Consider the following 72,089-nt stretch of genomic DNA (forward strand, 5'->3'; position numbering starts at 1 on the left):
TTTGTGGAGAGCAACAATTCTAATTCTCAAATCCTTAGAGATTCTTTGCCATGAGCTGCCATGTTGAACATGAAGTCTATAGTATTGTCTCTTGAGAAGATATATTAAAATGTTTGCTAAAATGTGAGATGTGTACTCACTATTGTGAGATACTGTATTTCCTTAACAACTACAGTACATGCATCTGCATAGTATTTATCAAAACATCATGTGATGTCTTTATTATACAAAATGCTATATATATATCAGTTGCTTGAGAGGAGTATGTGTGTGACTTATTTGAGAGGATTTAGAGTTTTGAAGCGTGGCCTAAAAGTGAGTAATTTGCAAGGACAACACTGCATCCTAGTATTTATTTGGCGTTTCTTCTGTTTTCTTCTGTTTCTTTGCTCGGATCTGCCCCCTGGTGGTTAATCTACAACTGTGCAGATTACATGTTATTTCATGACATAAACTGGAAAACAAGATAAAAAAAAATTACAATTATAATGAATAGTAATCCAGAAAGCACGAGTTATTCAATGGTTAACAATGTCTCTGTTTTTTTTTTTTATCATCATACGTGCACACAATGTTATATGTTTTATATATATATATATATATATATATATATATATATATATATATATATATATATATATATATATATATAATTTAATAAAACAAATGCAATTTTCTTCATGCCACAAAATAATAATAATAATGAAGTAAAATGTGTGACACTCGTGTCAAATCTTATGAGATTAATTGTATATTCTGATCTGCTATTGATCATAGATATAACAAATACAGTTTCAGTCATAAATACTAGTTATGCATGGATCTTAATGCAGGGTTATAGCCAGTGTTTATTGGTTTATTTTTATTAAGTCAATGATCACAAAACACACACGTTGTGTTGTTTGGTATGAATGAAGCATGCAGTGTGTGAAGCTTTTATAAAAAATGATGAGCATGTGCGTCATTTATGACACGTGCATAATCTATCATTCAGAAATATACCCCCTGCTACTTTACCGGGGGTCATGCGGAATCCTGCTGATCACTGCACATCATACTTGTTTCTATCCGTATCGAAAGGAAATATTCTCGAAGTATAAGCTGAAGGCTGTAACAGGAAACGCGCGCCTGCGCCACACACATGCACACGCGCACACACATATCCAGGCGGTGCGGCTGTTGCCATAGCAACGCTGAGCAGGTAGTCGCGAGTGTTGCGAGGGAAGGTGTTGGAGGTTCCCGTGGAAAGTGACAGACACTGGACGCTGCTGACTGCGCCGGAGGTACAGTATCTGCCGGTTATTGGTTTTTGGAAGACCACAGGAGAAGGAGATGACGGAGAGAATAGCCTCGTGTGGAAACCTGTGCGATAAGAGCTCCCTTCTACTTCGGTATTGTAACGGTAAGTTTGCCGTGAGTGGCGTGCGCGCGCGCGCGCGCGTGTGTGTGCATGTGTGCGCGCGCATTCATAATGAAGGTGCTCAGCCAGATCGGTAGATCGCACACAGCGAGTGCTCTTTGTTGCACGGTTTTTGTTAGCGTCCTTATACAGCATGAGATTGCATTTCCCCCTGCTGATGTCTAATCCTTTGATCGGACATATAGATCACACCTGCTATAATTCAATTAGGCTATAGAGAAAATACTGAGCCATTCGGAATGTACCTACATTATACAGCAATTAAGATTATTTATTAATATAATTTGTTTAAATGACACAAATGATACATATGATATTATCACTACGAACAATACAGCTACATATCATCTCTATGCGAGATGGTTGCTTGTTTTTGGCCTGCTCACTTGCTTCAGCATGAAGGTTTCGATTACTCCTTAAAAAAAGACAAATACACTGTGAGCCACATAATCAGTTTGTAATGTTTATAGTGAGTAGTATGAGACAGAATGGTATTTGCTATAAGTCAAGAGTTTATGTGATACCTTATGAAATCTGCTCTCCAGAGTTTTGTTGTAACCCCCTGTTTGTTTCGCTTCACTCTTGGGAATAAAGGTTTTTAAATAGTTCTTTACAACAAACAGGTTCTCTGTATGGATCTTTGGAGATCTTGATGTTTCATTATAGGTTCTTCATGGCATTGTGTTGGTTCTTCAAGGTATCATCGCTTAAGTTTAATGAGAAGCAATGCTGAAAGGTTTCTCCTATGACATTAGTTTGGAAAACTCCTTCTGGTTCTAACTCTAACCTTTATTTTCACGTGATTAAACCTAATTATAGTTAATAAACAAATAGCCAGCTATTTTAATAATATGTTCAGGCTTGATATATATCAGAGATTCAATTATGATGTTATGCGCATAGAATGTAGCCCTGGAATATTTAGACCGTTGAAGCAAATACTTCATAATTTCAACAATGTTCATTTAATGCATCATTTCAATTCTTTTCCATGCACACACAAATTCCTGAATCCACTGTGTGACTCAAAGCAGTCTGGATATATAAGGGATGGGCAGCATGGTAAAATATTGTGTCATAATGTATAGAACATTTTCATATGGTTTAACTGGTCATTTTACTTCACATCTACAAGGATAAATTATTTTTTACGAAACAGCAAAAAACAATAAAACTTCAAACAATGGATTTCAACCCAGCCAACTGTTTATTGTTGTATTATTTGTAAAAAAAAGTTATAAAAATACTGACCTTACTTATTCTCTAAGAATTTACTCATAATTACAATATGATATTACCATACCTCTGAGTGCCATTAGATTAATATCTTTTATTAGGTGAATCAACTACTGGACGCATGCAAACCAAAGTCTCAAGGGCGAACCATTGCCTGCTCTCCAGATGTTATTTGGGGAGTGCTATTTTTAACACAGCAGTAACATTGAAATGGTTTCAGTGGTATAACTTTAATAGGTAAAGCAGGGCTATTTAATCACTGCATGGTTAAGAATATCTACCAGAAAAAATATAATTAATTAAACATTCATCAGAACAATCATCCTGTACTCAGAAATTAAAGAATGATTAAGACAATACTACACTGTACAAATAAACTTTTGTGCTGTAGTCTCTATTGTACTGCTAAAAGCTGCACTAAGGTATGTACGTATTTAAGAAAGTGATCACTGAGTGTGCACACATTACTGTGTCAGCTGTGCTTATAGTAATTATCACACAAATAATCGTTGTCTGGCAGTGGTCTGTGTCTAATGATTGGTAGGTTTGCTTACAAATAGTGCAGCATATTGTTTACAGCCATTAAATGCTAATGTACAAGTGCACATTTATGACAGGTTAATACGCGAATATGACCAATGAGTTGGCCTCCTTGGTCAAGGTGGGTATACCTAATTAACTGAGCACTGAATGTAGATATGTATGATGACCAGTTTTTATGTATGGTTCTTGGTCACTGTGACAGATGGTCAGGATGGATGGCAGATGGATGCTCGGATTAACACTAAGCTGATAAAGTGCAATTAATGTAATGCAAGTTAGAACAAAAGACTTTACAGTATTATCAGTCATTATACTCAGACCAAGGAAATATTACATAACAACTCCTACATTACTTATTTTTCATACATACATCACCTAATCTATAAATTCAAATAGAAACAAAGTTTTGGTAAATAGAGCCTGTATACTGGTAGCAAAATGTTTTGTACTGTATAGATGAAAGCTGCTGCTCAGTGCACTTCCTGGCTGTGCCTGGTCACTGCATCATTCAAGTCTGGACCTTTTCCAAGCCTCTTCACGTCAGAGAAGAGAAGTTATATAGTCTGCTGCATAGAGAATGGCAGCAAAGAGCTTTGCAGTGGGCAGAGAGTGGTTGAAGGAGGATGGGGGGAGGGGGGACAGGGAAGCTCCAGACACAGTATCAGCCATCTAGAAACAGGAAAGGAGGGAGAAAGGAGCTTCTGTCAAACACTCCCAGACAACCCGTAGAAGCAGCAAGCTAGAGCACCACCGGCTGTCCCACTGACCGACTGTCTGATACACTGAGCCCTGATTGGAATGGCAGGTAGGAGGGGACCAATCACCTTTTAAATGAATATTTTATCAAGCTTGCACACCGAGCCTTGAGTTTCCTCTTGTTCTGTTTTGTTCTCTTGCATTCTTGTTCTCTTGCATCTCATCTACTTTGGCCCTCCCCATCTCTCCAAACACACTGTATCCTCTTTCACTGTGTCCTTGCAGTTGATGTGGTTGCCACATGCTAAAAGTACAGTACATTTTAGCTGTGCTATCTGTGTATTAGCAGGTGCAGGCTCCAAACAAAGCTTTATAAAGCATGTATGCTGCAGATCGATACATTTTCTCTGCAATCAAGCAAGCCTAGATTTGTTTTGTTTTAGTTTCGGGAACTGCTATGATTGTGTGATGACTCGAATATTTACCATATGTTACTTTGTGCGGTAATTGGTTTAATTTAAATATTGTTTGTTTGATGTTTGCATTTTCCTTTAAATCAGTCCCTTGTATTATAGGACAAATCAGCTTGCTCGGTTGTAGTTTTCAGTGCCAGTGGTATAGACATCATCCATATTGTCTTATATTTAAATAAGTGAACACTATGTTGTTCACATTTGTAGGACAAAATATACACACATGAAAATGTATCACCAACTTCATAGTAACACCAAATATTTTATATGTACTTCCTCTGTCTCTGTCTCTCTCTCTCTCTCTCTCTCTCTCTCTCTCTCTCTCTCTCTTACATAAACTGTTTTTTAGATGATTACCTGTCTGCAGGGAGTGGGATGGAGATGGATGACCGTCTGTCTCACCTGGAGCAGAGGGTGCAGCTGCAGGAAGATGAAATCCAGCTGCTGAAGGCTGCTTTAGCTGATGCACTTCGGAGACTGGGTTACTGTGAGGAATTTACACAGGCCAACAGCAGAAAAGGAGCACCTACCAAAGGTCAGTAATCATCATGATGTGCCTTTAACTCTACCTGTCAGGGACATGATCCTGCCTATCATCCAGACACAGTGACAGCAATAATCATGTGTCTTACACCAAAAGCACCACTTTTCTGAAAACTTCAGGAGTGGAAGAATTGGACTACATTACTTAAAATATAATTTGGGGAATAATTAAACTTTACTTGTTATTATATTTACTTTTAATTACATTTGAATTGCATTAGCAAGGAAAGGCTTACTTTTTAACTTCTTACATTCAAACATATACATATAGCGCATTAAACTCGCGATAAATGCAGCGTGCATTTCTGTTTGACCGTTTTTATTTAAAATATAAATAAATAAATGTTAAAGAGGTCAAATTAAAAGGGAGAGAGAAAGAGAGAGAGAGAGAGAGAGAGAGAGAGAGAATGTTGAAAAGTTTAGAATTTAGTCAGTTTATCATTTCAATTGGCTTAACATGTTTTGACATACACATTTTACGTTGTACAAAAAACTATCAGGAGTCATGCCAGTTTGTTGCCATGCTACATACTATTATTATTCTAACAGTTCATCTGCTGTGCCGTCATACTGATGTGTTTTAAACTCATATATTGTAATAATTGACTTACACTTCAGTGCAGTTGTGGCTGCTTAATTCCACTTTAACTGAGTAAGATTCTCATAGTATCTATTTCACTCAAATATAATTTCAAAAAACTTTTCTATTTTCTACATCTGAATAGTTTGTCTGTATTTTTTTAAGCATGATTAAGAGCCATGTTTCAACCTGCAGTTATTGTTAAATTTAAAACTGTTGTATGTAAAACACACCGATATCATCTGGTTTCCTAATTTGCTTATCTTATTTGCGCTTCCCCTGTTGCTGCTTCCTGGTTTCAGTTCGCCAGATTCTACAAGCCCTTCCATCCAAGCCTTTAGCCAATGGTTATGTTGAGCAGAAAAGGATGGGGGGCTACCCATCCTCACCTTCCTCTCCTAAAAAGGAGGTCCTAATGTCTATCAAAAGGTAAAATTATTAAATATTACATGTATATATATATATATATATATATATATATATATATATATATATATATATATATATATTAGGGCTGTCAATTGATTCAAATATTTAATCGTGATTAATAACAACTTAATCGCACATTTTTATCTGTTCTAACTGTACCTTGAATTAATACATTTCAAGTTTTTAATATTTTAATCAACATGGGCATGGACAAATCTGGATGCTTTATGCAAATGTATATTTATTATTAGTGAAACCAAACTCAACCTAGAGCATGAAGATAAACTATTCTTGTAAGTAATTATGGTGTTTTAAATTACGTTAATCATCAGGACACCACTGACTTTTGCTATGTTTCCACACGGATGGTTTTAATTGCCGGATGTACACATTATGGTGGCCTTTGGTGCTTAATTTTAGACTTTGTGTGGTAGCATATTAAAAGTTACATTTGGTGTCCTAATTTGCATCATTAAAACACCATTATTACTTTAAAACATTTACAAAAAATATTATACTATATTCACATAGATACATTTAGAACAGATTAAAAAAGTAGGATTAAGTTGCGATTAATCACAAATGAACTCATGATAAAGTCATGTAATTAATCACGATTTAGTATTTTAATTGATTGACAGCTTCGTACTGTATGTGGTTACTCCTTCAAAACTGTTCAGAAGGCAAAAACTGATTATAATATGAAGATAGATTACAGTTACCAAAGACAAATAAGGCTATATATGATTTAAAATATTAAATAGAAATATCAAATTATTCATTAATCATCAGCAACTGTTCATCCTGGTTATAGTTGTGGTCTCTGGAGACTTTTCTGGAAACTCTGGGCACAAGGCAGTAATTCATGCTAGATGGGACAGCAGTCCACCACAAGGCACAATGCACACACACACACACACACACACACACACACACACACACACACACACACACACACACACACACACACACACAAACACACACACACTTCACCCATCCATTCACATACCCATTTGATATTAGGGAGTTCACCTTCTGAAACTAGCGTTTTTAAAGTATACTTACTGGTTTTTAATAGTCTTATTGCCATATTTTTGGAGGCGGGAGGAAGAGACCCCAGAATAAATACTAACAGACATGGGAGGAACATACACAGACTTGAGTTCAAAATCAAACTGAGTACCTCAGAACAGAAAGATTGCACATTGAATGTAATAAAAAAAATCGTATTTTGTGATAGTGTCCAACATCTTTAGTGCTATTGTAAAACTATGGGTTTTTTTTGTTACTGGGTCTCTAAGTATTATTTATTTGCTAGGAATTGTACATTTGTATAAATTGGCATGATGATTGTGGTAATGCTGATAATGCTGATTATTATTATTAGTGGTGGTGGTAGTCTTGGTCTTGTGTTAAATCACATGAATGCCATGATTTTCAGTATCACCTAAAGGTGGCAGTACTAAGCAATAAAAGTGGAACCCGTTAAACAGGCCTCTGTGTCTATTCCAACCTGCACGATGTTTTCTTGTTCAAATAAAGCATACAACAGCCTCTCTTTTGAGTGAAAATAATATATTTAGTACGTTTTAACTTACGTCAGGACTATTTTATATATGGCTGCCACTGTGTTTTAACTTTTCACCCAATACGTTTTTAAAATGTCAGTGTTTTCCTTTTTTAGCACACTCTATCCTGCTCATACAAGCCCATATGAATAATATATGTGCTGTGTATAATAGCATGCCTGTGCTTTTGTCTCCCTGTTCTCACTTCTCATCTGTCAGAAAGAGCATGTCCACAGAGCGTCTGTCCACAGCCAGGAAAGAGATGGCAGACACACGCAGCAGAACCACCTCGTCCTGCAGCTCTACTGGTGGCAAAAGAGACGGGTAATCAATCAAACCTTTATCCTGCTGCAAATAATTGATCTTTCTCTTTTTTTTCCATTTCCGGTAGTAAGAACTACATCTAAGCACATGCATCCTGTCATCATATGAATTGAAAAGTGGAGCTGTCTATATATAGTGGAGCTGCATACAGTGTCAAATTGTTACCTGTGACAACAAGATTGCATGCTCTTTGTACAGAAAGCTTAGAGTAATTCTTTTGTACTATTTTGTTCTGTATAAGTATTTCCTGTAAAAGATTATATTTTCTTATACTGCAATTCCCTAGCAGAAAGCTAGTATCAAAATAGGATTTTGTTACATAAATGTTAGCAAAATATATGATGTGCCGCTGTCATTTTATCAGTTTCTAACTCAGCGTAAGTATTATTATACTGACTACTGTATCTTATTACATTTGTCTGCCTTCACACAAGCTGTAACACAAGTACTTGTTTTGATTGTATATCCTGGATACACTTGGTTTAACAGGGTAAAGTGTAATAATTGTTTAGTTTCTTATTGGAATCAATTATTTTACTTAGTTCCAAAGTCGAAAAAAATGCCATGCATTTTGCATTTAGGTAACATAAATACAGGCATCACATTTCACAATGTCCATGTGATTATACTAGGACACCTGCACATTGTTTGAGCAGTAAATAATCCTGCTGGATCAAGAGGAAGCTCTGTGCAAATGCTTCTGCCTGGCCAGCGCCCTGTTTGATAGTTACACCCACCACGATAAAGTTCAGTACAACTCTGCAATAAATGAAGAGGGTGTGCTTATATGAAAAGGGCTGGCCATTCAGAAGAAGGAAGTGCAATGCTATTGGCTGGATAGAGTTTTAGCCCACCATGGCTTAAGTTGTCTCACATAAGGAACTTGTCTGTTGCCTGTTTGTGCGCTTCTGCTATTTCTCATAATAAGTCAAACGAAAAGTACGATGAAGAAATCATCCAGGTAAACGTTTCTTTGTTTTGCTTTTTACATTTTAACTTTTCTAAAAAAGTATTTGGCAGATTTTGCAGATTCACCAACCAAAATGGAGTGTTCTTTTTTTAACTCTTAACATGGCTTAAAGCTGCTGGAACGTTATTTTTAAGTGACTGAAATAGGACTTGGGAAAAAAATAATAAAACAGCTGTACAAAATCCTCTGAACATTTTAAAGAGTTATGTTTGCAGACTAGTTGCATGCTGTAGGATCTTCATTAGCACAATGAAACCAGGAATCTGTTTGTTTTTTCAGTCTGTTTCCTAATAAATATATGAGGGTCGATATCTAAAAGAAATTCACATTCAGAATGTTTTTTGTTTGTTTTCAAACTGGAGCCACATATTTGCTTTAATTGCCAGATTACCCAATTCATTCTCTTTATAAAACTACAACAGTATGGGTCAAGACATGTTTTAAGGCTTTAAGACAGCTGTTTGTGAGTATGAAAGGAGTGTTTTTTTTACCAGTGACTTGCTTCAGAAACCCATTTTTTTTGTATTTGTTTTGTTTGAAATTGACAAAATATCCAGAATATTACCTTTTTTATGTTTTAGGTAATGCTGTAAAGTTACAGTTTTCACCTTGGTTCTAAAACCCCTGCTTGTTTTTTGTAAAGAGACTTATAGTGTAAACACTCTTGATGAGTGAGTCACTGGGCAAGAACATCTACATGTTACCATCTGGTATTATTTGCTTATTTGCAATGCCAGGCGCATGCAAAAGCTTGTTTCATGCACTGCATTATGTACAGCTCCCTTAGTGAAATGTGAATATTGCATTTTGTTCAGATTGATCTCTGGCACATTGATCCACCCCCTCATATCCACATGCATTAGGCATTGACTTCCTCCAACACACCCTCACTAATAGGATTCTGCCAAAACAAACACATCTCAAACTGGTTGAATAGGATCCTGCTATGCACACACCACTATTTTATGTTTTTTTTTGTATCAGTAGTTTATTCCGTTTGTTTGATTACATACATTTTTTTCATATGTATTGTTTGTGCACTGGAGATCACTTTTGTTGAAAACATATCTCCCTTATTATTTGGAAATACTTTACGTTTACTTTACTTTACGTATATTTACAGGGATTTACTTTGATGTAAATTTGGTATCTTAGTCAGCACCATGTAAATTTGCTTCAAAAGAGTACTGGCTTCTGTGCTGCCTGATTTGATTAAAGCCTTAGCTTAATGAAAGGTTTCCATGGAGTCCTAGGCAAAATGTGCCTGCTTTTTGAATGTGCTACACTGTATCCAGGCTTTACTTTAGTTGCTGCTTTCTTAAAAAAGATCCAACATGTGTTAGTGTACCATTTTTAACTGATATATTCTGTATAGCTTCTGTAGTTATTTAGCTATGTGCTCCTGTGTTCATATGTCCTATTGGTTGTGATGTTCGCTGTCTGCTGCATTCTGGCTATCAAACTACCACTTAACTGCACTCTTACTGAAAGAGGGAACAGACAGTGGAACATTGCTTGCCACTTCCTCTCCTCATACACACGCGATCGCATAGAAACAAAGAGCGAAAAGCATTGTGGTTCAGCAAGTAGGGCCTGGGGCACTATTTATCTCCTACAAATAAGCAACAACGAAATGAAAAGAAGCTTTACAAAAACTTTTAGTAATAACAATGTGGGCTGTATGTGTAGATGTATGCACATTTAATTTCTGTGCAGTTAGCTGCCCACCACATTTCTGCATTAGTGGACAGTAGTGGTTTAACAGTAAAGGATATAAAATATTTAAGCTCCACAGTAAAAGACACTGAAGTTGTGTGTGTGTGTGTGTGAATGAAGCTGCTAATAAAAATGTATACATTGAAGTACAATTCATGATATATAGATACCTAAAGATATTTGGTTTTGTTGTCTTTCAGCAAATCCAAAGAGTGCACTCTCAATGCTGGTAAGTCTACACCCAGCAGGTGTTTAATTTCACTTTGATGCTAGAAAATAGAGGTTGTCAGACAAGTTCTATCCATCAACTCTTTTATATATATTGACGCTGCTTTTTGAAAACTGTACACAAATCATAATGAACATCATGCAGCTGTTTAACTAACAGCCATGTTGCTTTGATAAGACGTTTAGTCAAAAGTCAGAGTAATAGTCGGTGAAAAAAGGGATCATCATAGATGCTCTGCAATTAAATGTAAATATATTGAAGTGTAATTAGCCAATTACTGTAAATTCTAACTATTAATTGGGATTATAACTATTTATGCCACATAAGTGGTTTGGCATAAACATAAATAAAAGGGGAAAACTGTTTACTTGAGCACCTCTTTGTCTTCTTTTAAACAGAGGATGGGTACGTGAGGATGTTCCTTCGTGGGCGTCCAGTTACCATGCACATTCCTGACCATCTGAGAGAAAGCTACAGCCTTGACCAGAAGGTGGCACTGACGGACCATAAACTGAAACTTCAGTGGGTGTATCCTTTTATCTGAGTCTCTGTACTTGTTGCCAAGTGTGCATAATGTACTATATTCTGCCTTAATTATATATATATATTTTAATTTAATGATATTTGATTCCTTTTTAAATTCTCATTTTTTAAAATTATACTCATCAAATTGGCTCCTATGGTTTAATGCATGTAGTGTCTCCCTATGGTTTGTTATTTTTACTTCTTAACACAGTGTATCAGTTATGGCTACAGGGGCAGAGACTGTCGCTCTAACCTCTACTTGTTGCCCACGGGAGAGATTGTCTACTTTAATGCTTCCATTGTTGTGCTGTATAATGTGGGGGAGCAACAGCAGAGACATTACCTGGGCCACAATGATGATGTAAAATGGTGAATATCCACACTATATGCAGAAACTGGCCTTAGTTGTACCAAAAGATTGACACCAAACACTAGACACTAAATGTTTGCGCACAGAACTATTTAGTCAGTAAACCACAATAGCACAATAAAAGAATCCACCTTCTGTAGGCAACAGTTTAACAGTTTAACTGCAGCTGTTATCTCTGACACTGCTGATATCTTGATCAAAATTGGAGATCGTCTAAGCTCCACTTTTTAATCTACTTTTATCTATGTACATAGAGGAAGGAAGTGAAAATGGCTTCTGATACAATTTGCATCTCAATGGGCACAGGCTATTTTCCCTTTTGCTCATCACTAATGCTGTAGGCTCCTATCTGTCAGATAAGTTAAATGAAGCAATATCAATACTACATTCAAATATTTTTGCACTGAACCTGAGCCTTGTATATTAAGTACTACGCCAGTTCTTCCTAGGTGATAGCATTATTTAATGCAAATCAGATGGATATCTTGCTATTATTTTAGAATTTAATCAAATTCATAACTGTACAAAATGTAAAGTATTTTATTTTTACACTATTTTTCTATCTTTAAGCATTGTTATTGTCTTTGTCTAAAATTTGAATGTTATACGCTTGCATGCTCCTGGAGATGGAGCTGTGTGTGTGTGTGTGTGTGTGTGTGTGTGTGTGTGTGTGTGTATATATATATATATATATATATATATATATATATATATATATATATATATATATATATATATCTCATGGTCTGGCTGTGACCAATTCAATGTTCCCTGTAGTTTGGCCGTCCACCCTGACATGGTCACCATAGCAACGGGACAAGTTGCTGGAACATCCAAAGATGGCAAAGTATGCCTTGGGTTTGAATTCTTTCCCTCTTTCCTTTTTGTCCTTTCTTTCTTTTTCTTAAACCGAATTGTTAGTGGGCTCAAGTTTCCTACTATTAAACAGAAATAAAACTTTTAAATACCTTGCACATTCGTGCTTTATTCAAATTTGAATATACTTGTCAAAATGGAAATGTATTGAAGTAGGTGTATGCTACTAAATAATTGTATTTTTATTTCTTTGATAAGCTGTTGGCTCCTCATGTTTGTGTCTGGGACTCTGTTAGCCTGAACACACTACATGTGATCGGGTCTGGTGTATTTGACCGTGCTGTCACATGTGTGGCCTTCTCCAAATCGGTATGTTGAATTTAAAGCTGTAAATCTTTGTTCTAAATATGAATTGAGTCATATATGGAAAGGTGCACCAACAGAATGTGCTAAGTAATTTGTATCTAATTGCAAATGTGCATGTTTTCTATCCACACCTGCAGAATGGTGGTGCTTATTTGTGTGCAGTGGATGATGCAAATGACCACATCCTATCCGTGTGGGACTGGCAGAAAGAAAAACATATTGCTGATGTGAAGGTAAAATGAGGATGATAAATCATTATTTCAATTATTTTAAATTAATTTAATTCATGCTTATTAGAAAAATCTATATATTTTAAAATACTACTGGTTTGATATTCTGATATTTATGGGTTCACATAAATTTAAAGTGGAGGCTGATTTCATGAATGAGTTGTGGTGGTTTGTAGAGCTCATGGGGGTTCAAAACTTAATGTGATGCTTATAATAGAAACCAGTCTTTGACCAGAAATCCGTGTAAGTCACATTTGATTTCAATTATTAGACTGCATTTATAATCAGAAAGGAAATGGCATTTAAAAATTATGCCCCCTATTTGGAAACATTAAGATTTGTCACATTGTATGAGATGCTTGCTCTTCACGGTGCAGTGCTCAAATGATTCAGTGCTTGGAGCAGTCTTCCACCCCATGGAGGCCAATCTAATTGTCACCTGTGGGAAGTCCCATATCAATTTTTGGACGATAGAGGGGAGCACTCTAACTAAGCGCCAGGGACTGTTTGAGGTTTGTGAACTTCTCCATATTTAATAATATTTTTACTACTGAGTATGTTGCATTTCTTTTTAAAGGTTTTCCCCAAATTTACATTTTGATGTATATTTTCAGAAACATGAGAAACCTAAGTATGTGCTTTGTGTCACCTTTGCTGAAAATGGAGATGCAATAACAGGGGATTCCAGTGGAAACATCTATATTTGGGCTAAAGGTTAGGAAATCCTTTCTTTTTAACTGTAACCCTTACTTCAGTTAATTATAAAAAAAAAATACACCTTTTAGGAGAGCAATGTACATCCTGCAACATGCCATGTGCAATAACAGAGTATTGTCTGTATTATTGCAAGAAATTATTAGGAGAAAATTCAATACATAATAAAAATGGTTTATTGGCATTCACAATAAATAGATCCTACTGTCAAAAAAGTTATGGTGCAGGGAAGGATAGAAAAAATGTATAACTTAGTTGTTGCTATTGGGCTGCAGGTAACAAATAGAGGGCAGCAAAGTCTCGGATTAAATTTTTAGTTGATCTATTTTCTTTGCCATTTAGAAAACAAGCTCTTTTGTATGTTGGTTCATGATAATGAGGGAAAATGGGCAGTTCGGTTTATGCAAAAACAGGACAGTAGGCAAATCTTATTTGAATAACAAATGCTACTGGTGGGAACACGTCATCGTGATCTTTCATTTGATGGTGGATTTTGGTGACAGGTGGGAATAGAATCAGCCAGGTAGTAGCAGGAGCCCATGAAGGCGGGATCTTTTCCCTGTGTGTGCTGAAGGACGGCACACTGGTGTCTGGGGGAGGAAAAGATCGCAAGGTGGTGCTATGGGATCGTGAATACCGCAAACAGAATGAGATGGTGGTAAGGCAACCTGCAATTTTAGAGTTTACATCCAAAAGCCTCTTTTATATCCCAGAACTGTTTAGTTTAGCTCATTATCACTCTAGTCCTAATAGAAAGAAAGAAAGAAAGGCAAAGGCAAACACTGTAATGTATTTCAGCTGTTACTGTACATATGTGTTACTGATTTCCAATAAACTTTCCCAAATTCGGGGATAGTAGTAGCCGGAGATGTAGTGAGTTGAGTATGAGTTCATTTGCATAGTGTTTAATTGTCATTGAGGTTTTGGTTTATATTCTATGAATATTAGGTTTAATTCCCTATTTTAAGTAACAATGAAAGTCTTAAAACAGTATTCAATAAAGTTGAGTATAAATGCCTATGTTTGATTCATTCTGTTTATCCCCAAGAGTTTTTTTTTTTTATTATTTTTTCTTCTTGACAAGACAAAAGATGATATGTTTGTGCTTTTATCCAGGTTCCTGAAGCTTTTGGGCCTGTTCGCACTTTGGCTGAGGGAAAACAAGAGGAATTGTTTGTGGGAACCACCAAAAATGCCATCCTGCAAGGCTCTTTTTCTGGTGCTCTCACACCCATCGTTCAGGTTCAGTTGAAATCAGTAATGCAATGGAAAATATTCAGATAATTAAGAAACATTGCATTTATTCTTCCCCATACACTGTTTTCTGTTTATCAACATTTGCCTGACAGGGTCACACAGATGAGTTGTGGGGTCTGGATGTACACCCTAGCACTGAGCAGTTTGTGACATGTGGTCAAGACAAGCAGGTCCACCTGTGGGATGTTACCTCTCACCAGCCTCTTTGGAGCAAGACTATTGAGGTCTTTATTTGTTATGTTCTTGTACAAATATGTTTACAGTAAATAACAATGATATTTATAGTACAATCATTGTAGAGTAAATCTGTATTTGCTGGGCAAAAGAACTACCAGTATGTTTGATACTGTATATCTATCAATCAGCCATAACATCGAAACCACTAACAGGTTGAGTGAATAGCATTAATTATCTCATTAAAATGGCAACTGCTGGAATATGTTATGAAGCCAGTAAACATTCTGTTCTCAATGTTGATTTGTTGTTGGTGCAAGGTACTTTGACAACGGCAAAAATGTAATGGTTTTCATGGCTGGTCTGATCCCATAGAAGAGCTATAGTTAAAAGCTAATAATAACGAGGAAATAATATATTGTATATTAACCATTGAGCAGAAAAAAGGTGTTTTCTTTTACATGTAATAGACAGCCAGGGAGGAAGGCAAGTCAGCAGATTTAATGTTCTGGTTGGAAAGTCTGGCCACTGCCATTCATGTGGATGTTACTTTGACACTACCACCTATCCAGTGAGTGTAGCAGACCAAGTTTACGTCTTTTTCAATCTTCACTTATGGCCATGGCCTCTTTCTGCAGGATAATTTTCTGTGCCACACTGCATAGGTATGATTCAAGCACTATGGATTTAAACATGGCAAACAATTGAGAGTTCATTTGGCCTTTAAATTTCCCAGATCTCAATACGTTCAAGCATATGTGCTGGACAAAGAAGCCAGGATCAGAGCTGTTTGACAACACAAGGGGGATCTACACACAATTAAGCAGGTGGTTTTAATGTTATGGCTGAATGGTGTATATAAAAAGACATGACTTTAACTGGACCTACCACATCTGCTATCATCGTATAAAGTGTATTTTCTCTGTAGCCATTCCTTGCTATATTTATCATCACTTTGTTGATGTCCCCTGACCTCCAGGACCCTGGCCGTTCTGCTGGCTTTCACCCGAGCGGCACTGTGCTTGCTGTGGGCACCATGACTGGAAGGTATGCATGCACATGAGGGTTTTATCATGCAGTCAAAACAAGTACAATCAGTACTTGAGTGTTTCTTAAAAAAATTAATATATCTATATATTTTTTTTAAATAAAAGATGTTGAGCATGAACTTTGTGTTCTTTGTGTTTATGCTGTAGGTGGTTGGTTTTGGACACTGAAACCAGGGATCTTATTTCTATGCATACAGATGGGAATGAAATTATTTCCAATATCAAGTACTCTCCAGGTCTGCATAGTTTAAATTACTACAGTTATTAGTTAGTCCACACAACAATGAGCATTTAATAATGTATATGCATTGAATAAAAACAAAGTACATTTTGCATACACCCTGAAATTAAAAAAAAAATGTCTTCTGGACAAGGTATATTCTGTTTTTTTCTCTCTCACAGATGGTGCTTACCTAGCTGTGGGATCTCATGATAACTTTGTTTACATCTATGCCGTGACTGAGAATGGAAAAAAATATAGTCGAGTTAGCAAATGCACAGTGAGTCATTTTCTTGAGCAAATCAGAATGATCCCTCCAGTTTGTAATGCTGTCGTCCACCCTGTACTCACATCTTTATGTCTCTTTACTTAGGGGCATTCCAGCTTTGTTACTCATATTGACTGGTCCACTAACAGCCAATATATTGTCACAAACTCAGGAGATTATGAGATCTTGTTTTGTGAGTTGCTATGTCATCTTGTTTTTTTTTCGTTTTTTTTTTTTATAAAATAATAATACTTAATGGAGATTACATCTGATTTTTTTTTTTTTAATCCTTACAATCTCTTTTTAAAAGGGGAGGCCTCCAGTGGGAAACATATTACAAGTGCAGATGCAGTACGCAACCTGGAATGGGCCACATCAACTTGTGTGCTTGGTTTCAGTGTGTTTGGTGAGTCATATCACTACATAATAAGGAGTCAGCGGTTTTTCACATTTCAAAACAATAATTTGGGATTATAGTAACTAGTTGGTAAAAAAATGTTTCCATTGCTGTGAGGTTGACAGAGCAATTAATCAACAGCTTGTCATAAATGTTTAGGATTCAGGTTTATATGAGGCCCTTTTTTTATTTAAAGTAAAACTCATTCATGGAAGAAACTTCCTGTGTTGTGAAAATATTTTTCTCTGTCTCATGTTGCTAGGCATCTGGCCAGATGGTGCTGATGGCACAGACATCAATGCTGTTTGCAGGTCAAATAACCGTGGTGTCCTAGCCTCAGGCGATGATTTCGGCAAAGTGCGTTTGTTCTCTAACCCTTGTTCTCAGCCAAGGGTAAGCTTTCTGCACTCATCTGTGCAAACACATTAACATGTGTTGTAGAAATATAATTCAGTTTATAAAATTTGCTTTCTTGCCTTGCTTTCAGTCACCTAGTCATGAATATGGTGGGCACAGCAGCCATGTGACCAACGTTGCCTTTCTCCATGATGACAGCCAGCTCATCTCTACTGGAGGGAAAGACACCAGTATTCTTCAGTGGGCTTTTGTCTAATTATGCCTGTGCAGCCCTACTGCTTTTTTACATTAGCCTCCTGCCCACCAGAGGGCAGCACTGCTGTGCCTACTCTGCATCCCTACTGTCCTGTCAGTCTATAGTCCACTGAACTTATATGTATGTAATGTGAGTCACCTTAAGTGCTGGTTCTTTCGTTTAAAAAACTATTTAAACAGGTAAAACAGGGAAAAATAATCCAGGATAAGTAATTGCTACCAGCCCTTGGCCTAAGATGTATTGTGCACCATGCTAATGCATGAGCTGTAGTGAATCAGAAAAGGCATGTCCTAAATGCTCAGCCATATATAAAACTAATAAGAAAGGTTTGACCTCTTGTATGAATATTGTACATTATGCAGTCAATGGGTGGACATATGATTTGGAAACTACATGGTGATTTGTGTCAGTTAGTGCTTTATATTTATCTAGGAATTAACCTATGATGTGCTTTGCCTTCATTTTGTTAATAAAATTTTTACAGTACTCACATTAACCCACATCTCTTTAAAAGTGACTGGTACATTCTTTTGTAATTGACTTTTAATGATGCAAGTTTGTAGTGCTGTTGGTAGAAACCTGAAAGAGGATGTGTAGGTGTAATTTCCTCCATTAAATTAGATGTATTGAAAACCTATTTCCAATGCCAAAAAAAAGTTTCAATAAAACAGTTTATGGCACAGCATGCAAGCCAAACTCCTTACATTCATAAACTAAAACTCATACGCATACATCTGTGTAACTTGGGCTTGCTCCACCTCTCCAGGACTATTGAGCAACATCTCTTCTATTGACAGAAAACACATAAAGGCAGCAAGAATCCATCATAAGGTAAGTCTGAACAACAAATATCCACCACCAAATTTTCCAGTCAAATTTCCTTGCCTCCTGTTTTCATGTGGGTGTTCAAATTATTGTCTAAACAGGTGTGTATTATGCTGGGGTTAACAATAACATGCAATTATTTACACATTTTTGCATTTGCAATTTTTTCAGTTGTAAATCAGAGAGCCTTAAATTGGTTCATAAATTTCTGCAAACGATTCAGAACCTCCAGTTTAACAAAGCAATAAATAAACATCCTTTTTTTTTTTGGTTCTTTTTCTACATTACAAATGAAGTGACATGCAGGAAATGTCTTCAAAATATGCCAAGGCCATCCAAAAGTTCACAATGTGTATGCTGCAATCACATGCATACTAGTTTAAAAATAAATAATAAATAAATAAATGTGACTAAGATGTTACTGCATCAGAGGACAGTGGCAAGATTTAATCAAATTACTTGACTGATTTCATTAAGGTTTCAACAAATTACTACATAATGGTTAGTTATTTACAATACAATATGTAAATCTAATTTGTAAAACTCATAATCATAAACTCTCTTTCTGACTGCAGGGGTAAACGATTTGCACTATTTGGAGAAATAAAAAAACCATTTTATATATATTTTTTATAATAAGCATTTTAGAAATAAGATTGTGTAGATAGTGCTTTCTACACAGCTATGTGGAACAGCCACTTGGAAAAGTGTTTAGGGCAAGATAAGAGGAAAATACACCCTAAAATAGCTCTGCTTTTAATCCACACAAACGGAAAACTTTCCTGCCCAGGTTCCTTTCCTCGTCTGTTTACTTCACTTTGAATTTAAAATAGAATGAAGCTACAGAAAGGCATTCAAATGGATATTAATTTTGGGCAATACATTGTTTTCATTTGTCCCTTGTGTATGTCTTTGTCTCATATGAGATGGTGAACAGTGCAAAGAAATTACATACAATTCTCTTCAATTATGCTTAATGAAAACATGCTACTATTCCTCAGATAACATTCCTGGCACACACAATCTTAAAATATTCTCAAATTTATTATTTTATTGCCCTGTGATTCGGTGAATGTGATTCAAGCAAAATAAAAATAAAACAATAATTCTGGAAATGAACACTCTGCAAAGTCCCCAGCCATGTTATTCTTGTCCATTGTTGTAAGGTCTATGCTTCTGTAAAAATGGACCAAGATGTGCAAATGGGATATGAGACTTTATATTAATTGCTACTTAAATTAAGTGTCTACCCCTTAAATAAATGTAAGTACGTCCATCTTGGCATTTAGCTTTCAACAATACCTGGATGAGATGTTTGCTGCCCTCAAGCTTAAAAAGTTTGAAATGTGCATGGTGATTCCAAAAATGCTTCATGATATGCTAGATGATAATATTAAAAAAACATCTTACATATTTCTGATCTTTTATGCATTTTTGAGGCATTTAAGTGCCTAGGGTCATTAATTGTTTTGATAAAAGTGTTTAGATCAAAATGTGTCTGTTGTATGTTTAGGGAGGGACAGATTGTGGAAAGGGAGGGTTTGTTTGTTTGTTTGTTTCTTTTTTTTTCTTCCGTCCGTCCGTCTGCTACGTTTATATAAAAACTGCTATAAAAAATGATTAAAAAATAATAAATGCGAATACATTTCCAAATTTTTGAATTTCAAAACAATATCATATATATTTACATATTTTTTATTTGCCTTGCATGTTATATGATGTCAGAGGATTGATCCAGAGGTCAAAAATGCAAACACACCCTTCACTAGCAGGTGTATAAATTGTAGACAGATTCCCTTTATAGAAACATCTCAAGTACTTTATGGGACCGACACTGTTGCAGATAATGGCATAATTGGATTTTGTCACTGATGCTCTTGGGGGCAGAACATTGGTACTGATGGATATCACATTACCTGGGTTTTATCAGGGCTGAAATTCAGTCTTAGAGGTGAGTGAGTGCAGCGGATTTGTTCACAAATCAAGAACAAATTAACACATAAAAAAGGAGAGTGCAATAGTAGCTGTCTACTGCGAAGCTGGTATGCCGTCCCTTTGTTGACCACATCTCTGGGTAAAACAGCAAATGACAAGTATTAATTTTGGAGAAAAAAAAAATTACATTGATTTGGTTCTAAAGAAAAGGAAATAATTGGGAGTCTAACTCAGCTGATTTCTGATCAGCAAGTCTTGCTAAAATGTCATTTAATGATCTCCCAAACCATATTTACATTACTTGCAATATGAATTTGAGTAAGCATTCGCTGTAATATTCATATAAAAGATGAAATTTAAAAGGATAAAACAGTTGATTGTGCTAAAGGTGAATATTGTGCATGTGATGGCACTAGTGATAGTGATGAGTTAGTGATTTATTGTGTAAACAGTAACTGCTTTTTTTTTTATTTGAGTTTCTGCACTCAAAGCAATGGGAAAAAAATATATATGTGTCAAAAATGTTACTCAAAAGTTTCTTACAAATCCTAAAACCTAACAAGGATATAATCCTTTTATTACTTGTGTTAATTTTCATTCAAATATACTTCTAATGATGTTTACTAAATAAGATGAAGCTGTGCAGAGAGGCGGGCATGGTTTTTATCTGACACTAATTGCTGTGGTATCCCGTGGGAAGAATCATTTCACGAGAGTTTTGTAAAGCAGAATGGGGTCATTTTGGTTCATATGGTCACATTATAAGTGTATCTAAATGTGAAAGTTAACTGGTAGGAAGGGCAATAATTACAGTTTATGTTTTTATTGGAAATACTGAAAACAGTTGTCTTGTTTAAGACCAAAATTGAAGTTTCGTCCTTGAAAAAACTACATTTGTCAACAACCTAGCAGTGCTCATTACTCTGAAAACACTTTTTCTTACCTTGAAACATAGTGGTGTTTCCATCATGTTATGTGGACGCTTTTCATTTGTAAGAACTAGGAAAATTCTAATATTTACAGCAAGATTTCCTATTTACAACAGGGTAACTTCCCTTTTACTAATAACTTAAAAGCAGAGCCAATTGAAAATTTATGGTAAGACTTGAAAATTGACATTCACTAAAAGTTTCCATAAAATGTGACAGAGCACGAGGGTTTTTTTTTTAGAAGAATACACAGAAATCCTATTATACCAAGTGTGCAGAACTGATCGAGACAATAAACTGCCTGCTCATGTTATTGCAGTCAAAAGTGGCACTACTAAATTTTGACATAGGAATTGAATACTTATGTAGCCAGCATGTATTTTAGTTTAATTAAATCTTGTCACAATATTTTCTTGTACATCGCAATGTTTTGTATTGTACAAATAAAATAAGGGGAGATCACAATTTAATAATAAGTGCCTGTCAGTTCCAGTCCATTTAACTACAAATGTGGAATGGTTCAAGAAGGGACTAAATACTGGTAGCTGTATGGCCACAGTAAAAGTTGTTTCCAGATCTGTAGCTCCAAATCATACTCTGTTAAGGGTTGGTCTTGTCTCCAAAACTGTTTTTGGTTTTCATGGATAGGATAGCAAGAAACAGCCAAGGCTGGATAGGTATAAGTGGAATTCCAATATGAACTTGAATGCTTTCAGATTATATGGGATTATATCAGGATGTTATTATAAGTGAATAGACTAAAGGTAAAGGCTAGGAGTGACAATGTATGGTCACTGTACCAGTTTGTGAAAGCAAAATATAAGCTAGGGTTTGGATAGTGATCAATTAAAATAAGGAGTACAAGAATCCAATGACCTGAGAATTTCACACAAAACATTTTTTAGTAAATACACAGAATAATGTGACAAAAAAAAAAAAACACTGAAGGCTCTGTGGATGGAAATGCATTGTTGATAACAGAGGTCAGTTCAAATTAAGCCTCACTTCTATCAGGCAAGAACAGAAATCTAAGGACAGAGGATAGTAGAAAACAACAACAAAAGAGAGCTGAACAATAGAAATGAAACCTAGTCTTATTCCTGTCTTCAACTGTCTAGGTTTGGTGAGTCTGTGTCTATGATAGCCTGAGATTCTTGCTCTTGGCTTATTTATTGATAGTTTGACTGAAGCCTCCATGGGAATCTGTCTTGCATGACCTTAGCTTAAAAACATAATAAACAACACATTTAGATAAATACTTTCACATTAAACATAAGGCTGAACATGCTGGCCATCTGCTTGTCCACCTGTAGTCCAAAGAAGATGTATTTTTATTATTATTTTGTTTTGGTTGTGTGCATTTTGAATGTAGTTATGTGTAATGCATAGGTAGATATGGAGTTAAAATCAGCATTGATCTTTTACCAAGTGCACAAATCTTCATGTTACATAAATGAATACCGCATTTGTATTACCTTTACCAATGAGTGTCCATCTCTCTTTATATGCACACCTCTGTCTAAATGTTCTAAATTATATATCTAATCAATATAAATAATACATTATATTTGCAATTGTAAATACATACATAATAATGTAATGTATTAATGTAAATACGTACATAATTATAATTATGGCATTTGGCAAATGTGCTTATCAAGTCTGAAATACAATTATCTAATTTTGTACAACTGAGCAGTTGCTTGTTTAATGGCCTTGCTTGGGACCCAGTAGTGACAGCTTCCTGTTGGTGGGATTTGAACTCATGACCTTCCCAATCCAAGACCCACTTAATTAAGAGCAAGTAGCTGAATGCTTGTAGGAAATTTCATAGAAATATAATTTTATCCAGCTGATTAATTTATTAGAGGTCATAGCAAGTACAAATGCCAGAATTATTTTTCCTTTGTTCATGTTTAAAGTATATTTATGTGTAGGTATTAAATTATTAACAAAAACAACTAAATATGTTGAAGCTGGATGCATTTCCATCAAGGCTGTTGGCCTCAGGTTGTGTTTTAGTATACTTAGCATTAGCATAGACGATAATAATAGCAAGTAAAATGCTTTTCAAATAATCCTTTAACAAACATTCTACAGTTTTCATCATAGTGGGATTAAACTGCCATTCAATATGCACCACAAATTGTAAAGAAATGCTCAAGAGGAATTTGATATTCAGTCTTTCCATTGTTTGAATTATTTGACCATTTTCAATCAAGTGCTCTTAATTTTAATCAAATGAAAACCAGGCTTGTGTGTTTGCATTTCTCTGTTGAATGCACTAAGATCAGTGCACCATCATTAGATAAGGGAACAGTTGAACAGCTGCTGGCTGAAAGTTTTTTTTTTTTTTTTTGAGCCTATAAAAGCTGGAAAGCGTTTTCTCCGGTAAAGACAGGTGTAATTTCATCCCAGATATACAAAAAAATATATATATATAATTTACTATCGTGCTTAAATCCTTTCTTTTGCCTTGGCCATGGCTGTATGGTAAGAGATACTGTACGAGATGAGTAGCCAGAGTTCACTGTTTGGCGCCATCATGTGAAGGCTATGAGGCGCGCGCGTGAGGGAGGGACCACGTCCTCGCTGTAGAGTAGCGTAGACCGCGTGCACCATGGGCACCACGGGCTTTCTCTGTCGCGCGCGCTCACTTTATCTTGCTGCCATTTATTCTTCTTCTTTTTTTTTTTTTTTTTTTTGAGAAGCACAGCGGCACGCGCTGAGTGACAGGAAGACCAAAGACTCTCACACACTTCCGGCCCAACTATCAGTCACAACATGACAAAAAAGTAAGTACTCCGGCTTATTGACGAATCTCTTTTTATCCTCTTCTTACACTTTGTTGCCAAGTGTGTAAGTTTAGAGCACGTTCTGGAGATGCTTTCGCAGAAACATCTTAACTCTCATGCGGTGCTGTGTAAAATAATAAACCTCTTTTTAAAACAAGTTAAAATGAAAATGGTAATAAAGCGTCATTTATTTGCGTTCACTTATTAAAAAGAATTGGGAACCGTTTTATACTGTCATCTCATGTAAAAGGCTGTAATATAGTGTAGACTATAATGTGCTCCACACTCAGAAATGGACTGATGTTGAAACATGACAAACATTTTGTAATACTTTTAAAACATTTAATAATAGTCAAAGTCTTGAAAAATATCTTCTCCAATGCGTTGGTTATGTTCTGCTATCTCTTCAAGCAGAACTTCTGAATGGGCTTTACGTCCAAGAAGAAGGCTGTTTACAATTATATCACATTTTTTATTCCAATATAATAAAGATAAATAAGTATATTTCTGTCATTATTTCATTATAATTTTGTATTATTTCTTTCTTAAGACAAATGCACACCTTTTAAGGTCTGTGATCCAGGATGAGAACAGGCAGATGGTCAATGGACCAGATATCAAACAAGAAATGTTAATGAAAGTGTAGAGGGATTTCATCTATAAACAGAGGGTAATACTTAAATCCCCAGTTCAGATGTTCTGTTATGTATCAGATCATTGACTTTTATTTTTTATGATCATTTTAGGAAATTGTGTCTCTGCAGTGCTGTGTGCTGGCTTGAATTTTTTGAGAATGGCAATTTGAGCCAAGAATGATTTAATTCCACATACCTGTCCTAGGCTCTCACTTGGCTTTGTGAGAAAAAAACCTTCAGACATTTAATCAATCCCTTGGAGGGAGCTGTAATTGCCCACTTGAGGATGGGAGATAAGAGTGAACATTAAAAGAGTGACGAGGAAAAGAGAGTAATGGCCTGGCGGACCAATGACATGTTTCCACCACTGCCACCCGCCTGCTTAATGACGGTGTTATGGGAAGCTAATGTCTGTTTTGTACACCAGACTGTGTGAGGGAAACTCTTTACCGCAGCAGTATTGAGGCATCGTAAGGGATTTTTATCAAACGTAACAGTAAACTCACATCAGCTGATAATTTGTATTTTGATACATGAACGCCGAGCCTGTTTTGCTGCTCAGGGTACTTACAAATAGAACAACAATCATGAAACTTTGGTTTGCACTGAATTGTTATTGCCCAAATTAGGCCTCACTGATCTGAAAGCTTAGTATAAACCCTAGTGCATCTTTTGGCACCGATAATTGTTACCGCTCGTTTCTCAAAGCTCTCAGTTTACTAATCTCTCACAAAACATTAATATTGATGACATGGAATGACATTTGTGGAATGACATATCTATTTCACTCAACGGTAACATGTAAACACCACAGAGTCAGTATAGCATTTGTTGATTAGACAAATACAGCTGACATTCCGAATAGCTGAACAGGCAGCACTCAATATAAATATCCCTTTTATTTCTGCATGCTGACTAGCTTAATAGAATCACTCAGTATTAATGATGTTAGAAGATAATGCAGACTATTGTATTTCTCTCGATTTGCCTGTGTAACTCAACACCTTCTTTGCAAGAGCATAATCTCCAGACTCCTCTGGGCCCCAGAAAAAGCAAAACCTTTTAGCATTGGAATGATCACATCTTTTTTCGGGAAAATGTCTAAAGAGCAGGTTTATTTTATTGTAGATCACCTTCAGCTGATCAGAAGGTGTGAGAAACCTTTTGGCAAACTCTACCATTATAAACTGTTTCTTGATTGGCCACCACAAGGTGTATCACCCTACTAAGTTTAGCTGCACAACATTTGCAGTGGCATAGTACATGTGGCACAGGAAGTGGTGCATTTGAGAACAGGATTTTTTTGTACATCAAGCAATTAATAGGACATCTGCCTTTCCCCAAGTGGCAGAAATACTGTCATATTGTGTGCATTTCAAATGGCTTATATAGACAGTTCAGTGTTAAGCTGTCCTGCACGCTTAATAAACTAAGACCTTTTTAAAATGTTTTTAGCTTTCTAAAAAAAGTTTATGCTTACGGAGCATTTGGTATATCTGCTCTTTTCAAACTTGCACCTTTCCTAGTATGGTATGTTTATTTAGCAAAACTCTTTATCTCGCACACTGACCCCCTCCCTCTCTCTCTCTCTTTCTCTTTCTTTCTCTCTCTCTCTCTCTCTCTCTCTCTCTCTCTCTCGCACACTCATGCATGCACACACACACACACACACACACACACACACGCACACGCACACACACACACAGAGGTAATGTAAATGTCAACCATACAATGCCAAAACTTGAGCACTGTTTAATCTGTATAATCAGATAGCTTTTAAACGGATACACACAGTTTAAAAATTATTTTAAGAAATTGTATCTGTTATAGATTTGTATTTCTCCTGAAAATTGGCTGCAAACGTATTAAAAGTTCACATAATTTGTGGAAAATGTATAAAAACTATTTGATGTTATATTTAAAGATCTCGTAGTTGCTCGGTTAGTAAAGAGCACTAGTTAAAGTATTAACAAATTATTTATCATACTTTGAAAAATGTCTGCATTTCACCAAATGCGTTAAACCCGCAATGTTACTCATACAATATGTAAACGTTCTCATTGACGTTAAGTTTGTGCAATCATGTACGCACAAATCATTTCCCAAACTTGTATTGCGCATAACTTCATTATGTAAAAGCCTGGGGAAAATTCCAGAACTATGAATGTGCCCGAATCAGTGATTCATAGAGGGAAAACTAAAATAATTCCTTTGCGTCTTAACTACAACTACAATCAATCTTTTTCCCAGAATATTTAGGTTAGGCATTTTTATTGATGCCTCCCTACTTTCATGTAACTCCACCCCCAGGATACAGAGTGGCCTGTAAAGTGTCTATAAAGTGACTGACATGCGGTGCATCCAAATACAAACCATTCTGGACCGTTTTATTATTTTTTTTAGCAATTTAATGTTTTTTTGTTAAGTCAATGGTCTTAATGCATTGCTTTACATATCTTTCATGAATATTTGTACAAGACAGTTGCACCTTTAAGCAATTATGGGTTTGCTTATTCCTCTATTAGATTATAAACAGTGTGCTATGGTTGCTTAGATCATACACTTCAGAGAACTTCTCTTATTTTGATGGAGAAATACTGAACCTTCATACAATTACAACAGCAGAAATGTGGGCAATTTTTTAGTTCACTTCTTAATTTTCTGTGATCTGTTGACACTTGGATAGAATTCATGGGCCGATATTATTGTTCTTTTATTGAATATTATAAGGTTACCTTTTAACAAAAAGCTTTCATAAGTTTCATGTGTTTCATAATGGCAAAGCCTGACTCTGTGATATTGATCAGTGATATTGTGATCTTCTGCTTCACATTGGGAATGACATTAGTGGACTATTTTTATTTCTCCTGTACATATGATGTCACCCCCTTTGCTTGAAATTCATTTTGGAGAATGTGTCAGGATCCTGCTCTCTTTGTGATAGAAGACAGAGTGTCATGAGTTGCAGTTCTTCCACATTTGTATTCATAAACAAATTAAAGCTTAATAAAGAAAACAGGAAAACCAAACGTTTGACACTAGTTTGTCTGAGTCAGCTTTTTAAACTGGTAGCAAACGCATCTGGTGTCTTTTCATCATTCTACCACACTGTTGCACAAGTCTTCAGCATCCGTTATAATGTGAAGACATGTTCTTATCACAGCATAGAGCTAAAGAGCTGAGGGATCATCTGCATTAAGCCTCGCCACTATTGCTAGTGATTTGCATTGAAAAAGCTGCCCTGTTATTGATATCATTAATTCTCCTAGCAAGACGCCAGCCTTGGGCTTTGTAGACATTCTGCCGCCTCACCAGCGTAGCATGAAACAAGCAGCCACATAAGTCAGAATTAACTATCTGACTTGTGTTAATGCCAAGAGGCTGCAACAGTCCCTGGTTCTTTAACAATGAGTCTCATTTGACCAGAGACAAACATTTTTTTTTTTTTTGTGGCAGCCTTGACTTAAGTAAGCCTGTAATATCTGAACCAGTTTTATTTTGTTACATGCACAAGGAATTTGTTTTGGTGTGTTAAAAGGTAAAACAATATACAAGTGATGGTTGGTCAGGGCCAGCAAAGCCTTCTCTGCTGGCCTAAACACTATCAGAAGCACTGACCTACATTTACAACCTAAATTCTAATATTTGGCTGCACTGCTTCCAGTACGTGTATGTGGATGTTAGATTTTTTGTCCAATCAGATTTCAGCCTCTATGTGCTGCCATATCAATCTAATCTGCCCAGGGCCTTTAAAGTCAGTACTGCTGGCCTTTTTATCTTAGTCTCTATTATCAACGGGTCTGTTTCTTTAACCAATCAGATTCCAAATTCGCCTCACAGGGCAGCAAGGTGGCCCAGAATAGCGTCAGCATTTATGCATCCTCTGATTGGCTGGTCAGAGGGAAACTGTTACAGCCAAGTTTGACTGGCAAAACACGTCTGTAGCACGCTGCACACATGAATACATCTGAGTTAGACTTTTTTCTACCTATTGAGAAAGAGAAATTGATTTGGTTTCGGACATACTTAAAAATACATTTTGAAGAAAAGCTAGACATCCTTAGAAAATTTCGGCCAACCCCAAAGCTAGCTAACTTGTCTCAGCCTGGAAAAGGGTTTGATCTCCACTTCCAGACCAGTGAATATGCGCGGTACCACTGGATTACAGCCTCTGGGGAGCGGAGCAATTTAGAAGTCTGCATCTCTGGTGAGTAGGGTGTATTTAATTAAAATCTTTTATGTTTTTGTCATGTTATTAGACAAATATTGATTCTGAACTGCTCCTGATGATGTAGGTGCACAGTTGCGGTTGTAGTGTAGAGGTTTAGAGCTTGCTTTAGTAAAAATGGTATTCACCCTCCATATGTGAAACGCCTCTCTCTCTGTAATGTTACGCGTTGTTATATTGTGTTTTTGTATTGTATTGATGGTTTCAATAATCGCGACGTGATAGTGGTGGTATTAAGAGGTGGATTTAGTCCTCACCCGGATGCTTTGGTACAAAATGCACAGCCCGCCACTGCAATATACAGATGACAATTTATAATTTACATCTTTATACAGAGGAATAAAGAATTACTTATAATCATTGTTGTGCTAGTTACTAAGAAATAATAACTAGTTACAGTTACTAGTTACTTCATTCAAAAAGTAACTCAATTACTTTGTTGATTACTTACAGTAAAAAGTAATGCGTTACTGTTAAAAGTAACGTTTTAGTTACTTTTTTAAAGAAAGTTTTTTAATGTTATCATTAATGCCCTTTTATGCGTTATCGTGTATACAAACACAAAACTGACTTAAACACAAAGTAATTTTTAAACACTATTTTATTTAAGTCAGACCAGCACAAACTAAATATATCACAAGGATTTTTGAAATAAATAACAAAACAAGCTGAATAATATATTCAGAATCAAAAACTAAAGTGGCTTCTGCATCATAAAAGCTGTTGTGTTGAGCTCTTAAAAATGTTCCTTTCACAGCTTAAGTATGAAAACTATCAACAATGTAGAACAGAAGGGCTAGCTTTTAGCTTCTAGCATGGAATTCCTGGAGGAGCTTCGACAGATTGGAGTTGCTGTTTATCACAGTAGATACGACCTTCGAACCAGAAAGACACAGCTTACATTTGACTTAAAAGTTTTTGTCTTTATACTCAACTAAAGTGAAATAATGAGCATATTTCCACTTTGAGAAACTCGTCTTGCTCTCGCCTCGACTCACCATTACTGCCGCATATACAGTGGAACCCGGTTATCTCGCCCTCGGTTACCTAGACAACCCTATTAAGTCGACGTTTTTGAAGTGGAACCGCCAAATTCTTGCTTTTTCTAAGCATTTTTTATCGGTTATGTCGACTTTTTATATGTCGCCGAACCATGATATCTCGAGCACAAGGGGGGAAAAATTTGGCATTTAACGTCGGTTATCTCGGTGCAGCCGCAGAAGAACTCGCGGAAGTGGCGGAAAAATCAAGGCTTACAGCTGCTACAGGTGTTGTATTGTATACTGGTGAATCTCTGCTGTTAGTTAGTGCACATATGCCTTTTGTTGTTAAATGTTATGCGATGAACGGGAGGTGAAAGCCGCGCTTGGCGGCGCGGAACGTGTGATGACCATCCAAAATCATAGAATGAACACCGGCAGGATCAGAGGGAATCCGTTGAGAGAGTGCCGGTGGAAAGGCACGTACCGGGATACGCATGCGCGATAAGAACGACCGCCGTGAACCAACATATACCAACAATAACGGACAGTGAGAGTGTGGAAGTTCAAATAGGAGCTGGTGATGATGATAAACGAGCACCATATGTGCGCGATTGAAGCGGAGCTTCAGAGAAAGCGGCCGAGAAAGCACCTGACACGCTGAAGGGGGCTGAAGGGGGTGTGGCAGGTGAATTCCTGACAGATAAACATGTGCTGTATGTATTTTTATAGCATGCCTTCATCAAACAAATCGCGGCAACGCTGTTGTGTAAAAAAAAAACCTTCAAAAACACGTGCATGTACATTCTCATTTATTAACGCACATCATGCACATAAAGAAATTTCAAGCACGTTAATATATTGCCGCCATTTTGATTTTCGTTTATCTCGATCATCGGTTACCTCGATGCTTTTTGGCAACCCCCTAGGACATCGACATAACCGGGTTCCACTGTACTTAAATAAACGGAAACACGCCCACAGTGCGTCTTCTTCGTGTTTACAGTGGTTCAGCCACCAATCCTACAATGCGTCGCTGCTGTAAACAGGTTAGACTGTAGGCTACACTTCAGCCAAAATCAATGATTTTGATGCTTTACAGTATTAATTACTGTCAAACGTAACTGCGTTACAGTAACGCAATACTAGTAACATGTTATTGCCCAACACTGCTTATAATTATATTACTGTTAACAACAATGTAAAAGAGTTGAAAATGAATACTGACCATGTTTATATCTGTGAATTCCTTTGGATCCTATACAGTAAGTCAGTTCCGGTCCACCTGTGTTTAAAATGTTTGAGTTTATATTAGATTGTCTTTGACCATTTCTTCTTTTTATGCTATACATTTCTAGATTTCTTGCTAAAATCTAGATGTCACATGAATGTCTGTAAGGTGTTTAGTAAACAAGTTAGTGTGCTGATGAATAATAAACTGTAATGAACTGGAAAAAAAAATTCCTTTCTGCATCATGAACTGTATGATGTTTAAAACTCCAGGCCTGCACTGTACAGTGCAGAAGATAAGAGTTAAAGGCGTCAAGCGGCACTAGGTTAAACGTTTCTTATTGAGCAACTTTATAGAACAATTCTAACACAGCTCAGCCAAAGAGTTTGTATAGCCCAGTATAAAAAAAAAGGCTTGCATCGTATTTGCTAAATTAAAATCTTTCAGCTTTAGTTTTTACATTTGCAATTTGGTTCTCTGGGAGATTATACCTCATGCTCTAAGAATAAAGTGTTTATTGGTGAAATTGGAGCCTTATTGTTATGCAGTGTATGTTGATACAGAAGGGACTTTCACTATATGAGTACAGCTCAGTTCCCTGTGTCCCAGTTTCAGCATATTTGTGCCACAAGGCCAATAAATAATTCAAGGTGATACAAGGTGAAATCATTGTTAGGGTCCTCTTTAGCTACCTGCACATGCATCATATTGAGTAGCTTGCAGCCCAATTAAATTAGTTCCCTTCCAGTTGCATAACTTTAAATTTCAATAACTGTATGTCTCAGAATGATGTGACTTTTGTGTGTGTGTGTGTGTGTGTGTGTGTGTGTGTGTATATATATATATATATATATATATATATATATATTTATACAGTGAGGAAAATAAGTATTTGAACATTCTGCTATTTTGCAAGTTCTCCCACTTAGAAATCATGGAGGGGTCTGAAATTGTCATCGTAGTTGCATGTCCACTGTGAGAGACATAATCTAAAAAAAAAAATCCAGAAATCACAATATATGATTTTTTTAACTATTTATTTGTATGATACAGCTGCAAATAAGTATTTGAACACCTGTCTATCAGCTAGAATTCTGACCCTTAAAGACCTGTTAGTCTGCCTTTAAAATGTCCACCTCCACTACATTTATTATCCTAAATTAGATGCACCTGTTTGAGGTCGTTAGCTGCATAAAGACACCTGTCCACCCCATACAATCAGTAAGAATCCAACTACTAACATGGCCAAGACCAAAGAGCTGTCCAAAGACACTAGAGACAAAATTGTACACCTCCACAAGGCTGGAAAGGGCTACTGGGAAATTGCCAAGCAGCTTGGTGAAAAAAGGTCCACTGTTGGAGCAATCATTAGAAAATGGAAGAAGCTAAACATGACTGTCAATCTCCCTCGGACTGGGGCTCCATGCAAGATCTCACCTCGTGGGGTCTCAATGATCCCAAGGAAGGTGAGAAATCAGCCCAGAAGAGGAGGAGCTGCTAAATTACCTGAAAAGAGCTGGGACCACCGTTTCCAAGGTTACTGTTGGTAATACACTAAGACGTCATGGTTTGAAATCATGCATGGCACGGAAGGTTCCCCTGCTTAAACCAGCTCATGTCCAGGTACGTCTTAAGTTTGCCAATGACCATTTGGATGATCCATAGGAGTCATGGGAGAAAGTCATGTGGTCAGATGAGACCAAAATAGAACTTTTGGGTCATAATTCCACTAAACATGTTTGGAGGAAGAAGAATGATGAGTACCATCCCAAGAACACCATCCCTACTGTGACGCATGGGGTGGTAGCATCATGCTTTGGGGTGTTTTTCTGCACGTGGGACAGGGCGACTGCACTGTATTAAGGAGAGGATGACCGGGGCCATGTATTGCGAGATTTTGGGGAACAACCTCCTTCCCTCATTTAGAGCATTGAAGATGGGTCGATAATAAAGAAAACCATTGTCCAGTAGTGTGTGTGTTTGCATATAAATCCTTATATATATATATATATTTCCCTTTGTGGCTTACTAAACAGGAATATGCTAAAGTAACCCTAGATAGTGTGGTACAGCCTGAAGTTAACCTAAAAAATATACTTTTCCTATCACAGTAAGGGTCTAAAGTATGTAACTCTCATGCCACAGTCTATTGGCAACCATTTAAATGTTTTATAAAATAGTGATTGACACCATGTTTTTAGACATGTATGGTTATATTTAAATGTTGTGGAATGTCTGCAAGGGCACTTAGTTCCTGCTGTCTTTGACATTTTAACAGCTATAAACAGTTGTTTCCACACCAGCCCCACTTTTTTTTCTGCCTTCTTGAAGTTACTGAGGGCAAAAAAACTTAGTATGTCATAAAAGTGAGAAAGTGGAAAGCTTAAAACCCCTCTGTCCTGAAGACTGTTTCGTGTCATTACTAATTATACACCAATAATTTTGTAATCCATTTATTATTAGCCTTAGGAATGTATAAGCTGTTAAAGTATAATTAATAACGTATAAGAACTAGTGCTTTACTATATCATTCATTTTACGGAAATGGTGACAACAGCATTATGGAAACAGCACTGTGGTATAATATAAAATAAATCCATAAAGATTTAGACTTCCATGACCGTCATGCTGTGGAATGCATTTGATGTTGCACAGGTGAATTTTTTATTACTGTTATTTCTACCTAATTCTGCAATTTGCCAAAATATGACTTCTATTTGTTCCTCAGAAATTTACTGGCAAAATCAGAGCAGAAATAGTTATTTAAGACTTACATGAGATAAGAATGGGCTCTTACCTAAAGCTTTTAATGGAAAGAAAATTAGAAGTACCTGATGAGATTATTAAAGAGACCATTCTAAATTAACTGTGTCATTGAAATTGATTATGAAAATGAGATGAGACACATAGAATCTTTAAAGCCATGTGTGATATGACCGTTACTATAGTTTTATTCTGGTGATGATAGACTAAAGGCAGAGTGAGCCGCATACCTTAAATTATTATTATCCGGTCATGACCTGCTCTCAACACGGGGCAATAACAAGTATATGCAGTCGGGCAGTCTTAAAATAGTAAAGCAGACAATCAGAAAATCATAGTCACTAACAGTCAATTGACAGAAAGTGTACATTTTGTGGGTGACTGAAAATATATGGTCAATAAAACAAAGTCAGACTGATAATGATTATGATTTGGTTGTTCTTTCATTAATGTGTTAATTTATTATTCTTCAGTTAAACTTCCTTCTGGTCAGGGTTTTGGTAGTGATAGATTATGTTGGAATTATTTTAAGCTTCACTCTAATGGGCCGTTCTTACATGCTCAGATACTGTATATTATTTTAATTAATAATTTGCGGAGACCTTAAAGTAAAGTGCATCTACAAATAAATGAGTGTTTAATGACTTTTTTGAAATTATGTCACTGTTACAAAGTATTAATGCAAAATGTTTACATATTTTTCTAAGAGTAAAGTGTTTTAGGATAAATATTACTTTTAAAGGGCTTGTTTACCATGCAGAGTGTTTATTATTTTCCTTACTACTGCCTGTCACTGCCATGCATACTTTATTAAAGGTTTATGCTTTACACCTTAAAACAATTCAGTATTGCTAATATTGTACATGTCAACAGATTTCCTTAAGCTATATTTGGCACATATGACTAGTATTGTATTTAATAAAGCTCAAAATTGCTCAGTTATTAGAAATAATTGTTCATTTTTATTACTAAAGTTACTTAATGATTATTATCAATTATTATTTTTAAAATGTTTAGTAAGGCAATATTATGTTGGACTTTTAGAATAAAGTTTTCTTGCAAGATTTTATTTATGAAGAAACAGAAGTAGCCACTAAAAAAATACAAATGTGGAAGTGGTTCAGGAAATGTAATTAGTCTTTCCATTTTACATAACAATGAGGACATGTTTATTCATTGACAGAGTGTTTCTGTTGTTTTCAAACTCAAATTGATTGTGAAGCCGAAGATTACATAGCCTCTCAACAAAAAATGTGGTCACTGAGCAACAGCACCACACTGCTGAGAAACAAAAAGTTAAGTATCAGCTTTATCTGATGCTGCAATTGCAAGCATTTTATAGGAAATTGGAAACAGCGGCTGTATTAGGCTTATATTCATATCTGACCGAGACACAGATTTAAATTTTGTCATGATTGCGGGGAGATTCATATTTTACACTTTTTTTTTATATTTCACTAGATAGTGCTTTTCAGTATTACAGTACAAACAGCAGCACAGTACTGACATACTTTAAACCACTTTATAAGGAATTAAGAAGTTTTATAACTACAATGCAAAACCCGAATATATTATGTAGACTACAAGACCTGTTTCCTGAATTTCTAGGTGATAGTAACTGTCTTTCTAGGTAATAGAATCTAGAGCAGAAGTGTCAGCCAATTTAAAAAAAAATAAACATGCTGAAAACTGTCCAATATTGCATGTTAATGCAAATGTTATTAAAACACTCTCTCCAGAGCAAATATTATGATAATTTCTAGGCCTGCAATGCTTGAATTTCTGGTCATTCAGAGAAAAACAATGTAATGTATATTATGATGGTACATAAATACAAAACAGAGTACTCTTTGTCTCTTACACGCAGAATGCATACATGTTTAAATCACTGTTTGCTAAATATTCTGCATGGTGATATTTGAATAAACTGATTCTGACTGAAATGTAATTCAGACAAGATTGTGCTTCAGTTAATCATGCATATATATACCCAACTTAAATACAAAAAAATGATTGCTGATATTAGATCAACAAAGTTTTTGCCATTTTTTTGTTAAAGCAAATAATTTAGTAGTAGTAGTATTTTACTATAGTATAGATAAAGTATATTTATCTTATTAGCACTTATAGCTTTTCATCTATAGCTCTTAATGCTCTTTTCAAACATCTCAGAATCTTTGCAGTTTGTCCTTTTGCCTTTCATCTGTATTCTATTCCATTGGCTTTATTGCTGAGGACTTGTCTGGCTGAGCGAAAGTATTCCTGCACTAATGTATAAGGTTTTGAGTAGTCCTAATGAACAAATAAATAATTGAGAGCTTTATTTAGACTGATCTTCCTGCTGATCTCTTTTCCCCCCCATATCTCTCTCACTCACTCCCTCTCTATGTCTCTCTGTCTATCTTTCTCTCCCCCACTTGTTCTTTCTCTCTAAGTCTCTCACTCTACCCCACGCCTTCTCTCTCTCTTTGTATCTTCTCCACACCCACTCCCTCCTCAGATGGAAGGGGAGAAGTCCATCTTTCAGCTCTCGCTTATTAAAAAGCTGCTAGCTTCATTTTGCTCTTGCCGGCTGTGTGTTTACTGTTGTGAGGATGATGAACGAACATGGGGTCTTTCCCACCAGGCTGAGGAACACAGGCTCAGAGGGCAGTGAACATGCTGTGTTGTCAGGAAGTGCTGTGTTTATGTTCATCATTTAGCATGATTAAATGGAATGATCTACAGGAATGCTTGTCACAAACACAACGTTGCTAATGGTTCAACACAGTCCATCTGCTTGAATCTAAGGAAAAGTGTGTAAAGGTTTAGTTGAAGAAGCTATGTGACTGACAAATTAATTAATTTAAACAGAAATTAATTCAAACCCTTTCAAATGTGTCAAAAGTGTTTACATGCATTATTTTCTAAATAAAATAATAATAATATAAATATAGGTGTTACATGGTTTGTAAACATATTTCTTTGAGCCTCTAGCTGTGCTTGATCAGAGATTCTCAAACTATTTGTAGCCTCCTTTAGATGTTAAAAACAAAATAGATATATACACACAAACAAACAAACAAACAAACAAACAAACAAACCCTGACCTCTTTGGTAAATATTAGGATCATTATTTGAAGGCATAAAATATTTAGGCTATTTATTATTTCCTATAGCTTTTTTTATTCCTTTTCACTGACAAGACATTAGGTCCAAGTTAGATCCAAACTTGATTGAAGTGACCAGTAAAACAGTTGAATAACTATAATAGCTTGATTCGAGTCATATCCAGTATGTAACCATGGGACATGATTAAGAATGCTCAGATCGAAATTCCTGTGGCTTTTTTCAATCACGTATGCACATATCACTGTTGTCATTATCCAGTGTCAGCAATAGAGGTGTCTCTGCAGGTGTATTGAGGCAGATATTTGTCACATAAAAAAGCTTTGTCACACTGTGAAAATCTACATTTTTTAACAAATTCCTTAGTACTTTTTTTTAGTAAAGATAGTCTAAAGCTGTCTGTGTCAAACATCATTTTATCTATAAACATTGCACACTAACAGTAGAGTGCACATGCATGGAGAGATGGATCTGTGTCAGTGTTGGACCGTGCATTTGGTACCTAAGCCTTCAGTGAGGACTTAACCAACTTAATCCACCTCTTAATACCACCACTATCTTGTTGCATTTATAGCAACCATCAATACTATGCAAAAATGCAATATAACAACGCGTGGCATTACAAAGAGAGAGGCATTTCACATATGGATGGTGAATACCATTTTACTAAACAACCTCCAAACTCTACACTACAACCACAACTGTGCCACCTACATCATTTGGAGGCAAAGTCCTGACCTGAATTCTATTGAGATGCTGTGGTATGACCTTAAACAAGTCGGTACATGTTTGAAAACTCTCCAATGTGGCTGAATTACTACAATTCTGCATAAATGAGTGACCAAAATTCCTCCACAGCACTGTAACAGACTCATTGCAAGTTATCGCAAATGCTTGATTGCAGTTGTTGCTGCTAAGGGTGGCCCAACCAGTTATTAGGTTTAGGGGGCAAACACTTTTTCACACAGGGCCATGTAGTTTTGTAGTGGATTTTGTTTTCCCTCAATAATAAAAACTGAAAACTGCATGTTGTGTTCACTTGTGTTATCTTTTACTAATATTTAAATTAGTTTGATGATCTGAAACATTAAAGTGTGACAAACATGAAAAAATTAAGAAATCAGGAAAAATCAGGAAATCAGGAAAAATTTTCAGGTGTGAAAAAGTGATTTTTTCCTGATTTCTTATTTTCTCACTGTATGTCCGAGATCAAATACATTTCTCTTACTCTGTCAGCCATTGTGGGTATGAAAAAAAGTCTAAATCGGATGTATTAATGTGTGCACCGTGCTACAAACGGGTTTTGCTAGTTGAACTTGGCTGTAACAGTTTCCCTCTGACCAACCAATCAGAGGACAGAAAAATTATTCTATTCTAGGCCAGCTGACCCTGTGAGGCGAATTTGAAATCTCATTGGTTAAAGAAACAGACCCATTGCTAATATAGTTTAAGGTACATCAACCAGCACTAATGAGTGTAAAGGCTCTGGGCAGATTAGATTGACATGGAAGCACATAGAGGCTGAAATCTGATTGGACATAAAAAATCTAACATCCACATACTCATACTGGAAGCAGTGCAGCCAAGAGAAACACTACAAAATGAAGAGAATAAACTGTTTGGAATAAATTAATAAAATTGTATGAAACAAACAAAATAATTTAGGTTGGAAATGTAGGTGCTTTTGCTTTGCTGGCCCAAACACCCACCACTGATCTGTGTAAGGTTAGCATGTTGGCTAAGAATGCATTGTGCTGTAATCATATTTAGCATCCTAGCAAACTGTGTTCTGGACAACATTTGTAAGGTTTTTCAGAGCAGCTCCAAATGTGTATCTAAATTCATAATCACTACTTATTTAACTCATAGAGACAAGTGAGTTTGTATTTCAGAGGGCTGTAGTGCTCACGCAGAGGAATTTTGTACGTTTCAAGTGCAGTATGTCTCAGGTTATTTTAAGTGCATAGGCAACAGTAGGCTGTGCACGAAATATGTACAATGTCGGTGTGCAGTTCCATATTTTATGTATCTTATTCTTTTTATGACGCAGTGAGGCCAAATAAGTTTTAAGACAGTTTTATTTTACAATTATTATTATTCCAGTTCATTTATGAGTTCAAGCTGAAATCTTCCTAATCAATGGCAACATCCTTAATAATAATATGAGCATTTATATCCCAAACTTATTTATATCTATATTTATTTTTTATATAACTTTTACATTTGCTCATTTAAGTTATAGATACAATAGAAGTGTATTTAAAAAAACAAGGCAATATTGTCAAAATGTATTTCCCTTCACTGTATATATTGAGCTCTTGTTTGCTCTCTGCCCTTTCAGTCTGACTTTGCAATTCTAAGCATATTATACTGATATGATCTCTTCCTCCATTTTTTATTGTAACTGTCAGAGTTTCTGTACAGTAAAGTTTGTTGCTACAGTGAGTGTCCTTTCTTGATGGTTTGCAGAGTACCTACTGTTGGATTCTTAGTATACTGTATTTATATATGAATTACACAATTAAATCTGAACATTTTATTTTAGTAAACATCAACACCAGCAGACAATTTCTTCAAAAGCAAACATATATTCAATGATTAAATGATCAAAACTGGTTATTTAAAATATTGAATATTAGTTTATTGTTGATTATGAAGTGTTACCTATCTTTAAGACAAAATAATAAAGAGAGGCACTAAAGTTATAGGAGAAAGATATCAATTGCAAAATTTAAATAGTGAAAAAAATAAAATGTGAACAGGAACACTGACAGCTTTGGGATTCTCTGTCTCTCAGTATTCTCCCAATTTTTTTCATGACAGCTTGTTTTGCTTGTCATTGGTAAATCTTCTCGTGTGTGCTTTAACTCCAGATGTACCAGACGTCATATACTGCCTGGTTAAAATCAGGTCTGGAGTAAGAGTTGGCTTTGGTATTTTGTTTTTGATTTTGTCTTTCACTTAGGATTATAAATGTAGATGTACTTTTTCACTCAACTGTACTGTTCTGTACTGAATCTGTGATATTTGATACAAATTATTGAAGAAGTATTTGCTTGAAGTATATGAAACAGAGATCTTTTCATAAGTTGTTGAAAATGCACAGAAACTGCATACCACATTTTGGGTCTGTGATTCTGTTTAGGGTTCTGTCTTCTTATTTTATAAATATAAATTAAAATTGTTTAAAAAAGAATTCCAAACTTTACAGCATGCTCTGTTTATCTTGAGGCCACATTTCAGATTGCTGTTCTTGTTTGTTTGTGTGTGCATGTGGTTTATTAGGACTCTGAAAATAAAAGCAATTATTTTAAACCAATCTTGTATTTGTCCTAGTTAGAGCAGCATCATGTGGAAAAGTTTCTTATGAATGGAACATTTAAGGTCTGCTGTTTGTCAAATGACCATATTCCAACATTGCAATGTATAACTGTTTTTGTTCTGTGAAGTTGACTTTGTGTATTGTGTAATAGTACACATAATTTTAGTCCATGCAAAGCTAAGCAGTCAATCTTTAAGATTAGTGAAAAGATGCATAATTCTTTAGAAAAATCTCCCTACGTCCTATGTTTACATGTCTGTGTCGCATTATTTCAACATACACAGTTAATTAATAGCACATTCCGAGCAGGAAAAATGTACACTGTTGAAATTTTTGAAGACTGTGCTAAATCTCATGTTTGTGACTTAATTGAAATCACATGATCATTTACATCAGATTATTTTCCTGAAATCTCTTGTTTATATATATATATATATATATATATATATATATATATATATATATATATATATATATATATATATATATATATATATATACAAAAAATAGAGTAAGAGAGACAGAGAGGAAGACAGCAATTTTACCCATTTCATATCACAATACAATATATAAATACAATTATAGTTAGTTATAAACAAGAAGCATAATTAATCCTCAAGAACTATTTGACAGTGAAGATTGATTGTAAGCTTTTAATTGAGTTGTGGGAAATAGTCCAGTTTCTGCACTGAATATTTGCTATTTCTGCTTAAGTGATTAATGAATATTCTAAGGATTTTGTTCGTGAGTGTGGATGTTTTTTGCATGCCATGTTAAATGACATTTGTTAATCTCCACATTTCATTCTATTAACTTTGCTCCATCAATGGTCATTTGAATGTATGTCCGTGGAAGATAATATAAACAGTTCCATACAAATAGAGACTTAGATTTCCATCCAGCTAGCAATGTTACAACACTGCTCTCCAACACTTTAAACACAATTGCTTCTTATCTTTGTCAGTGTATATTAGGTGAGTGTTAAAAATGATCCAGGGAATTAATGTAATTTGAATAAGAGAATATAAATTATGCATTTGAAACATTGAGTAGCCTCATATGTAAGATCTAAATAATTCTGTATTATGCAGGCACCACATAAGCAACAGCATTTTGCAATCTTTGTAGTGACTTTTATGAATATTACATAGTTGACCTAAATGACAGTAAACCTCTATTAAACTATTATAACAGTATTCCAGTTTTACAGACTGAAGTCACGCAGGGCGTATTCCCACCTCATGTTCAATGTTTTTGTAATTGACTCTAGATCCTCTGCTATCTTTCTCTGTATAAAATGAATAATGAACATAAATTTCTGAAGTAAAAAAAAATGCAAGTATAATAATGAAGTAAGAATGATTATATCTGAGTTCAGTTTGCTTTGTATATAATTATTCTATACATAATCATTCATATAATTATGCTTTAATGCCATCAAGCTGATCTAATTAGACCTAAAGCTGTTAGACCTAATGCATTTGATTTTCAACCCTAACTTTTTCTACCTTTTTTTTTTCTTTTTGCAGATGGCTATGGCTGATGGGGGCCAAAGAAAATAAAGCAGAAAGCAGCATTCAGTGAAAGAAGAGAAGGAGACCATGTGGTGAAGTTCAGCTGTTACTGACTGATAAAGGAGCACATCCTTTTTTATGCCTCACTTTAGAACATCTCTCTTGTACAGTTGAGAGCACTTTCATTATTTAATACCATTGGTGCTGGTAATTTCAAAATTACTAGAATCTACCATTGGTCTCCTTTTAAATATCCTTATAGCAAAGGTTTTACAGCCAGTCATAAAGTGTGGTGGAGACCTGAACCTTTAAGATCACCATGGTTGAGTGGCATGGGCACAGGATATGTGTTTGTGCCATAACCAGAAGCTGAAGATTTATGAGAAAGAACAATAGGAATGTATCACAGAACCTAATGAAGATTTTCAATGTAATGTTTCATACCAAAACATGACTTGATGATTTAGGACCTTGAACAGCACAACTATTCCTTGATTATGATAGCAGGTTACATAATACGTGAGGAGATGTGTAACATCTCAGCTTCTTGTAATGTTGATTCAAACATCGATCATTTTTTTCAGCCAGTGCTATACATTATTGTTATCATCCTAGGATTCCCGGCAAACTGTATGGCTCTGTGGGCTGCCTATTTGCAAGTAAAGCAAAAGAATGAGCTGGGTATTTATTTAATCAACCTTTCTGTGGCTGACCTTCTTTACATAGCGACATTGCCACTTTGGATTGATTATTTCCTCCAACATGATAATTGGATACATGGGCAAGGGGCTTGCAAGCTGTTTGGTTTCATATTCTATACCAACATATACGTAAGCATTGCTTTTCTCTGCTGCATTTCTGTGGATCGTTATTTGGCGGTGGCCTATCCGTTACGGTTTGCCAAAGTGCGTCGAGTCAAGACAGCTGTTTTAGTCAGTGCCATAGTCTGGATTATGGAAATCGTGGCCAACTCAGCACCACTTTTTCACGATGAGCTCTTTTCGGACCGCTTCAATCACACCTTCTGTTTTGAGAAGTATCCGATGCAAGACTGGGTGGCAGGCATGAACCTTTACCGCATCTTTTTGGGCTTCTTGGCTCCCTGGTGCTGCATGTTAGCAGCATACAAAGGAATCCTGAAGGCAGTACGCGGCAATGTTTCAACCGAGCAGCAAGAGAAAGCTAAGATCAAGAGGCTAGCACTTAGCCTTATCCTCATAGTGCTTCTGTGCTTTGGACCTTATCATATGCTCCTGCTGTGGCGCAGTGTTCTTTTCTCATCAACCCCTGTGACTGTCGAGTAGAAGAGTATTTATTTACTGCCTACCACATAGCCCTTGCTCTCACCAGCCTCAATTGTGTGGCAGACCCTATCCTATATTGTTTTGTAAATGAAGGCGCTCGCAGCGACGTAAGCCAAGCCCTGGCCACCCTTATGACATTTTGTCACCGAGGACAGACAACAGCATTGTTAATGGGGGGATCCATTACTGTTGAAACACCTCTGGCCAGCAAGAAATCTAATTCCTATAAAAGTGAAATTGAATCTCTGAAAGAGGAGTGTCTTCAAATGACTAAACTTAGTGTTAAAAAGTAAAGCGGTATAGTATTTGTGTAGTGTCTATGTATATCAAGAGATTTTCAGGGACCCTGAGCCTTGTGTTTTCTCACAGATTATGGCAACAATGTTGGCGTTTAAATAAATTATTCATGTAAAATCCAGCTCCTTGAATGTTATACCAGACGCCTTGTTTATTACTGTAAAGTACTGGGTGTTGTCATTTAAAAATTTAACATTCAAATTTTTTTTTTTCTTCCAAAAATGATTTTACATTTTACTCATCCCTGCTAACTTATCTGATATAAATACTTTTCTTTATTTATAGCTTATGCCACCATGTAGCTCAAAGCAAGAACATCATGGCAGAGTTGCAGCGGTACCAAGTATAAAAATGTTTTTGTAGGAAATGATTACTTGTTCCAAGGTTAAACAGACAGGATATTTAAACAGTTAGTATGGCAAACACCAAAATAGTAGTGGCAGGTTAAAAACCCTCTTGTAAAAAAATATTTGATTTATTATTATATACAACTTAAATTCCCAAAGGATGAGTACAGTCAGCAATTTATTCAAGTGTTTCACTGATATACAGTATATTGTAGTATATTCTTAATATGAAAAAAATATAAAATACCTGAAAATATGAATTCTACCATGTCACACGCAATATTCAATATACTAAGTTTATTCAGTATGAGTACTGTAGTGTTACATATACACTACCGAATAATGTTGTCAAAACGTAACAATTATTTTAAGTTGAAATTAAAGGCAATTGAGTTTGCTTTTTTAATTATTATTGAATTTTAATTAAAAACTATTCATTTAAGAATTGTTAGTCTTTTTTTTTTTTCTTTGTCAGCATGAAAAGCATCTGTTGTTACAAAGTTTATGATTACAGTTTTAATAAACCTTAAATACAAATTTACATTTCAAATACTAATTATATATTTTATTATTATTACTATTTTTATTAATATATTTGAATATGGCCATATCATAGAAAGTTATATTTAATCACATATCTCAAAATTATTTAAGAAATTTGCAATCTATCAAAATATTTGCTATTGGGGTCGTTTTCCTTTTCTCAGTAACACAGCTTTTCAGAGAGAATAAAATGTATGACATAAATATGAGTCACAAACTGTGCATCAAATAAGTCTTATTCATTATCGAATTGAAAAATGTATTTATTGTAGATGAAGATGGTGAAAATAATATTTTAGGTTTTAAATGAACTGTAGCAAAGCACTGTGGAACTGATGTGAAAATTTGCGATCACGGTTTAAAGGGTTTATTTTATTATTTTTTAGGTGTTTGGGTTTTGCAGTAACTGTTATGAAAATGTGAATATTCCAAAATCTAAAGCACCTGAGGATATCAAGAAGTGTTATATTACCAAGGCCGGTGTATGCTTGAGAATTGATGTTGATCTACTTATTATATTGATGTTCAAATTCATGTGTCAGATTTCTATTGTTTGTTTATTTTCAGTGGCTGAAATAGAGTGATGAAAATGCAAACAAATAACATATTTTGCACATGTTTACATTCCTGTTCAGATGCTTTCTTGAAAATTTCCACTGTAAATCATGAATGTCTTTTATCAGGTTTGCAGATGAACTGGTGTGTGGGTGGGGGATGTTGCCTGTTATGCCAAAATGAAATAAATTATGTACTTTTAAATCATTTGTTAGTTTGGTTTGCCTTGCGCTCATACAGAGAGAATGAATAAGAGAGAGCACTGAGTTTGTTGTTTAACATTTTAAAATGGAGATAGTTGAGTTAACAAAATGTACGGCAAAATCAACAAAATGAATTAAAATCAAGAGTTGATATACTCCAGGAGAAATCAAATAAATACTTTGAGTATACACAAAACTGGAGATTTTGCTGTTAACTATAGAGCAGACATTACTAGAGAACATGATGTCTTTATTTTCTGTGAGTTCTTTACTGAAGGTCTTTCAGCACATCAGTGTGGCTCACATCATTATGTGCCATTGATCTATGCTGTTCTTGAGGTGTCACCCTGAAGGTGTTTATCTGATCATGCATGAGGACGTCATTCTCCATGACATGTCTTCAGATTGCACTTTTTATAGCACCTCAGCCAGACCCAGGCTCTTAATCTATACACTGTGAATTATGTATTATATCATCACTCATAGAGGACCACTGCACTGCAGTCTTCAGCTTTGTACTTCATTTAACACAACTGATTCAACACACCTAATGACCAAGGACATCGTGGTCTGAATTTGTTCTGTTAGAAGAAATAAAACACTGCTTATGGGGCATTCATGTATGTGAATAATTCATGCTAGTGACTGTAAAGGTTTAATCATTAACTTTGTGTGCTAGAAATGTACAAAACGATTTGCAAAGATTTTATTTACTAACAACCTTTTATAAGGTCTATGTGAATGTGAACATATCTAATAATTCATCATCTGTTTTTTTTTTTTTTTACTGAGTCATAACTCATACATTATAACATTTGACAGAGAAAAACCAGTACAAACCAAGATACAGTCATAGCAGTTAATCATTAGAAGAGATTTACATGAATGGGCAGAAAGGGGCCACAGCCACACCAAAATTACCCTTTAAATTTACCATCAGAGACACAGCCACCTTTACAGCTACATTTCCACACTTCTAAGAGATTCTTAAATCTCTGGATTTATTAGATTTAAATTTGGATTCCCTATCTATCTAACAAATCCAGAGATTCAAGAATCTCTTAAGATAGATAGATAGATAGATAGATAGATAGATAGATAGATAGATAGATAGATAGATTGATTGATTGATTGATTTAAATGAATGACGCACATAGCCAAATAAAGTCAACAGAATGAATCGCTATTCCACATTCTTATGGGAAGAAAACAATTATGAGGAATTGCTAAAAAAAGAAAATGCCTCTGATTACAATAAAAAAACTGTTTAATTCTATTTTTGGTTCAAGTTGAACAACATGGTGATTCCATACACATGTGTTGCTCTCTGTAATAATGCTGTAATCTGGAGATATAATCATAGTGAACATGTTTTCTTTCCCTTGTTTTGCTTCACCAGTCAAGAACCATAATTAGTCACAGTGCAAGCTGAAGTGATGTTTTGGGAGGCTGTGTTGTTCCTGTGACCTTCAGCCTTGATGTGACTGACTGCTCTTGGTTAGCTCTTCTTGTGGAACAATGTGGTGGCTAGTAATTCAATTTAGGAAATGAAAATTGGTTAGCTAATATTCAAACAATATGCAAATACATTTCTAAGGAAGTCAAGCGAGGTGAAGCATTATGCTACTGGCAGTATACTATTTTTCGTTGTAGATAAAGTGTGTGAAATACGTTTGTTTTGACTGTAGTGTGAAATACAAGTGTTTTTTTGGGAAACCATGGCCTTTATGATGAACTAATGTGAATCTCATTAGTAAGAAAGGGCTGCAAATTGTTCTCTTAATGATCACTCTTTTAATCTCCTAATGATCTCTATGAAAGGTGCAATTGTGCTTTTATTTTTGATGTCCCTAAGTATATATATATATATATATATATATATATATATATATATATATATATATATATATATATATATATATATATATATATATATATATATATATATATATATATATATATATATATATATATATATATATATATATATATATATATATATATATATATATATATATATATATATATATATATGTACAGGCAAAGAGTTTAGGTTTAGGTTCACGTGCAACATAAAAAAATGTGGTTTAATTGACTTGGCAGTGGCATGGTCGTTGGAGTCAGACGGGGTGTTTTAAAATTTTGTTTTTGGCTTTTTTGTTTGTTTGTTTTTACCCGAAAGGACATGACATTATCTCGGGATATCTGAGTGTGTGACTTTGTTGAGAACTCTACTAAAGCTCAAGAGGATACACAAACATGAGAGCGCTTCAGCAAACTCTCTCTTTCTATTTAAAGATAATTCCTATTGGTGTGATCTCTTTAGCATGATCACACTGCTGTATTTACATGCATTAACCTTGCATAGGAAAAAGAGAGGAGTTTTTGGGGTTTACATCTGCATTTTTGGGGTTTACATCCAAAGGGCAACCCAACAAAATACTCTCTTTGTTTTTAAAGCATTTTATGCAGCTCTTACAGTATGTTTGAAGTTAATTTTATCAGTATTAACTTTTTTTTACTGCCTGCTGAAGAACCTTAACTAGCTTAACTGGTTTGCTTATGCATTGTTTATAAAAAAATAAAATAAAATAAACTAACACCTGAAATATTAATCTGTTCTGTACTCTGTACAGGCAAAATGTGACAGCTGTATTAATGTGATGTTAGGGATTATATATGAAGGCCATTGTATTTACAGTGTATTAATTATATGTACTCAAACATGATTCTATAGTTAAGGGTCATTTGAGGAGTTGATTTGGAAGAAGATGCTGGAATAAGGCTCCGGGGCTTGTCTGGCTTCCTGCTTATGTCAGCATTTGTCTGGCTCCCTGCTAATGTCTGCTGGAGGTCTAGAGACTTCAGGTCATTAAAAGGCTGTGGTCCCAGCTGACTAGCCTTATGTAGGCCTAGTGTGATGAGGGATGTGGTATAATTCCACATGTTCCTTTTCCCTTTTGTGTATAATCCTGGAGTGCTCCAACACTCATAGTGAAGCCTCATTAAAGATAAGTGACAAAGACGAAGCAAAGCTCATCCCCTATATAGCACCAATATATAGCATATCCATATTTAAACAATATTTTACTTTTCCTTTAAATTATATACACTATTTAATTATTAAATGTAAAACGTAAAATGTAAGCTACTTAACAATATATGCAAATTACCTAATCGTTTTGCATCACTCTTGATATGTTGTTTATTATATTGTGTGGATCATGCAGATGTTTCACTTTATATTGCATTTATATTAGCATTTCTTATGAAGAACAATACTTACTACCGATATTTACTGAAACACAAACACAGCACAGTTTCTTAGCAAGATAAAATGTCTTGAATGTGGGCAAATATTTAACATATATTGTTCTATTATAAATGAAATACAAGCTGTAGATGCATGCATTTATTTTAAGTTTTACATTTACTAATAGAAAAAAAAGAGTAAAAACCCATCTAAACAAGACTTGTAGGCAGGAGTACAATGACAAGTACAAATACAAGGCAGCATGTTAAGAGGGATATGATGAGCTGTATGAGAATTTGGACACTAAGGATGGATGGAGAAAAGGATTTGTACCGATTGGCCAGGCAGTGGGACTGAGCTGGGAAGGATGTGCTGCAAGTTAGAGCAATAAAAGATGTAGATGGAAGTGTGGTGACTAGTGAGGAGAGTGTTAAGAAAATGGAGGGAGTATTTTGAGCAGCTGATGAATGAGGAAAATGAGAGAGAAAGAGAAGGTTGGATGGTGTGGAAATGGTGAAGCAGGAAGTGGATAGAATTAGTAAGGAGGAAGTGAGAGCAGTGATTAACAAGATGAAGAGTGGAAAGTCGGTTGGACCAGATGACATACGGGTAGAAGCATGGAGATGTTTAGAAGAGATGGCAGTGAAGTTTTTAACCAGATTGTTTAACAAGATGTTGGAAGGTGAGAGGATGCCTGAGGAATGGAAAAGGAGTGTGCTGTACCGGTTTTTAAAAATAAGGGAGATGTGCAGACCTGCAGTAACTACAGCGAAATAAAGTTGATCAGTCATACCATGAAGTTATGGGAAAGAGTAGTGGATGCCAGGCTGATAGAAGAGGTGACCATCTGTAAGCAACAGTATGGTTTCATGCCTAAGAAGAGCACTACAGACGCATTATTTGCTTTGAGAAAGTACGACAGGGTGCCAAGAGAGGAGTTGTGGTATTGTATGAGGAAGTCAAGTGTGTCAGAGAAGTGTGTGAGGGTGGTGCAGGACATGTATGAGGACAGTGTGACAGCAGTGAAGTGTGCAGTAGGAACGACAGACTGGTTCAAGGTGGAGGTTGGGTTGCATCAAGGATCGGCTTTGAGCCCTTTCCTGTTTGCAGTGGTGATGGACAGGTTGACGGATGAGGTCAGACAGTAGTCCCCATGGACTATGCCATTTGCAAATTATATTGTGATTTGTGGTGAGAATAGGGAGCAGGTTGAGAAAAGCCTGGAGAGGTGGAGGTATGCTCTGGAGAGAAGGGGAATGAAAGTCAGTAGAAGTAAGAGAGAGAACATTTGTGTGAATGAGAGGGAGGGCAGTGGAGTGGTGCGGTTGCAGGAAGAAGAGGTGGAGAAGGTGGAGGAGTTCAGGTACCTGGGGTCAACAGTGCAAAGTAATGGAGAGTGTGTTAGAGAAGTGAAGAAAACAGTGCAGGCAGGGTGGAGTGGGTGGAGAAGAGTGGCAGGAGTGATTTGTGATAGAAGGGTGAAAGTGAAAGGGAAAGTTTATGGGACTGTGGTGAGACCTGCGATGTTGTATGGTTTAGAGACAGTGGCAATGAGTAAAAGACAGGAGGTGGAGCTGGAGGTAGCAGAGCTGAAGATGTTGAGGTTTTCGTTGGAGGTGACGAGGATTGACAGGATTAGAAACAAATTTATTAGAGGGACAGCGCATGTAGGACGTTTTGGAGAGAAAGTGAGAGAGGCGCGATTGAGATGGTTTGGACATGTGCAGAGGAGGGACATGGGGTATATCGGTAGAAGAATGCTGAGGATGAAGACGCCAGGAAGGGGGAAAAGAGAAAGGGAATTTAATGCATGTGGTGAAGGAAGACATGCAGGTCGTTGGTTTGAAAAAGGCAGATGTAGACAACAGAGTAGTACTAAGATGGATAATCTGCTATGGCGACCCCTAATGGGAGCAGCCAAAAGAAAAAGAAGAAGAAACAAGACTATTTCACGCTTGAAATTAGTTTTTAAATGTCTAAACATAAGTCTAATAATCTTAGTTTCGATCTACTGTAATCTTATAAGAAATATTTTCACACATCATTTTTTTTTGCAGTACAGGTACACTATCATTTTAACAGGCACACTTGATACATGGGGAAAGTGGTAGCTTAGTGGTTAAGGCTCTGGGGTACTAAATGGTTTACATTGATGTATCACCAAGATGCCACTCTTGGGCCCTTAAACAAGGCCCTTAACCCTCTGTGCTCAACAGGAACTATATCATTGCTGACCCCAGCTTCCTAACATCAATGGGATATGTGAAGTTAGAATTTCTGTGCTGCAATGTACATGTGACAAGTAAAAAACATTTCATACCTTGATCACTTTATAGATATACAATCTTTGACTGTCATGCACAATTTCAATTTCAATTTCAAACCATGCTTAAAACCTGAAACAAGTATTTTGCCCACTTCCTTAGAAAGTTTGACCAGTGCCACCTATTCCCAAAGTCATTATTTTCCTCCAAACTTTAAACAAACAGAGTAAAAAAGCAAGAGTGACAAGCACAGAGCAGTGGGTCCCAAGGGATATCAGTGATAATGCACTTCTCAAACTCAGTGTTTTCCACACAGAGGTGACTCTTCCAGAGAAAAGCAGTGAGGAAAAGAACTTTTTGAAGGGTATTTTTTCAGTGTGTTAAAGGATGCAATAACAAGTGGGTTGTGTCTACTAATGCGGGCAGTGAATTTATCCAGCTGACTTTTCAGTTATTCATATTGATGCATAATATTAAATAAACTATTATGCTATAATATTATATTATAATATATATAACTATTATTAATAAACACACACAAAAATTGGACAGGATGTACTAAATACAATACGGTGGACAAGGAGTAAGTAAGATGATTTAAAAAAAAAATAATGATAATTAAAATAAATGAATTCATTCATTTAGGAAACACCCATTACCTTATTAACTAAACATAAGCTAACTAAGACATTATTATTTTTTATTATTTTTGCTTACACTGCTAACTGTTTACAAACAATTTTAAATAAACTCAAATGCAGTCTATAAAAAGAAAGAAATGTAATAATTTTTCTTAAAATATTAGGTCAACCTGACCCAATATAATTTGCTTTTCACATATGACTTCCTCCTTCTGCGTAAATACTTGACATCGCCTGGAGGAAGCATCTGTAAATGTGAATATGATCGTGACAGAGGGGCACTAAGTTTTAGGGAGGTCCAGTGGAACTTGCTGCATGGTGTGCTTTCCCACAGCCAGGAACTTGGGAAAATAAACAATGTGGAATAAGAGAATACCATCTACATGGTGCAGCGGAGTGATGTTTTCTCTTTCTACTGTATTACCAACCTTCCAACCTGGGCCTGTTCTTCAAAGATTAAGCATCTAACTTTCCATTCTTGCAGTATTTAGGATGTAGTATTACAGTGATAATACAATGTAGAAAATATATGTATAAATATTCTGTTAAAATAGGAATTAATACACAAACAATTATATACATATACACACACACACGCATATATATATATATATATATATATATATATATATATATATATATATATATATATATATATATACACACACACACACACACACACACACATATATATATATATATATATATATATATATATATATATATAAAAGTACATTTAATACAGTCTGGGCTCACACACACACACACACACACACACACATATATATATATATATATATATATATATATGTGTGTGTGTGTGTGTGTGTGTGTGTGTGTGTGTGTGAGCCCAGACTGTATTAAAATGTACTTTTATATATATATATATATATGTATGTGTGTGTATATATATATATATATATATATATATATATATATATATATATATATATATATATATATATATACATATATACATATATGTGTGTGTGAGCCCAGACTGTATTAAAATGTACTTTAGAACAAATCTACATTATTGCGCCCTCTGGTGGAAAGAATAAAACATCTAAATAAAAAAAATATATAGCAAGATTAATCCACACTAACAATATATTCTGCTTAAAGGCCACTCTTAATAATTTTTGAACCGTATTTAATGTAAAGCCAAGCAAAGAATATAAAGTATATATTTTTTTACTCGATTGGTTAGAGCGGTGAGTGCTTCCGGGTCAAAGTTCGTCGTACAGCCCATGTGCTTCTCATGCGTCGGTGTTGTTACGGTAATGTCGAGTTTAGTGAAGTGATAGATTAAACCTTTCTTTTTGTCCTTATATATTGTAAGCGTCCTGTTGGTACAGTACGTCGCGGAAATGTCTTCGTCTAGTTCACAGGAAAAGGATACGCGAGGTGAGTGCTGGTCGGGTTTGTAGTGTTTACCTTAAAGGAGATTTCTCCTTTAAATTCAGTTCAGTATTCAGTATAGAGAAAAAGGTGGCTGTCAGTGGGTTACACTCGCACTTCTTTGCAGCTTCTAGATTTGAGTGTCCTGCGGACTTTGTGCCTCTTCAGTACAGCTGCAGTGAAAAGTCTGAGAGAGGAAACAACACGGAGCTGTGGCTCATTAAAGCTCCAGCTCAATTCAACCCCAGCAGGTGAGGACAGCAGACATCATGCTTATATACACCAATGAAACGTGTTCCTCATGTCCTCTACTTAAGGGTTTCTCACACGGGTTGCATCCCATGGATGGATGGATGGATGGATGAATGAATTTAAATAGATAGATGGGTGGATGGATAGATGAATTTTAATGGATGGATGGATGAATTTTAATAGATATATGGGTGGATGGATACATGTTAATAGATAGATACACTCACCGGCCACTTTATTAGGTACACCTTTCTAGTGTTGAACCCCCTTTTGCCTTCAGAACTGCCTTAATCCTTCGTGGCATAGATTCAACAAGGTACTGGAAACATTCCTCAGAGATTTTGGTTCATATTGACATGACAGCATCACGCAGTTTCTGCAGATTTGTCGGCTGCACATCCATGATGCGAATCTCCACCACATCAGAAAGGTGCTCTATTGGAGTGAGATCTGGTGACTGTGGAGGCCATTTGAGTACAGTGAACTCATTGTCATGTTTAGGAAACCAGTCTGAGATGACTCGCACTTTATGACATGGCGCGTTATCCTGCTGAAAGTACCAATCAGAAGATGGGTACACTGTGGTCATAAAGGGATGGACATGGTCAGCAACAATACTCAGGTAGGCTGTGGGCATTGACACGATGCTCAATTGGTACTAATGGGCCCAAATTGTGCCAAGAAAATATCCCCACACCATTTCACCACCACCACCAGCCTGAACTGTTGATACAAGACAGGATGGATCCATGCTTTCATGTTGTTGAGGCCAAATTCTGACCCTACCACCCGAATGTCGCAGCAGAAATCGAGACTCATCAGACCAGGCAATGTTTTTTCAATCTTCTATTGTCCAATTTTGGTGAGCCTGGTCGAATTGTAGCCTCAGCTTCCTGTTCTTAGCTGTCAGGAGTGGCACCCGGTGTGGTCTTCAGCTGCTGTAACCCATCCGCCTCAAGGTTCGGCGTATTGTGCGTTCAGAGATGCTCTTCTGCATACCTCGGTTGTAACGAGTGGTTATTTGAGTGACCTCTGGCATCAACAAGGCATTTGCGCCCACAGAACTGCCGTTCAGATCAGCAGTTTCTGAAATACTCAGACCAGCCCGTCTGGCACCAACAACCATGCCACGTTCAAAGTCACTTAAATCACCTTTCTTCCCCATTCTGACGCTCGGTTTGAACTGCAGCAGATTGTCTTGACCATGTCTACATGCCTAAATGCATTGAGTTGCTGCCATGTGATTGGCTGATATAGAAATTTGCGTTAACGAGCAGTCGGACAGGTGTACCTAATAAAGTGAGTGTAGCTGCGTAGATGGATGGATGAATTTTAATAGAAATATGGGTGGATGGATGGATGAATTTTAATAGATAGATGAGTGGATAGGATGAATTTTAATGGATAGATGGGTGGGATGGATTGTATGCATGTTCATGAACGCAACTATTGAAATATTAGGGTCATGACTGTGTATAATAACTAATTTTATTCGTGAATCTTTTAAGATGTTTCTTTAGAAAGTTAAAGTTAAAAACTGTGTTGTTTATTAGTTTAAATAAACGGCTTGCTGTTAAAATTCTTGTTGGAGAAATTATAATATAGATAATATTAGTAAATGATATCAGGAAATACTGTACCCGATGCAGTCATATCAGTAAAGGGCTATGTTTTTGTTGAGTAGTGTACCACTAAGCTTATGTGAAACAGTTTTTCAGATCACTTTATTACATTTTTCAGTCAATCATATCTGTAAAGCTCAAGTCTTTTTGGAAATGGGATTTTTCCTACATAATAAGCATTGCTAAAAGCAAATCCAAAAGTTTCTGCCTGGTTGCATAAACAAGATAAAGTGCAAATAAACGGAACAGTATTCTGCTATGTTCATTCCATTGCTGCAGTTTTGAAATGTCAAATAATATGCCATAGGTACAGACATTCTTTTATTTGTTATATTTTAAACCCATTATTGTTAGGTTGTTGGTTTTGAATTTGTGTTAGGTAGGTTCATGTTTAAAATTTCTGCATATGTATCTTACATGAAAAGTTGTACTTTTTTTTCTCAGTACAGAGAAATGTAACTTGCTGTCCATTGTAAGTGCTGTAAACTGGATGAATATCTGAAAAAAAAAAGGTTACATTTGATTGCTATCTAACTGAATGCATCTCAGGTTTTTGCTTGATCTCTTTTACAGCCTGGCACATTTGAAAGTGCCGTTATCAGGCCTAGAGATGATCCAGTCTACAGATGCCTCTTCTCAGATCTACAGTGTTCTCTCTAGCCGCTCAGGTCCTACTGACCTTCATCTTCTCACGTCCAGTGATAAAAAGCAAAAAGCAGCTCTCTCTGCTTCTGGCTTTGCTGGAATCCTCAGTATCAGTGAAAGTTATGGGGATTGCAGTGGTAATCAGAGCCTTATTCCCATCCCAGCAGCCCCTGCTCCGAGCTTCCCACTAGGCCTAAAGCAGCGTTTTCAGCCCTTCGGCAGCTCTACAGCTTCTCGTGTGTTTCAGAGCACCACCTCAACTTCTCCTTTGCCGCCAAAGAAAGTAAAGCTTGAGTCTGAAGGGATTGAAGATCAGAGTAAGAAGAAGAAGAAAAAGAAGAAAGAGAAACACAGCAGAGATGAGACTCCTGAAGTGGCCCACATTAAACAGGAAGATGTAGCTTATGAATGTAGTGAGCTGCAAGTCTCAGAGCCAGTGGAGGAAGATAGTACAGCTGAGAGAAAGAAGAAAAAGAAGATTAAAAAAGAAAAGGAGAGAATGGACCCAGAGGATGAGGTGGCTATTGATGCCAGTTTAGTAGCCAAACAGGAACCAATGGACACTTCCTTCGGTGACATTAAGAGCTCTGTGCAAAAGAAAAAGAAGAAGAAGAAGAAGAAAGCACAAGTTGAGTAGGCATTTATTAAAGGTCTTACTTACTTGCTAAGCAAATTATTAGGAACACTGTGCTAATACTGAATATGGCCAGATTTGATTTCAGAACAGCTTCACTTCTTTGTATTAGCAGTAGTGGTATTAGTAGGCAGTCCAGTGGTTAAGGTGTTGGTCACTCTGGATATGGGCATCTGCCAAATGCCATACATATAAATGGAATTAACTGATCCAAACTGTGCCAAGATTCATTCACCAACCCATTACACCACCTCCACCAGTCTGGACTGTTGACACAAGGAAGGCTGGGTCCATGGATTCCTACTGTTGACACACAATTCAGACCCTACCATCTGTGTGCTTCAGATGAACTTGAGATTCAGGAAAGTGGGCTAGATTTTTCCTGTTTGGTAAGCTTGTGACCACTGCAGCCTGAGAGAGAAGTGGAGTTTGATGTGGTATTTTGCTGTTGCAGCAAATCTACCATCCACCTCAAAGTTCAGCATGCTGAGCATTCTGAGATTCTTTTCTGCTTACCACAATGGTAATGTGGTTACCTGAGTTACTATTGTCTTTCTGCTAGCTGAAAACAATCTGGCCATTCTTTGTTAACCATCATTTATCATCAACAAGGCATTTCTGCATGAAAATGTTCCATTTCACTAAATGTTTGTTTTTTTTATTGCATAATTTCAAGGGAACTTTATTGTTTGCAGTGTGTGTAAATCTTCTATGATCAGCAATAGAAATATACCAGCCTGTCGGACCCCAACAATCATAACATGGTCAAAATACATTCTGATGAATGAACATCATTCGAAGCTGCTGGCTTACATGTGCATGATTTTATGCATCACTCTGCTGCCACACGATTGCCTGAATAGAAAATTGCATTAATGGGTGTACAGATCTTTCTAATAAAGTGCTTTGTGAGAGTATGTTTTGATTGTAACTTTGGCAATTTTATGATGTCAAAAATGTTATCTACAACAGCTAGTCATGTTTCTACAAGTTTTATAAAGACTGAACTTTTTATAAATGAATTCATTGCATCCTTTTCTTTGAGTATGTGGAAAAAGTAAATTCTGAATTGTTGCTTTTAACCAGTGATGGCCCATGCAGTTCATTCCTTTAGTAAAGTCCTGCCTGAATCAATCTACCTCTTAAAGCAGCAGCTTCAAGCAACATGGATATGAAACTACCAAGAGCGCTCTATTAAATCTTGCTGGCTTTACAGCACTACATGATGTGATGCCAGAAATCTGATTGTATAAATACTCCAATGCAAATTTACACTCACTATGAAATGAGACTAGACTATTGGGTATAATACATATTCATGGACAAAAATGTTAAAACAGAAGAAATTGATACTAGGTTTAGGCCAGAAAATTAACCCCTGCCACTGCATTCAGCTGATTACAGTTTATGACAATTTTTAAAAGACCAGTCATGTTTTTCTACATTAAAACTTTTGATTAAATTGCATTGTATAGTATTTTTATAACACAAAGATTAACACACTGTAGCTTTACAATATTAACAGTAAAAACAGCCAGAGAGGTTCTGAACCATAACAGCTCTTAACAGCTTTTGGAATAGCTTGGCTATACAACCTTCCCACCTCTCCCACCCCCACATTCTTCTGATTGCAACAGTATGTTGCTTGGCCAAACGTTACCCATATTTTTAATGTTGCTGCATGTCATACACTGTATATTTTCTATCAAGATGAAACATGCAGCTTAATATAACCATTCACCAGCTGGCAAAACAAAGGCTGGTCTGAACAACCCATACCAGATGGTAAGTGGTGATGGCAGGAAAGAGTTTATGATTTACTCCTGCTATATCATACTAAGCTACAATGATAATATATAGGAACTGAGCTGTCTGTCTGTGTGTGTGTGTATGCATATATGTATGTATGTATATATATATATATATATATATATATATATATATATATATATATATATATATATAGTGAGGAAAATAAATATTTGAACAACCTGCTATTTTGCAAGTTCTTCCACTTAGAAATCATGGAGGGGTCTGAAATTGTCATCGTAGGTGCATGTCCACTGTGAGAGACATAATCTAAAAAAAAAAAATCCAGAAATCACAATATATGATTTTTAAACTATTTATTTGTATGATACAGCTGCAAATAAGTATTGGAACACCTGTCTATCAGCTAGAATTCTGACCCTTAAAGACCTGTTAGTCTGCCTTTAAAATGTCCACCTCCACTACATTTATTATCCTAAATTAGATGCACCTGTTTGAGGTCGTTAGCTGCATAAAGACACCTGTCCACCCCATACAATCAGTAAGAATCCAACTACTAACATGGCCAAGACCAAAGAGCTGTCCAAAGACACTAGAGACAAAATTGTACACCTCCACAAGGCTGGAAAGGGCTACGGAAATTGCCAAGCAGCTTGGTGAAAAAGGTCCACTGTTGGAGCAATCATTAGAAAATGGAAGAAGCTAAACATGACTGTCAATCTCCCTCGAACTGGGGCTCCATGCAAGATCTCACCTCGTGGGGTCTTAATGATCCTAAGGAAGGTGAGAAATCAGCCCAGAACTACACGGGAGGAGCTGCTAAATGACCTGAAAAGAGCTGGGACCTCCGTTTCCAAGGTTACTGTTGGTAATACACTAAGACGTCATGGTTTGAAATCATGCATGGCACGGAAAGTTCCCCTGCTTAAACCAGCACATGTCCAGGCACGTCTTAAGTTTGCCAATAACCATTTGGATGATCCAGAGGAGTCATGGGAGAAAGACATGTGGTCAGATGAGACCAAAATAGAACTTTTGGGTCATAATTCCACTAAAAGTGTTTGGAGGAAGAAGAATGATACCATCCCAAGAACACCATCCCTACTGTGAAGCATGAGGGTGGTAGCATCATGCTTTGGGGTGTTTTTCTGCACATGAGACAGGGCGCTGCACTGTATTAAGGAGAGGATGACCGGGGCCATGTATTGCGAGATTTTGGCGAACAACCTCCTTCCCTCAGTTAGAGCATTGAAGATGGGTCGAGGCTGGGTCTTCCAACATGACAATGACCCGAAGCACACAGCCAGGATAACCAAGGAGTGGCTCTGTAAGAAGCATATCAAGGTTCTGGCGTGGCCTAGCCAGTCTCCAGACCTAAACCCAATAGAGAATCTTTGGAGGGAGCTCAAACTCCGTGTTTCTCAGCGACAGGAACCTGACTGATCTAGAGAAGATCTGTGTGGAGGAGTGGGCTAAAATCCCTCCTGCAGTGTGTGCAAACCTGGTGAAAAACTACAGGAAACGTTTGACCTCTGTAATTGCAAACAAAGGCTACTGTACCAAACATTAACAGGTGTTCAAATACTTATTTGCAGCTGTATCATACAAATAAATAGTTAAAAAATCATACATTGTGATTTCTGGATTTTTTTTTTTTTTTAGATTATGTCTCTCACAGTGGACATGCACCTACGATGACAATTTCAGACCCCTTCATGATTTCTACGTGGGAGAACTTGCAAAATAGCAGGGTGTTCAAATACTTATTTTCCTCACTGTATATATAGTGCGTGTTTTGCAGCATACCTTGATGATAGGGTATTAATTGTATTTAGTATACATACTTACACAACCATGTTATTTAGTGCACTTAATGCAGCAATGATGGCTGGAGAAGGAAATAACTCCTCCTCCGATCACTGATGTGGGAAGTAGCAGTCCCATGATATTGCATTAGTAGATGAGGTTACAGCTTCCCTCACTCCACATTCCCTGCAACACCTACGCAGTCGTGATAATACAATTTTAAAAGTTCATTGTAATTATTTTCAACACATTAACTTTTTTTGTCACATTAAATGCCTACAGCACGGTGCATGTATGAGCGTGTCTTTTTTTTTTTTTTTTTGCCTTAGGCGTCCACTGCTTCTCAAACTCTGTCAGCGACTTCTTTATCTGTAAAATAAATAATTAAATAAATGATATATGTAAGATATGAAATCAAAAGAACACATCGGGTCTACGTTGGTATAGTTTGGCTTGCTTTTAATTATTAATTCAAAAAACAGGCTATTAACTATTAGAAATCTATTTCTTCTCCCGGCTCATCCCATTAGGGGGCGCCACAGCGGATTATCCGTCTCCATACCCTTCTGTCCTCTACATCTGCCTCTTACAAACCAGCTACCTGCATGTCTTCCTTCACCACAACCATAAACCTCCTCCTTGGTCTTTCTCTTTTCCTCCTTCCTGGTGGCTCCATCCTCAGCATTCTCCTACTGATATACTCCATGTCCCTCCTCTGCACATGTCCAAACCATCTCAATCACACCTCCCTCACTTTGTCTCCAAAACGTCCAACATGCGCAATCCCTCTAATAAACTCATTTCTAATCCTGTCCATCCTCATCACTCCTAACGAAAACCTCCACATCTTCAGCTCTGCTACCTCCAGCTCCACCTTCTGTCTTTTACTCAATGCCACTGTCTCTAAACCATACAACATCTCAGGTCTCACCACAGTCCTATAAACTTTCCCTTTCACTCTCACAGATACCCTTCTATCACATATATTAACTATTAGAACTAAATTATAAATTTAATACTGATCATGTGCTATGTTTTCAACCACTGTAAAGATTCACCTCTGAACCCCACATTAAAAACACTGCTTTCAGCACATAAATACATGGTGAGTTACTTTAAAACATGAAATGCAGTGCAAACATATCAGTGCAAATCTCCCAATTGCCAGCTATGTTCAGTCTTATACATGTTATTGTGATTATGGCTTCTGTTCTTGTGAGTAAATAACAGGGTCATATCAAAAATATTTTGAGAAAGCTAGCTTGGTAATCCTTATCATCTGTGGTTTCTCTCTTTTTTTTTAGATTCTTGTAAAAACAAAGGTTCATCTAACTGAACCATGTCAGAAACAGTGGGGAATACTTTTACACTCAGGTTCTTGTGAAAATGGCAACCTGCTGATGTGTGATATTGACCCAGCGTGGTCCCACAGTTTTAAAAAGGCAATCATTTGCAAAAAAAATTAAAAATAAATATAAAACACTGTGACAAGTTACTTAGCTTAAGAGATGTATTAACAGTTTACCGTTTCTCACTTCTTTTTTTATATATGGTTTCCTGATATTACTCTCAATGGTTGAAACACTGACAGCTTTTATTTTGGGTTAGGTTTGGTGCTGCAGTAGTGCAGTGCTCAGTGTGTGCTGATAGGTGGCGCTGTTGCTCACTTGCACAGCTTCCACCGCTGGCGCGATACGCTGGAGGTTTGCTGTGAGTTCTGCACTGAGGTATGGCCATGTTTTCTAATGAGCATTGAGCATCGGATGCCTACTGATTTAAAACCTTCTCCAGTTATTCAAGAATCAGTTTCAGCTTCATGCTTTCTTTATTTTCTGTAGGAGTAAGTACATAGAGAAAATACTGGCTTCTTTTGGGAAGAAGCTGTCCTACACTGATGTATGATATCCCATGATCCATTCTATGTATCAGAAGATGGATTATGAAGGAACCTTTCAAGTCAAAATTATTTGTGCTTATAGTCAAACTATTGGTTGGCATACCTGTCAATATCATTTATAATCATTTTGCCTTCTGAATGTATGCATGAAAACAATGAAAGAGTTCATTGTAAAAGTATACTTACCAGTTATACTCATTAATGTAATGTAGTGGATATGTTTCCTTGTTTGATTGTTGTGTCCTGTTCTCATAGTGCTCAAACATGTGGTTGAGGCTTTGAATGCACATGTGCATATGTGTCAATGCCAGTGATTAATGAAAGAGCTGGACACCATGTGCACAAAGGCCAAAAGGATGCATGGTTTCTTCACCTCTGTTACTCTCATGCCCAGCATTAAGGATGTAATCTTTTTTTTTTTTTTAATGTGCACTGCTGCTGATGAGATGCTGGAACAACGCTTACTGCCTGGCAGATAAATAATTGAATGCAGTCTGAAGTTTGGGAGCGACGTGTCCAGACTGCAGAGTAGTCTCGAGCCCCGTGCACCCCAACTGATGCAAACGATAAGGTTTGGAGGGGTGTGTGTGTGTGTGTGTGTGTGTGTGTGTGTGTGTGTGTGTGTGTGTGAGATAAATTTCTCATTTGTGCAGCTCCTCCCCCCTTCCACCCCCCTCTCTTTCACTGCAGCAATCTTTTCTTGCTGTATGCTGTAAAGCTCTCACTCTTTCATTTCTCTCTCTCTCTCTCTCTCTCTCTCTCTCTCTCTCTCTCTCTCTTTTCGGCCTGCGGCATTTAGGGGGGTGGATGGTGTGTTACTATGGCAACGCAGACTTGCCAAGGACCGTAGAGTCGCATTCACCGACATGAGCAAGCATTCCCTCATTAAAACATGAAAGAAACCACTTTTTTTATTGTGAGCAAAATAGCATCCTCGCTCATTTGGCCTTCCCTTTTTGTGTTTCTACTCTTTGTTTTCATACCGTGTATAAAATTTGTGTGTGTGTGTGTGTGTGTGTGTGTGTGTGTGTGTGTGTGTGTGTGTGTGAAAAAAGATGTGTGGTTGTATGTAATGTGTGTGTGATTGCAGTTTTATCACAAAAAAGCCCTATGGTGTGACGCACCAGTTACTTAATTGCATACTAATGCTTTGATACAGTGCAGCTATTCTTCCTGTTTACTGGCGAATACCAAAAAGTGAGCGCAAAAAGATTTGAGCAAAGACACAGAGCTTTTATTTGTTCAGACCTCATACCTGTCATGTTTTGTGTGTGTGTCCTCCCAAATGATTTACACCAGAGATGATGCAGATTCACTGTGTGGCACTCACATTCCAGATCACAGAGCAAAATTATGGTCTTGTCGAGATTGTGAGAGTGTGTGTGTGTGTGTGTGTGTGTGTGTGTGTGTGTGTGTGTGTGTGTGTGTAGAGGGGGAGGCTGATGCTACTGTTGCTATGCGCTTACAGACAAGTCAATTCCAACATATGCTATGAAAGCAGCCCCTTTTCTGCTAGTCTCCATGACAACTGCAATGCCATTTTTGCCCCATTGTTGCCTTGCCCACCTTTCTGTGTGATTGGAGGCAGAAGCTGTGCAGGGACGTTGCCTCTCATTCATCATCTTGCTCCGGTCACAAAGAAGCTTGAAAATTGCATTTTATTGTTGAAATAGAAAAAGCACCAAATAATTTGTCCTTTTCCCCCCCACTAGTGTAATTCAGGAGATAACTTAAACTGAACGAAGTCTAAAATCACAGTATGAATATTAACTATTTAAATTAGTCTGGAGAAATTTTACAAAAGAAAAGGAAAAAGCCAAAGTATAATGTAATGGAAAGTTGTCAACTGTATTCGCTTATTCCTTTTTGTCAACATGCTTTCAATTGCAAAATCAGAACACTGTGCCCGATTTGGTTGGAGTAAAATGCTACGGGTGGGGTTACTCTTTAAACAAAGGGGAAATCTTGGACTCCTAATGCTTCCTAACTTGTCTCTAAGAAACCATAGAGTTGTTTTGGCCACCAAGATTGCAGTAAAAAAATATTTTTCTTACAAGATATAATGAAATTTGCTTCCTTTGAAAGTTCACTTTTAACATACATTTCCAATGGGATCACGTTTCTTGCTGTGCACAGAACAAAGGATCAAGTTTCCCAAACTCTTTGTAAAGTTATGACAACTGAAAGGAAGCGTATGACTGAATGAGATGCTCACACTATGATTTATCTTCACCTAAATTATTCAACACTATCTTTTTATCCATGCCATTGTCTTTTTCTTTTTCTTTTTTATGAAGACAGTTCACATCTGGTTTTATCCATGTAACATTCATCTAGATGTTAGTGTGCTTCAGACCCAAAAAATGCTTGGACAGTAAGCTTTCTAGCAGAGGCCCGTTTTGTTGGAGATCAGGGTTCAGTATGGTGGAGACAAGCTGCATGACCTATTAAGGTGGACCAACTCTGATTCTGCCAGGTCTGCTGTGTACCATCTGCCTAAGGGTCACGCACACGCACACCCCTCTACCTCTAATCGCTCTCTGATGTAGTGTTGATATCTTAATGTCCTCTTCATACTTTTGGGTGAACTAGATCATCAGGGAAAAGCTGGCAGAAAATGGGTCATTAAAAAAAGAGTGCTTTTTATATCCTCCCTGTAACAATGTTGGATTTAACCTTCATGTGTTAGCTGTTGCTATAATGGAGGTGGAAATGGGATGTAGGCTAATTAGATGTTGCATTGCTTGTTTTACTAAATAGCATTTGAGTATGTTCTTGATGAAAAGACCTGTTGAGAAACCCAGTCTCGTGTATGCAATGTCTTAAATACAGTCTGATTCTAAAATGTTATTTTCAAAGAAATTTTATTTTTGTCCTTTTTGGCACTATCCATCAGATTTCTTGAAATTTTATTTAATTTATTTAAAAGAAATAGTGCAACCAAACATCTACGGCGTACAAACAACCAATATTGATTTCATACAACTGACATTTGTGTAGCTCTAGCACTGTTGCTATGCACACACTTTCAGCTCCTTATCTTTGCACCTGGAGAATCTACTAAGGGGCTTCTCTTCCCCTTAGGACATCAGCACCCTACAAACGCTTCCTTCTATGGTCTTTCACAAGGCTGCAGTGGTGCTTCTCAGAAAGGTCATAACATGTCAGGTTTTCTCTTGTGGCTCCACTGAAAAAAAAATAGATGCCTCCTGTCACCATTAAAGCAGTCTTCTCTGAGTCTCACTACAGCAGCTGGGCAGTCGCTGGGCAATGAACGGTCAGGAGCATTCTGCCTGAAAGCAGTATGAATATCCCACTGAGAGAGTCAAATCTCTGCCAAGTGCTTATCATTTGTAGGGTTATGAAGCTCTTGCTGGGTTGTTGATGATTCTTATTAAATATGAGGTTATTTAGGGACTAAGTGCGGTCCTTAAGCTTGCTTATAGACCGCTGATGTCTATATTCTGGATCAGCCCCTGATTGCTGCCATCATCAGGATCAGCTCTGTGCACAGGTTGAATGTTATAAAACAGTTTCTAAATGCTACTTGCATGTATTTTATTACAGATTAATAATTAGAAATATTTAGTAATAATACATAATATTATTACTAAAAAGTATAAAAAAGTATAAATAGTAAGTTTTAGTAAGCAACATTTTCATTACCCCAACAGCTTGTTTTTTCATACTGTTGAAATACGCACTATTGTTTAAGTTAACAAAAAAAAGGTTTGAGCTGTTATCAGGAGCACTGTGACTCCCAGTGGATATTAATGAAATGCTTAATTCAAAGGATTCTTATTAAAACGTAATTGCTGCTTATTATTACAATTATAGTTACAATTATTATTATTATTATTATTATTATTATTATTATTATTATTATTATAACACTGCAGCATGCCTAAACAAAATACAGAACAAAAGGAAATCATTTTTAAATCTCAGACTTTGATTTGATTTTGGCAGTGCAGGAGAGGATTCTCAGTGCAGTCATAGTGAAGCCTACTAGCACACAGTCACTGTCACACATTTCTCTTACTGATTATAATTCTACAGTCTAACTTGCACAGACGCCACGCTGGTGTACAAGTAGGACAGGATGGAAAATTACAGATGGTGAATCTTCTTTGTCACCATGTTTCTAATTGCAGCTTCATACACCTACGCTTGGTAATAAATCATTAATGTGGAAATGACATGACATGACATGACATACTTTTCCCAAAAAGTGCTTAATTTCCAAAAGGAATGCTGTAAAAATTTATTTATTAAAGCATATGCTCAAGAACAGAAAGAAAAACACAACTGCAGTAATGCAGAACATATCAGTACCATAAAATTGATAAAAGAAATCACTGTACACTCTACAGTGTTTTAAAATCACAGTTTTGCATTGCAATTCCCAAATGTCCTTAATTTATTTATTTTCTTATGTACATAGCATAAAACTTTTGTAAATTTCTTAAAGTCATTTTTTTTTATTCTGAATAAACACAAGTATAATTTTTCAGCTTCATTTGTTAGAAATATTAAAACAGCAAGAAACCAAAAAACATATAAAACTATTACAACCACTTTCAGTGTTTACCTGCTATTAATGAAACTGGAGCATCATTTGAGCTCAGCTTAATGATTATTGATAAACAGCTATTTTGGTCATTTTGAAACAAATAGTGGTTTTCCTCAGCCTTGTGTTTAAAAATGGTAAAATTATTGAATCTAGATCACATGTAAAACAAATGCTTGTCATAGACTGGCATGTGAGGAATTAAATAAAATTAAAATCTGGGCTATTAAGATCTCCTTACTTGTACATGCTCTGATTGCTCCAGACCAGCTGCTCATCCGTGGCACAAAGTTCACTTTGGTTGTTTAGATGTAGTGCTTGAAAAATGATCTACACTGCATACCAACAATTACTAATGACAATTTAATAATAAAAAATATTTTACTCATAGTGATGAAACTTTGCTGGGAATGATGCTTGGAATCTTGGAAGCCGGGGGCCTTTTCTTTTCCCAGTTGAAGATTTAGGACAGTCTTTAAAATGCTAAAAAAATCAAGTATTATTCAAGCACAGCAGTTAAATGAAAATCTGTATGATTGCTGAGAGTAGTCATTATTCTACAGACGATTAGATCACAGTTTTATTGGTACTGCTCGAGATAGATGCTCTCATGCTGAGATGCCAGACTATATTTTCATTTAATAATCATTTGAAACATTTTGCTCTTATTGCTAATCAAGGCCTTTTGTATTTGATAGCTAGACCATCAGTAACCAATGCCTGATTTTAAATTATTATACACAGTGTCAAATGGCATCAAAGCACTTAGTGATCGCTTAGTAATATGCAAACCAGTTGAGCTACCAAAGATGCATATACTGTGAAAAGCATGAATAAAAAATAATCTATGCATCCATGCTTTTTGGTCAATCAAAGAAGTTCAGAAATTGAGAGTTGCCATGTTTATGGTGCAAAATTTCCTATGATATTTTTAATGTATTTTTCGAATTTAAATTAAGTGCATTTGTTTTAATGTTTCTTTGCAGTCATGTGCTTTGCATTGCACATACCTACAAATAATTTCAAAGAAATAACACTCCAACTTATGGTTGAGTTTAAAACAAATATGTAAGTTTGAAAAGTAGCAGGTATGGAACATATATCAATGAAATATTGTCAGTTTTAGAGTGCTTATGTCATAAAGGAGGGCCATTTTATTTCTTCATTCACATTCTGTTGAAAAGTACCAATTATTAATAAATTATTATTAATTTTTTTTTTTTTTTTTTTTTTTAATAAAACTAACAATACTACCTTAATGATGAAATTACTTGATATATTAATACGTTTGAGGTTTACTGAAGGAAACAAGAAGTGGAAAAAGAGCTTCTGTGAAAATGCTCTCTGTTAAAGTGCTGGATTAGAGACAGGAGATCTTTCCATGTTCCACAGACAGACCTGATTTCCAGCACTGGGGATTTATAAAGGCTGAGAGCATAATCGTGTCTCCTCTCACACCACCTCTGAAGGGGACGGCAGTGGGAAAGCTAGGTACTCTGTGCTGCAGCTGGGCCCAGTCGTTCTCAGATGAAGAATGAGAAGGTAGGGAAAAGCTCAGTAGGAGAAGGAAAATCAATGTGGCCTCAGGCTTGAAAAAGGTGCTCAATTAGTAGGATTGGTTTCACCAGAAACAAGTGAACTCAAACATGCTTCAGTTTACCTCTGAAATCTGAGCAGAGAGATATTTTGAAACAACTAATTATTCTCCATGAGAAAGAAACCTGGAACTTTGACATCACATTAATTCAGGTCCTTAGTATTGATATAGTTATATACCTTGTAACAATTATTAGATGTATTATTTTTTATTGTTCTCTATTTTTTTGTGTTATTTTTAATAATATTTTAACATCTGAAGTGCTTTAGGAATGTATACTAACCTCCCAAGTATGTTAGTTTATAATCTTACAGCTTCTGTGTAGCAAATAAAATGGACAATGTTTGCTTGAACCTCAAACTTTAATCCTCAAGAGCCCTTCTCTGAACACTGGAGGTACTTCTTTACTTCATGGTTATTTTTCCCTGGAGTCTCCACTGCAGCTCAATGTGTTGGAAGCCAACACGCAGACATGGGATAAAGTCACTGAGCATTGCTTATAAGAACATGTTGGCTTGGGAGACATATCAGGGAAGTGATGGTGGCTTTTACTGAGAGGATGGTTTGGCGGACAAGAAGTGCAAGTGGATGGAAATGAGCAGGACAAACACATAAAATGATTTTAATTTGTTCAATAATGACCTTAATCCAAGTATTGTGTAAATATTCGACCCCAAAAAAGACAAAGAGCAGTTAGCAATGAGTATAGTGAAGGTGGTTTAGGAAGCAGACTTGCACAACATGCATGTGCACGTTAGTCTCTCATAGCTCATGTGCATTACTATAAGCTTTTATCACAAACCAACTATTGCTTCATTTCATCCTTTCATTCATGAAGATTATTTTCTTTGCACTAAAAGCCGTTGCTGATTTTAATGATTCAAAATGTAATTTATTTTTTCCTCCCCATATCTATTCTTATGTCTCCCCATGTCCTTCCACACTACCTAGATTTTCTCATAAATAAACTTACCTCATGTCAAGATTTTGTACAGAACTGATACAATCTTTTAAATTTTTCCTAACAGTAATATTATATTGTATATTTTTACCTTCACAATGCATAAATACTGTATGAACAAAAGCTGCACACTAGTAATCACGTTTTCTGATGTTCATCCAGGACCTTTCCTCCAATTAGGTGACAAACATTGTCACCAATGGATTTTATTGTTAGCAACTAAATGTAGCTCTAACTTTACACCGTACCATCCATTCTAACATATCAAAAATTTGACACTGCAAAAAAAAAAAGAAAATAGTATGTGTCATTACCATATTACTTCATTTCACAAAGAAGTCAGTTTTGGATTTTTTTTTTTTTTTTCATTATTAAAGAACTGTTTCTTAATTTCTACACATTCTTTCAACAGCGCTGGTCTCGGTAAGGTTGTAAACATTACAGCATTTTGCTTTGCATTCTTATCATTTGGAGACTTGATTAACAATCATATATTGTAATTGTCTTTGGGCCCCTTAGAAAGCATGAGGGAGACCTGGATTGTGATTCTGTCAAAATCACAAAATAAGGTAGATCATAGTAGACACCCTGAGAATCACTGCTCTGGATTTTACTTTCTTTTTCTTTTTTTAATTTCTTTTTTATTTTCAGGTTGGACCTGGCTCCGGCAGCCGATAAAGGATGGTGGCGAATTATGATGGGAGGAAGGTTGACTGGCAACCACCTCCTCATGGGAACAGTGTTAAGGTGGATTTGGTCGAGTAATATGTTATCAATGAGAACGTCACATGGTGTGGAGCGTGTGGCAGGGAATGACTTGGAGAGGAGAAGGTAGTGGTGGAGAGTGGTCGGGAAACAGGAGGTTATGGACAATCAAAATCAACTAGGCTCACAGGATGGGTTTTAGCTATAACATCGGCAGGTTCCATTGGTAAATGGAAACCCTACAGATTTTAGCTTTTTGTGAACAGAGAACATCCATCCATCCATCCATCCATCCATGCCTTTCAGTCTCATCCATTTTTTCTCCTCCACACAACCACCTACTCACTTGCACACACACACACACACACACACACACACACACACACATGCATCATGGTCCTCCAAGACCGAGCACATGGTTTCAGGCACATACTTGCAATGTGTTACTTGATGAGTTTGAGTGTAGTGGGAGGTGAAGAATAAGACAACAGAAGACAGGTGATGCTAAAATGAACATTTATAATGACTGTTGTTGCTGTCGGAAAAACAAAAATCTTAAAAAACGACTTAATATATATTAGCACTAAATTGCTGACTTCACTGGTAATCCACAAGTCAAGAAACACAACTCACTAATTTTTTACAAACACAATGCTACAATTACATTAAATATTCAATACTTTTCTTTAAGTCAGTTAATGAATGGTGTTAAAATAAACCACTAAAATACTAAAAACAAAACAGTAATTCATCTTTCCAGTCATTCCCCTTTTTTCTAGTTGTTGTCATTTATTAATAATGTAGAGTAGTTTGAAAATAAATAAGCTCATGGAGGGTTATCAGAAAAGAAAGCTGGCAGCATAGAAACATTAGATGTGGAGCACAGAACTCGGTTATGACTCATGGAAATGGTCAATCTTTCTTCCCAGCAGGAAAACAGGACATGTGAGAACTCATGCTCCTATCAAACACATCTAATGGACACAGTTTACACTCGACACAGATGATATGTACACTGAGCTCTGATATGTACAACTAGTATCAATTCAAAAAGTGAAACCTGGTCGTTTAATGTATACTAACTGTTAGTAGCACAAAACAGGCTGGACTATGAGTTTTAAATGTGAGAAATGTTTTTGATATGGACTGATGTGAACAGATTGATATGCAAAGCAGTTTTCATAGATGATAAAACCGCAAACTAGCTAGATGTGATACAAAAGTGAAGCTTAAATCTTAGCAAGAATGTGACAGTTAAAATGGACAAAAAATCTGTTATTAAATTAACTCTTTTCAAAGCAGCTGCTATGAATAATGATTGAAAGCGGTAATAATCTTTTTTGAATGTGCGTAAATTTTTTCAACCTTTCAAAATTCCCTGTAAAATTATTCTTTTTACAATGAGAATTATGGATGCTGCTACTGCATGCTTCATTAATATCAAACTAATTTACCTTTATCTATCCTATGCCTCTTAAAGCACTCCACAAAACCAATTTTATGCTGCCAGCCCCATTCTGTTGAACGCTCTTCTGGTTACAGTTCAACAAAATCTGACAAAAATATTTACAATCAAAAGAGAAAATTAAGTTGTGGAGAAGCAATTAGGATCTTTTTTTAAAGATTTTTTTTTGTTTTGTTTTCTTTTGCTTTTATTCTTTATCTCTGAGAATTGTCCCCAATGATGAGTTTAACAAAAAAAAGGAAAAAAATCCAATCATATCAACTATAATTGCACAGTCTCAAAAAGGTTTGGAGATGGAATGGAGATTTTAAGTCCAAACAGTTGATGAACACAGAAGGGAAGGAAGAAGGTCAATAAAGTTCATGAGGGGTGAAAAGTTCAAAGTTCAGAAGACAGAAGATGGCTGCGCAGCTGACGTTTACACTCCTCAGCTTTTTTTTCTGAGCATGTTTCTATGTTAAAGAAAAAAAGCTGTCATTGAAATGAATTTTTTTTTTTTTTTTTATGTTTCCCATCGAAAAAACTCAAATGAAGAGACTTGGGGGTGAGGAGTGTGACAAGTGCTCCCAACATTATGGCACACAATCAGAGATGTCCTGGAGATTGAAGAGATGGCAGATAATTAGGAAAAGCAGTTTATGAGAGGTAGCCAGCCTTTTTTACCGTGTTATTCCAGATCTCGCTTTTTACTGGTTGCATTTTTTGGGGGTAATGTTGAGGCGTCATGATTGACATCATGTTATGGAGTAACATGCTGGCTTCATGGGTGCGTCCGATGGATGTCCAACATACAAGAGAACTCAAAACGTTTGGAATGGTACTGTTGTCATTTGGCACTCAGGAGAAAGTCTGGGAGGGTGTGAGGGAGAGGTTCGGCAGAAGTGTGGGTAGTGGTTGGAAAAAAGGGGGCAGTGAAAAGTGCAAAAGGGGGAAAGGGAGAGTAAACAGGATACATATGAATGACATTTTTGTTATACTTGGTCTAGGTTAGAGAGTGTCATACAAACAAAAAAAAAAAACAGGTAAAATAAAAATAAAGAAAAGAACAGTGATATGACAAATGTGTTCTAACGTTGCTGGTGCTTTGATGGTTTACAAGCGTAAGAGTGACTCCAGGGTTTGTTTAGCGGGTCAGGTGGGGCCGGATTGGAGTTGGAAAAGAGCAATTTAAAGCAATGACCTTGTCAACATCAAAAATACCATGAATTAGCATTAATCTTGTGACAAAGCCGCCAAACTTAGTAACAAAGGACAAAACATGAGCCTTGTTTGTGCAAAAGCACCAACAGAGAAGTGCCACGACATGTCCACACAAAAAAGCTGCTAAAAGTGTGGAGACAAACAAAACTCTTTAGTCATACTGTTC

At 36.3% G+C, this 72,089-nt stretch overlaps 3 protein-coding genes across 4 annotated transcripts; all 3 read left to right on the forward strand.

The window, feature by feature from the left end:
* The first annotated feature begins 1,200 nt into the window (after positions 1–1,200).
* Positions 1,201–18,222, forward strand: eml2 (EMAP like 2). Of its 2 annotated transcripts, XM_046862812.1 has the most exons (22): positions 1,201–1,402; positions 4,718–4,903; positions 5,794–5,920; positions 7,708–7,812; positions 10,699–10,727; positions 11,126–11,255; positions 11,472–11,621; positions 12,400–12,469; positions 12,697–12,807; positions 12,942–13,037; positions 13,412–13,546; positions 13,649–13,748; positions 14,252–14,406; positions 14,865–14,990; positions 15,098–15,229; positions 16,159–16,226; positions 16,376–16,464; positions 16,631–16,728; positions 16,822–16,909; positions 17,027–17,122; positions 17,376–17,506; positions 17,601–18,222. In XM_046862812.1, the coding sequence occupies exons 1-22, from the start codon at positions 1,333–1,335 to the stop codon at positions 17,724–17,726; spliced, it is 2,418 nt and encodes an 805-aa protein (XP_046718768.1). In that variant the 5' UTR covers positions 1,201–1,332; the 3' UTR covers positions 17,727–18,222. The 2 variants fall into 2 exon arrangements, with proteins under 2 accessions (XP_046718768.1, XP_046718769.1); XM_046862813.1 differs by lacking the exons at positions 1,201–1,402; positions 4,718–4,903; positions 5,794–5,920; positions 7,708–7,812 and adding an exon at positions 8,623–8,773.
* Positions 18,223–23,944: 5,722 nt separating this feature from the next.
* On the forward strand, positions 23,945–45,241 carry gpr4 (G protein-coupled receptor 4). The gene is given in 3 exon segments (XM_046862815.1): positions 23,945–24,210; positions 42,007–43,278; positions 43,281–45,241. Coding segments are annotated over 2 exon segments (1,098 nt in total). The 5' UTR covers positions 23,945–24,210; positions 42,007–42,488; the 3' UTR covers positions 43,589–45,241.
* Positions 45,242–52,609: 7,368 nt separating this feature from the next.
* On the forward strand, positions 52,610–56,974 carry polr1g (RNA polymerase I subunit G). The gene is made up of 3 exons (XM_046862555.1): positions 52,610–52,805; positions 52,927–53,050; positions 55,247–56,974. The coding sequence occupies exons 1-3, from the start codon at positions 52,769–52,771 to the stop codon at positions 55,953–55,955; spliced, it is 870 nt and encodes a 289-aa protein (XP_046718511.1). The 5' UTR covers positions 52,610–52,768; the 3' UTR covers positions 55,956–56,974.
* Positions 56,975–72,089: the final 15,115 nt, after the last annotated feature.

This window comes from Silurus meridionalis, chromosome 12 (genome assembly GCF_014805685.1).
Source record: "Silurus meridionalis isolate SWU-2019-XX chromosome 12, ASM1480568v1, whole genome shotgun sequence".
NCBI classification, from domain to species: Eukaryota; Metazoa; Chordata; class Actinopteri; order Siluriformes; family Siluridae; genus Silurus; species Silurus meridionalis.

What these genes read in the sequence shown, in the direction of transcription:
- eml2 (XM_046862812.1), top strand. Translation starts at nt 1,333, where the DNA reads ATGACGGAGAGAATAGCCTCGTGTGGAAACCTGTGCGATAAGAGCTCC. An exon ending in AGCGCCAGGGACTGTTTGAG is followed by an intron (nt 13,547 to 13,648) that starts GTTTGTGAACTT and finishes GTATATTTTCAG; the next exon opens with AAACATGAGAAACCTAAGTA. An exon ending in TTTGGAGCAAGACTATTGAG is followed by an intron (nt 15,230 to 16,158) that starts GTCTTTATTTGT and finishes CCTGACCTCCAG; the next exon opens with GACCCTGGCCGTTCTGCTGG.
- polr1g (XM_046862555.1), top strand. Translation starts at nt 52,769, where the DNA reads ATGTCTTCGTCTAGTTCACAGGAAAAGGATACGCGAG. An exon ending in ACAGGAAAAGGATACGCGAG is followed by an intron (nt 52,806 to 52,926) that starts GTGAGTGCTGGT and finishes ACTTCTTTGCAG; the next exon opens with CTTCTAGATTTGAGTGTCCT. An exon ending in GCTCAATTCAACCCCAGCAG is followed by an intron (nt 53,051 to 55,246) that starts GTGAGGACAGCA and finishes TCTCTTTTACAG; the next exon opens with CCTGGCACATTTGAAAGTGC.